Genomic DNA, 72,089 nt, shown 5'->3' with positions numbered 1-72,089 from the left:
CAGTACCATAAAAAACAAAAACAAAACATTGTCACAAAGCCATCACATATAACAAGAATTCCTTAATATGAGTTAATACCTAACTCCTGTTCAGATTCCAATGATTATTCCACATCATGAATTTTTTTTACATGGATTTGTTCATATCAGGATCAAATAAGGCCAGAAAATACGTTTACATTTCTTTTAATCTAGTTTTTCATGCCATTTATCTGTATAAATAATTAATAAATCTTTTTACTTACTGAAAGTGAGTGGTTTTGAATCACATTTTTGAAGCAAATGGTGAAGGTTTCTACAAGTTGGAATGAAGTTTTCTATCCTAACATGTTCCCACTACCTAAAAAACATTTATTTAGAAATAAATACCTTCATTTTATTTTTAAGTACATTTGCAATGCTTAGAAGTTAAAGTCAACATGCTAGATTTAGAAAGAATAATGCTAGGTATAAAGTATAGCTTGAGAAAGAAACATCGTCTTCCAGTGTTGATTCCTCTAACTGGCTTTCCAATCTGGTCGAGTATACATGGAAAGGCAGCTCCTGTTGACATCATTTGTTCCTCTGTTGATCAAGAAGTTTAGATATTTAAAACAATTGCTTGGCTAGTAGTCCCTTTAATCAGAAGTGTACTCATGTTTAAGCATACTTCCAGACTTTAGATAATATCTTTCTTTTTGTGTTTACAAAATTATTTCTACAGCCAAATAAGAGTACAATTTATTTTCTCTGCAAAAGTAACCTCAGGGTGATAGGAAAAATTATGTATCTATCATGTTACATTGTTGTTTGCTTGTAGAAGCTGCAATTTGTTTTCCTCCCTTGAAATGTTTGCTTTCCCTATGACATAGGGAATATTTGGAGATATATTATGCATGCATTTGCTCTGTGCATATATTTTTGCCCTTGGGTGGAAATCTAGTGTCCATGAAAGAATGTGGCATTTGATTGAAAGCCAGAGAGTCTGCTAGTTTTCCAGCAGTTACAGTTCACAGTTCTGCTTGAAGCAAATGCCTCCAACTGCGGACAATGTACCTTCCTTGAGAACCTGAGACAAGTTGCTGGTTAATGTCTCTGAAACAGCCTGTTAAGACTGTTACTACAAATTAGAGTCTGGATCATTCCGAAACCCAAATAGACTTCTTTCATCTTCCAGATGGCCGTCTGATTGGGAGCTGGGCAGGATCACATTTCAGGTTGTGACTTAATGATTCAGGACAATATTTATGGTTATTACTTGACAGAGGGCAGTGAGGAAAATTAAGGCACAGCCTCATGCTTCATTTATGACAAAAAACAAATTCATGGCAGGGCTGTAGATTAGAGATGGCATCTCGAGCTCCAGGCAAAGTCCAGGCGCAGTTCTGAGATGACCCGCTTGACCAGAGACAGCTAGGTAGGCAAGTCCGGATTTCCAAACCTCTGTGATTGCATTACTATTGGAAAAAAACAAATAATCATCTAATGGGAAATCTAAGAAAAGGTACAGCTATGAGTGAGAGATTTCAGAGGAGACAAATAATGCAATTACATTCTTTGCTGGTATGATGACTACATACAGCTGAAATATTATGTTTTGGGGCACATTTTTTACTTTATTATTATAGTTGGTAATATCAACAGGAGAGAAAATAATTACGCCTGCCAGTTGCGGGCATTTTGTTTATGTAGTGTGTAATTTCTGCATTAACTTTTCCTTCTAAAACATGCTCTATATGATATAATATTTATCTCTTGCATTACCCAGAATTTTAGGAATTGTGTAATTGGGTGCTATGGGGAAGAGAGAAGCAAGATAGGGGAGACGAGACATAGAAAAGGATAAATAAAACTTGAGTCAGTTAATGAAAGTGTAGATTGTCTAGTAGTAAGCCAGCAGAAAGTTTATCTTGCTCCATTAATTCTCTCCTCACCCTGTGAAATGAGAATGCACATATTGTTCTGGGGGAAAAAAAAAGAGAAAACTAAACCATATGCCATTAATACATTTGACCAACTGTGACATTTTTTAAATAAGGTTTTAACTCGTTTTATTACACCAACTGTGTAATTTCAAAACGACTCCGTCATCTATTATATCTATTATAAACAAGTACTTTGTTTAACCAAGCCAATAATAACCTTCACAGACTGAGAAGGTTGGGATTTGAGAGAACCAAATCCTCTGATTGTTTAGATAAGGGAAAAGAGATTCTTTGGCTAGAAATAGAGAAAAAAAAAAAAGAACATTATTTTCCTAAAAGAACTTTAAATGTATCATGCTATTTCCCAAGGTTTGATCTTCTTTTTCGTTGTGTGGAGGAGTGGCCCAGTGCCTGAATCCCACCCCTGTGGGAGCACTGTCTTGGACCCAGGACACACAGTCTGTCCCTGGGCTCTCAGCTTCCTCAGGGATGCAAAGCAGAGCTGTGCCTGCTGAAGGGGGAGTTTGATTTTGTTTTCCTCAGTGGGTGGTATTCAATGTGAATGAGGCTGACAGCAGAAGCCCCTTGCTCATCTCTTAATGTAGCAAACTAGGGTCAATTTGGGTGGCTGCTTTGGGAACTCTGGGGGCCAGGACCTGTACCTGGCTTAAGTGAATGAGCATGGGTTTTCAAGTGGACAAAGCTGAGCTAACATCCTGGCTCCATCCTCTATGTGATCAGAGGAAATTATCCCTCTCTGCCTCCAGCTTCATCTGGAAGATGGGAACAATAATCCCAGCTCACAGCATTATGATAAGGACATAAATTGCATGCTGGAGATGTGGAAAAACACTCCAACACTGAAATATTTGCCCTGATCTTTGCAAAAGCAAGACCATCCTGTGGGAGATATTGCACCATCTGTGCCTCAGACCACACAGTTTCAGTAGGAGTCATTAACCCAAGGCTATAGGACCAGGGTTCCCAAGTTGCCCTTGGCTTTGGGTTATGACCACTTCTTAGTGGCTCTGTTCTCTACATCTGAATCAACCATGCCCTTGCAATGTCATCACATTTAGTCTTGCAACAGACAGTCCTTGGGTGGTTGTTCCTCTTGCTGGAGTCGTTATATTGTCAAGTTGAAATTTACCTAATTTATTTTCTAGGCCAGGGCTTCCACTTGCCTGGGGAGGTCCTGGAAGTCCAGGAGGTTATGTAACATACTAAGGACACTTAAGCTAGCTTGTGGCAGATGGAGGTGGCAGATCCTGATGGACAAGCCACTAGACTTTTTATCATCAGAGTCTCATACTGTTATGGAACTTTTGTGTGTATCCGTAGGAACCCTACCCATGCCTCCACCACACACACACACACACACACACACACACACACATCCTTAGATGAAAAGTTCCATGCAGGCCTATTGGTTTTCAGGTTGTCTGGCATTTTAAAGAGGTAATTGACAAATACTTGCTGAACTGAGTCAGTTGAGGGAAGGAGCGATTTTTGGACATGTCAGCAAACAAACGTATCAAGTAGCCTCCCCTTCAATTTTACAGACATATTGATCTGAAAAGCAATACAGATAAAATTTTCATGTAGGAAGAGGAGCCCCATAGCCACTGGCTTCTTTCCCAGGGGGCTCAGTTGTCCTTGTGAAGGTAGGAGTTGAAATATCTGAATCACAGCACACTGGGAAAAGTTCCTTGTAGCAGAAAGGACAGGGGATCATTTGGGGCTTTTTGTACACCTTCTGTTAAATGGGATCTATTTAAGACAGACTAACTCTGTCTGCATCCAGCATCTCCTAACCTGTCTTTTAACTCTGTCTTCAAACAGCATCTTCTAACCTGGTTGGTTTTCAAAAATGCTGGTGGGTGACAAAGGAAATGGAAAGTATTACAGAAATTCTGGGAGAGAGGTGCATGCAGGCAAAGCGGACGCCAGTTGGCCAATTAGGGGAGAAGTGAAACAGATGACGCCTGACACTGGCTGGAGAAGGCGGAGGTTTTCAAATACATATTGGATTCCGTTTTCTCCAAAGGTCAGCTTTAATCAAGTTCCCAATGTAAATATTACCAATATAAACCAAGTAATGGAGGTTAAATGGCTGCTCTCGAGGTCAGTGACTCTTGGTCAAGCTGGAAGATTTCACATGAAATGGACCAGTTGGAATGTACCTGGAGGGCCTCAGTGCCCGGCCATGAAACTTGAGCCTGCCTGCCTCTGCTAGCTGTCGATGGAGTACAGACCGAGGCCTGTCTCTGCTTTCCAGCTCCTTAGTTGGAAACCAGATGCATTGAGGCCCTGGGGTTTTTATAAACACACAGAGCTCAGTTTCTCTGGGGCTGAGGGTGGAGGGGGCCATGCGAATATCAGATGCTCCGGATCAATACTTCCTGATTCTTCACATCACTATGGAGGGTCACCTGGCAGCCCTGGGTGAAGACTCCTTTCCTTCTTGGCTCTAGAGGCTGAGGTCAATGATGACTCCTCAGGTCATCTTTTATCAGATGTGCTATAAGATCTTGCTGTAGAAATACAGTTACTATATTAAACCAAAGGCAAGCCTGGCCTGGAGTGGATGTGATCCTGATTGATATTTTTATTATATTCTCCCCTCTTTTTGCCCTTTTGCTCTTGTGTAGCCAGGTGGAGTCCCCTGTCTATAGCATCCTTTGTCTTTGTCTTCTGTTGTGTCCCCAAATCATTGTCCTTGTCCTACTATCTGCAAACTTAATCTGCAGGCTTAATGCACAGCCTGAATTTCTTGGCTACCTTATCTTTGCGTTTTATTTAAAAATTGTATATTATACATATATGACATATATGAGTGTAGACATATACTGTATGTGCATTATATGTGTGACAAATATATATGTAGATGGACATAGCGTATACTTTTTTCACTGTACTATATGAAAAATGAAATCATTGCTAAATTTTCTTTTGTTCTTCCAATATGCCCATCACTATGCTAAGTGGCTTACATATGGATGTGAAAAGATTCCCCCCCCCCCATTTTTTAACCCATAGAGATAAATCTGTGTGCATGACATTCCATCTTCACAGTAATCCTATCAGGTAGATACTCAAATTATTCCTAATTTGCAGATGAAGAAACTGAGGCAGAGAGGTCAAGTAACTTTCTCAAGGTCACATGACGATAGAGACAATTTGAACTCAAAAGTCTACCTGACATCAATCTGTGCTCTTAATCATGACTCGTATCACCTCCTCAAATAGCATCATGAAGCTGGCATCTCCTCTGCATATGTGGCTTTGAATTCTCACTAATTTCTAACAGGTGCTGACTAAATAGTTTGCTATTTCATGTCACAGACCTTTCTTCCAAAAATAGACTTTCATTCAGAGATGTGGAAAGATCCTTTCATATTTTAAAACTTAGAGGTAAATCTATATGCATAACCAACATATGGAGAAGAGGATGGGTGCGGGGCTAACCTCCAAGGTGTCCACCCAGAGTCCCTGAGGAGGCTCAGGAGTTTCATGCTCCCTGGCTGGGTGCCTCACTGGTCACTGAACTCTGCACCTGGAGGAAAGCAGGTGACCTATCTGGCAGCATGGGGCTTTGCTGCCTCCTCTACCTCTACACAAAACTGCCTGAGGAACAAAAGCTGCTGCCTGGGAAATGTGCCGCCTGTCATCTTTATGGGCACTCTAGACCATAAAACCCAGAGAGATATGACAGGAATAACCATGTTATCTCTCCTTCAAGGCAAAAAAGAGAGGAGGGCAGCACAATGAGATTGATGTTCAAAAGCACGAGTCTAAATAAATGATCTACATAAATTTGCATTTGCATGAGAGCATTGTTATAAAATGTGGTCTTCATTAAAGAGAGAAGCAGGCCTGTACCTAAGAGCCTGACACATGTGACTTCTGATCCTCTGGCTCCCTTGGCTTTTTAAAGTCTAGACTGAACATGGAATATTTGCCTGGTCTAACTAATGCTAGGAAGTCACCTGAAATGAGGGCTTCTGAGATCTTCATGACAATTCTGTATCTTATATACTTAAAGGGGATTAAAAATACATATTCATGTGAGCAATTCCCAGGTGCCTTGGACACAAAGTAGAATGTTTTTGGAAAATTGCTTGAAAAGGCATCTTGGTTAGGAACTCAGGTAACTTACTGATTCTATAAGAAAACTGAAAAGGAATAATTAAAGTGACCTAAGAATTTCCCTTTATAGAAGGGAGGTAGCAGTTACTGTTTTACTCTCTCAACGCATGAGCGAATTAAAAAAAAAAAAAAAAAGGCTTCAAACAACAGCATGAAGGATTTAGGTTAGAAAAATGACAAGCTGCCTTTCTGGAAGATTGTTTTGTACAAACGGCCATCTGTTCTGGTGTAAAGTGAAGTCAACAAAGGAGAGTAGGATGACTTGGGACCCTTTTAGAAGGTGAGGTGAGGAGAATAGTTCCCAGCCTTGCTAAAGATATTCAAAAACAGAACCATGCTGTGGAATTGCCGGGAGCTATTATAAAAAGACTGGAATTCCAGACCTTGGTTTGAAGTTATTAGCTGTGTGACCTTTGGGAAGTTACTTCCCTGTGTTGGACTTCATTTTCTTCCCTTGTAAAACTGGAGCATTGAACCAGACAGTATCTAAAGTTATCCAACGTTTCTGGAATAACTATTGACAGTACATATTTTCATTCTCAAAGTGCCTTGGTTTGGACCACGAATTATATGGCCACCCTACCTGTGGCAGTTAATATGACAGTTTTCACTTGCAATCAGCTTACATTGTTTCCCACAATACTGTTATTAACCAGAAAAGAAATATAAGTATTCAGTTCAACAACTAACTTCGTTTCTTCCAAATAATAGTCATAAAAAGCTCATTCCTTGAGTTGACTGCATGCCTGGCTTTCTTGTCCAGAGTTTTCCAAGCATTAGCTAATGTAATTTTCATTTTAATTCTAGAAGTCAGATACCACTTATTTCTCTTTTATATTTGGGAGCATTGAGCCTCAGGAAGTTAAGGTAACTTGACTAAGCCAGTATTGGAACTAGGTGTCGTTGGCCCCTGGGAACAAGCATTTCGGATTTCTGCCATGCTGCTGGTAGTAGAACTAATTTTTCAAATAGCCTAGTAACCCTGCCCACCAAGTACTTTGACTGGTTCTAGCAGCCAATCTTCTTGGCTGAGAAAGCAAAGCCTTTGTGAGTTCCAAACTTTTCCATATGACATTGGGACTTACAGATGAAAATCTTTTAAAATCACTATGATTTCATATGAGCAGCATTTTTCACTTTCTAAAAAAAAGTCGTTGTAAAAAAGACTTTGGAGCTCTAAACTTTTTGATATTTACTAAACAAGGCCTGCCCAGAGATGACTGGGAAATTGAGATGTTGATTAAATCAGGATGTTCCTGCTACCCAGGGAGGCAAAGGGTTCAGTGATAAAAGCAGTCCAGTGTTCTAAAATCATTTTCAAAGCAAAAGAGGGTTTGAACAAAATAAATGATTTGAATGCAAGACATAAACAACCAAACAGGCCCGCAAATGAGACCAGTAATGAGGCATCTGGGACCCCGGTTCTGCTTCTGATGACTTTCAGGGCGAGTCTTGATGCCTTTCAGATTTTCAAAGAAAAATAAACTGGTGACAAAAGAATAGCAGCTGTGGGCCCAATAAGGAAATTAGTTGGAGCAGATTTGTAATTAAGCATTGAGAATGGATCAGTATGATCTCTTGCTATGAACAAATCCCTTTTGCTTTTGCTTCTTAAAATTCCTTTTTTTTTTTAAACACACTTCACCCTTAATCATGCATGTCCTGTCCTAGATGTTAGCAAAGAACATTGTCCCGTCCCGCCCCCCCGCCCGACCCCGGGAATAGCATTAGCTCACATGCAGTACAACACCCCATGAAATAAAATAACATTGGTTTTGGGTTCCTGTTTGCTTTACTTTTGTCATTTTATAAATTTGGAAAGACAGAAGAGCTGCCTCTATCAAAAGATTGTATGTTTAGACAAGATGAAGGAAGGGTGAAGTATCCTGGGGCATTGTGAGGACAATTTAGTTTCATTTCCTAATACAAGATGAAGATTAAAATTTTATGATCTACATGATTACTCACCCAACATCATTTAACAATCACATCATAGACAAAGCTTAAGCTCAAAGGATATTATTATATACTGACTTTTTTTAAAATTTTAATAGCAATACTTTACAACTTCAGTGTTAAGTATATTATGGCTTCTAGGTAAGAGATGCCCACTCCCATACCCATCGCTTAGCTGTCCATTGCTAGTCAAATGTACCCTTGTGGATATCATGGCTGAGACTCCCCAACAGCTATTTGAAAGGGACAGAGCTAGACCCTTCTGCAACTAGAAATTGGTGCATCTCTGAGAGGAGCCAATTCCTATACCCTGGTTCATCTTGGGGAATGCACCCTTCCTCCTGCTTCCTGGACCCTGTCCCCTTTTCCTGTTCTTCCTGCAAATCACTCTAAGCCTGGAGAAATGGAAGAGGACCAGGTCAGACCCAGGTTGTCCTGAATCATTAAGTACAGCAGCTCCTCTGGGGGCTGACCAGACCCTCTGAGCTTTGACAGCCATGAAATGTGACAAGAAAGTAAATATCCTTGTGCCCCACTTAACCAGAGGTCAGACGTTCCCTCAACCTCAGACTTCTGGAATTCAGCTTGCAAAGCAGGAAGGAAGCAAAAGGGGCTCAAACAGCGGAAGCACCAGTCACAAAGCAATGCACTTTAACTAGGTCTAATTGACTCTTAATTAACACACACTCCTAACAGGCCCATTTATTTAGTCTCTTCCCCCACAGTGAATTAAAAGCAGAAAATTGGAGGGGGACAAGGAAAGAGGAAAGAGATTTGTAGTGATCACACTGCAGGCCCTAAGGATGGCAAATAGTTTGACATCAAAGGAAGAGATAAAAAACAAGCCTTTAGAAAGTGGTCCTAGAATTAGCAAAATCACTATCCACAGCCATTTGTAATGGGTCCAACAACACTGCACATCTGGAAAGCCCTGAGGGCATTGTCTTGGTACTGAACACCATAGTTCCTGCTCTAAAAGCCAAGACACTGTGTGTGAAGGAGAGAAACCTGAGCCTTTGCCAAGTCTCCATCTTCCAAATCCCCAGGGTTTTCAAACCTCTGAATGCTTAGGAATCACCAAGGAAGCTTGTTGGAAATAATAGGCCAGGGGATTGTGATTCAAACTGTCTATATCCTCAGCCCAGAATTCTGCATTTTCCAAGGCTCTACCCACTATGATGCAAACTCAGAATCACAGTCTCAAAACTGCTACAATCCCTTCACTAAACTGGCCAATCTGGCAGAGGCAATCAATGGGCCTTGATTCTTCTGTAAAATAAAAGGTTTGAGTTGGTTACTTTTCAGTTCCCTGACAGCTTGACCTACTAATAGCATATTCTAATTTTCTAATGAACTCCTAGGCAGCTGCTCAGCAACCAAGGAAGGGATCATGAGGATGACCAAATGGATCCTTTATTAAAACAAAATGGCCTGGCTGGGTGTGGTGGTGCACACCTGTAATCCCAGCAATTCCAGGGGCTGAGGTAGGATGATGGCAAGTTTGAGATCAACCTCAATGACTTAGTGAGACCCTGTCTAAAAATAATTTTAAAAAGCGACTGGGAATTAAGCTCAGTGGGTCAGCATCTCTGGGTTCAATACCCAGTACTCCTCTAAAAGCAAAAACAACAAACAAAACCCCCAAACTAGAAAGCCTAATAGAGTGGGTTCAATTAGCAGTTCTGCCTTTTTTTACTGCCCATTTCATCAGCAAAAATTTGGGGGTTTTACTCCCAATAGATGTGCATTTTTATATACTTGTAACTGATGCCTGTGTTACTAAGTAAATACATTGCTTATATCATAACTTGCACAAAATAAGACATAAATTAAATTAGATGTCATGATATTTTCTTTACATACAAGATGACTCTCCACTTTTCACCTAAATCCTGCAATAATCTGCTCATGGGTTGCTGATATAGCAGTCTCTTTAGAGATAACAGAGTAGTTATTGGGACTAAGAGAAAGAATTCTGTAAAAGAAGAGGGTGGAACCATCTTTGAAAAAATGTAAAAGATGATAATGCCTATTTCATTTAGTTTAACACTTCTTAAACTCTCTGGTCTTAGGATCCTTTTACTTTCTTAAGAAATTATTGATGATTCCAGATGGCTTATGTTTATCTGGGCTATGCCTATGAATATTAACCATTTTAGACAATAAAACTGAGAAATTTTCAAAATACAAGAATACCCATTGCATTAGCCATCCGGGTAATGAAATCTTCATGTTGTGGAGCCTCTAGAAAATGACACAATAAATCACAAGAGAATGGGACAAAGGGGCAAATAACTTGTCACTGTTGTTATGAAGATAGTTTTAACTTCATGAATCCACTGGAGGAAGGGCCTCAGGAATCCCCAGTGGTCCCCAGACTATACTTTGTAAACTGATGATTTCATCCATTTCAAAGGCAAAAATATTGACCAGGTCCACTCCCAGAAGAAAGTATCATCCAAGATGTAAGAGTGATATGTGGCTGGAGGAGGTTGAAGAATTTCATTTAGACTGGGTCTGCTTAGGTGATGCCTGCTGGCCCCCAAATTGTGACAAAAATATGCACCATGGTATGCTAAATGTGGAGGACATGGTATTTATAAGAATGACCTTTCACCTCTGAAATATTTCGAATTGGTGACCTTCTCTTCTTGACATGATCCTTGACAGAGTGACCAGTGTTCTAAAGTATTCTTTACCGTGGTTCCCTCTGGAAGTCATTAGTTTCCGGGTGTGGGTGAAGAATTTGGAAGGGTAGTTGCTTCAGAGCTCAGTCCTCAAGTTTCAATAGCAGTGTTCTTTGAACTGAGATCTTGACATTTCGAAAGGAGTTTTCTGCTGTGTCAAAACAGTGAAAAATAGGAACCAATCCCTTGAACGATGTCTAACATTTTATTATTTTTACACTTGAAGTTGATAAAATACACAAATACTTGTTGCATGAACAAATAAAATATATGAAGCATGAGCCAACAGAATGTGTAGCCATGGTCTTGGAAGGTCAGCTCCTTTCTTAGGGTAGAATGGAGGGTCTTCTTTTTCTAGCAAGAGAAGGGCACGTGGTTGGACTCACTCCTGATAGAATAGATTGGTCATGTTGGAGACATCAGAGAACAAGGGAAAGAGCTGATTACAGTGTGGAATAAAAATGCAGGGGACTTTGTTCAAAAAGCATGAAAAAAAGGTGAACTAAAAGTACTAAAATATAAAACTTTTTCCTGTCTTCCTTAGTCACCCTCTCTCTCTCAAATTGTGATGGTACTTTTTAGTTGTCTGATATCATCCTAATTAAAGAAAAATTAAAGTTTTAAATTATTAGCACAAATATTTCCACTCATCTCTATATGGTGCAATGACAGTTTTAAAAGTAAATATAAGAGCCTGTGTGCAGAATCACTGACATGATACAGTTATGTTTTCACAGCCTGTGCAGGCATAGGTGTTAACACTGCACAAAACCAGCTGCATTCTTTATTTCATTTCTTGAAATGTGCACATTCTACCACATTCTAGAAAAAGGTGGCTGGGGCATGTTTACCTTGTATTCACTCTGCATCTTGCTGGACTCCAAATCCATAACAATTGCTGTGCTCATGAAGCATCCTCAACTCTAAACATACAGGAATGGGGTGGCAAGGAACAGCTACTTTGTTGAGATCAGAAGCTCATTCTGGCCCGTGGAGTTGCTCTTAGTTTACGGTATATGCAAATCTCTCACAAAGGTGGGGTGTCCAGGATCCCCCAGAAGAATACTCTTCCTGCTGGCTAGGGAGGTTAGATAGCAGAAGGAGCCCCAAATCATTCGTTGAGGGTGCATGAAGTAAATGATTGAATTCCTTTTTTTTCCACTGAATATGTAAGCACATTCTTTTAAAACTTCTGTATAGTGCATGTGTATTTTCAGAATGCACAAATCATATTAGCAGAGACTTATAAATTTTGTATATAATTTATAAACATATATTGGTGTCTGTGCCAAAAAAAAAATCACTGAAGGGAGAGCCTGAAAAACAATCTGGAGGACACCATCCTAGAAGACAGCATAAGGAAAGGGACAAGGAGGAGGGTCTAAGGACCCAGGAGAGGAAGAGCCCCATTTCACTTAGCAATGGCTTCCCGAGAGAAAGGACTGAGTAGAAAGTAGAAACAGAATATACAACCCTGCCCAGAACTAGTCAGCACCCCACCCATCCTAGGGGAGGATGATCAGGCCCAGATAGGCAGGGCTAGATTTCATGGGAGTCCCATGATGTATAGGCAGAGTCATTTAAATGACTTCCATGGAGGAGAGCAATGGATAAAGCTGACAGCGTCACTGGGTCCTGTCAGCATGAGAAAGAGACTAAAAAGGAGTGGCAAAACAAGAGGAGTCATCAGTCATAGCAATTTGTTAAGTTATATGCCGTTGGGTTATAAAACAGGTCTTGTTATTCCCATTTTACAGATGAGGAAACAGAGATCCTGAGAGTTAAGTAACTTGCTGAAGGTCATAGAGCCAATTACGGCCAAGTGTATCTATTGCTCTTTAGATATCTCCTTATGTGCCCAAGCTGCAGAAATGCCCCAAAAGGCAGAAACTAATACTGTTATCTCTGTTTCACAGATGAGGTATCCAAGGCTCAGCAGAAGGCTTTGGTGACCTGTGGTGGTTCTGGGCAGAGACTGAGCATATGGTGCATGATAAAGTCGGGAAGCCAACTGCCATGGCTGAGATGATCACAAGATCCTACCCAGGATGCGCCCAACTATCTGAGGGTTGGAGGGACCTAAGCCATCAAACGGGATCTCTAGCTTTAGAAATGGATGGACACAGCCTTCAAGCCACTGGATCAGACATTACAGGTTTAGTTTACTTTATCCTTCACAGCAAGCTCAAGGACATTTATTATGATGTCTTTGGTATGTATAATATCCCTAAAAGGTAACAAAGCAGTCTCATCTCATATTTATATCTGCACAGAGCGAAGGTGCTGGAACAAGGCCTTCCTGCTTGTGATTGAGAGAGACGCTGTCCAACTCCAGATCCCCTCACTGGCTCTGACACATGCTGCAAATAAGGCGGCTTCTGACTGACTGTCCATTTCTTATTTTACCTCATTTGGTTAAACCACACAAGCTCCGAACTTGGAACTTCCGTTTTCTTATCTCGAACATTGCGTACTGTTCCAGCCCGCAGCCAGCCACCCAGGAAGGAAGCATTTTGTTCCTTTTGGACAGACAGCCTGGCTGGCCATATGGCCACGCGATTGAAAGCTCTGTAAGTAACATTATCTCTATTGCGTTAAAAAGATCTATTAGAACTTGAGACTGTACAGAGCGTTAGAATTTAATAGTCATTTCTGGTCTGTTTATCTCACAACAAATATGCAAAGAAAAATACAGAGGCTAGAGAGAGGGCGGGTAAGGACACAGACTCACACACAGAGTGGGGGAGAGAGAGAGAGAGAGAGAGAGAGAGAGAAAGAGAGAGAGAGAGAGGAAAGGACAAAGCAGGGGTCTTTTTCTTATCCATTTTGAATTTTCCTAAACTCAATTATAAATTAACAAATCAATATGTCAGGCCTCAATCTATTTGATGCTTGTTGAGAATATAAACTACGCTAATCCTTCACTGTAGTCCATGTGTTATTAAAATTGGTATTATATACTTGTCATTTTTAATATTGCTTGAAAAATGTTTTTATGCTTCTCTCCTTTTTTAAACTTTACCTTAGTTGTTTTGACAGTTACAATAAAAATATGTAGACATAAAAAAAGAAGTTGCAGTAAATGCATTCCTCTGGCAGGAAAGAAAAAAGGAAATTTGCACCACAAGTTCTCTGTTTTGTGTTTTTATTTTTCTGAGGCTTCTGGATTCTTGGAATCAGTGCTTTAAACTAGCTATTTACTTTTGATTTACGCTGCAGAGAATTTTGAGAAGTTCTAAAGGAAATGGGTAAAAAAAAATGTTTTGAGTGATGCAAAAATGTAAAGAAATGTGCCATGGAAAAATGCTGGAATCTATTCTTTAAAATCTATGCTGAATAGAGATTTTTACATTTATGGTCAAAACGTCCTGGTATGATAGAGAGAAGGAATTATATCATGAATTGGGTGGAAAAAAATATATACACTTTCTCTTTCTATAGACGGAAATTAAAACATATACATCCAATTCTAGATGATTAGGAGTCCTGGTGGGAAGCTCATGGGTGACCTGAAATAGTATTGGTGCCTACTCAGCTTTGGCATGTGTGAGTATATGGGGTGTAGATAGGATGATGAGAAATTGCATAATGTTGCAAATAACAGTTTTACTTTGGAAACTTGAATTTGTGCAATCAGAAAACTAACTGGTTAGCTCTTCCTCAACCTGTTCATCTCTCATCCTGTCCCCAGCCTAGAGATGGGTTTATTTTTTATATTGAAAGATAACACTCTGGGTTGGAATCCCTCTGTCTTCTCCCTTGCCATCTCCCTTGCTCTACTCCCTTTGTGTCTTCTTTGAGTGAAAGTGTCCCAGTGATAACAATAGCTGGGACTTCCTGAAAGTTTACCCTGAGCTTTTCTATTTACCCTGGTCTCAGGTTCTTAGATGTATTATACCCTTTAATCTTCACCAAGATTCATGAACAGGGTCAGTTAATATCCCCATTTTATAGTTGAGAAATGAAAGGCACAGAGAAATTAAATGACTTGTCCAAAGAAGCAAAATTTGTAAAAGGGGTAATGGGTTTCAACCCAGGCAGTTTGCTTCCAAAGCCTGTGCTTGTAATCAAATATTAGACCCGCTTCTTCCCCTCGCCTCCAAAATGGAAACAACTACAGTGGTTGGGGTAGAGATGGGAGGGTAATGACTTGAAGGAGGCACAAGGCAGGCAAGGGGGTAGGCTTCTGTGTTGGAAATGATCCATTTTTCTTGATCTGAATGCTGGCTTGTGTGAACCTTTTAGAAAATGCATGGGACTGAATGTGTAAGTACTTTGGTATATGCATATTGCACTTAAATTATATTGATGGAAATCAGTAAATAAACAAAAGTAAAGCATTAGGTATATCTACTTAACCAATGGTAAGTTGATTTTCTGTTAGATATTCAATAATAATCTGCTTGTAGAAAACATCTCAAATTAATGGAACTTAGCTCACGTGTAGGTGGCCCAGCTGAGTGGTCTAAAATGTACACTCTAGATCCAGACTCTCTGGGTTTGAGTCTTGGTGCTGCCATTGGGTGATTTGGGGAGAATATCTTGATCTCTGTCCATTCCTCTGCTGCCTCATCTATAAAATTGGGGATAGAGTATTTCCACATTGTAAGGTAGGATGAATTGAGCTAATTTGCATAAGAATTTAGGGGTGAAGTAAGGCAGTCTCCTCTTTTGGGGGCCATGTGAGCCTTGGTAGGTAGGGCAAGTTGTTGGTGCAGGAAAGGGAGCATGAGGCATCACAGACAGGAGCCATGATCCATCTTCATGAGTTGGATGGAAAAAATATATGAAAAATATATATTTCATTCAAATAAAAGATGTATACGAATTTAAAAGCTATTTTGTTAGCAGAATCAGGCCTATTTCTTCTCTTGGTATATAGCTTTTTCTTTGAAAACAAATTGTATGGCCAGATGCAAGGTTAGCCAACTGACACTAATAAATCCACTGGCTTGCCCAAGTTCAAAGGTGCAGACATTCCTAAGAGTACATTTCCTTGTCTTCGGTGTAAATCTTGTGTTCCATAAGCAAAATGCTGACATGAAAATGAGTGGGTCTGTATTATTCCCTAAAGGTTATGATAAGGCTTGATTCCAGGGAGAAGTAAACAAGGAAAGGAAGAAGTTAAATCTCTTGGATGGTATGACAGGTTACTAGCTTCCCATTGGCTTGACGTACTGTGAATCTGCAAAGCCTGAAATCTTTGTTCATTTCTTTTTCATCCTCCACCACACCAAGCCAGCCTCCCCCGGCATTTACAGGATGCCTACTGTGTGTGCCCCTTTCTTGTGCCCTTCTCTGCCTGATATCCTGCCTCTTCATCACAAAGGCCCATTCTAATTGTGCCAATAGTCAACTCTACTTGCCACGTTTCTGTCAAAGCAGACAAATTAAACATGTCAGGTGACATGCGGAGGAAAAGGTTCTCTGATTTATTATGGAACTTTTTACGAATAAGAGTTATTTCTCTTGGCCTGAAACCTGCTCTCTGAGACTTGATCACATTTCAAGGCACTCTAGCCGTTTACTCAAGTATTCTGCATCCTGAGATGTTTGCATGCTTGTGTCTGTGTGTTTACACATCTGAATGCAGTTGGAAAACTGGAGCAGGGATGTTGATTACAAAGTAAGAGTGAAGGGGAAAAGTTGTCTTCTGACAGCCCTCGTTTCCAGTAATTTTAAGCTTCACTATGGCTACCTCAGTTGGGGAAAGGACTTAGGGTCACATTGCAATTAAAAAATAATCTTTAGTGTGGACAAATTTGAACACATTGTACTATTTATTTGGAATATATAATATATATATTTGTGTGTATATGTGTATACACACACTGAGAAAAAGACACAACAATACCCTATTTGCAAGCACAAATAGAAGAAATAGAGCTTTTCATAGGCTTCTCCAAATAAATAGTAATATGTGTGTGTGTATGTATGTATGTATGTATGTATATATATTTAGGAAGGTCAGATTTGGGGTGATCATTTCCCTCTAGCTTTTCAGATGTCACAACCAGATGAAGGATAATTTAAGAAGCACAGAGATGGGTGATGGGTCTTGCAGAGCTGTCCTTCTGTTGGACCTGGAGGAAAGCTTATCCCAAGCAAGGTAATTTATGACCCCAGGCGAGCTCAGCTCCCTGCAGGCAGCACAGCCTAAGTTCTCCAGAGAACTCTTGGCTTATTGGAAAGAACTGTAAGACTGGAGACAGGATAAGTTATGGCTTTCCAGTGGCTTTCCCCTCTCTCTTTTTCCTTGTTGTGATATTTATTATTTGTGGGTAGGGATGAGAAGGGTTCACTTTGCCAACTTTTGAACCCTCTCAAATTCATGGCTCTGAGTTTTGCACCGTCCCTGAACCTTCCTGTATCGGAGTTTCTATTTTCTTAGCATCCTGCAGCTTCTTGTTTTGAACTGACAAAGGCTCTAAAAGATTTACTTTAAAAGCTGGAAACAATTCCTTAAACATCAAATAGCTTTAAAAAAAAAACCAAGAAAAATATTTTGATGAGTCAAGTATAAATGAATTGAAAACATAGGCTCCAAATTTCCTCACTTCATGCCGCAAGTTCATGGCTGAATTATGATTAAGTTTTATTGGATTCAAAGTTGATAAGAAATAATGGGACAAGAGAAAGACCCAGACACATTTGTTCTTTTTATTTCTATTGCTTTATTCCCTCTTTAATATAAAAATGGGCTTTGGTCGAGCTCTGGAAGTTGGAAAGAAGAGGAATGAGCAGGAGACATTTATAAAGAGGGTTTTTGCCAAGAAAGAACTCTCTATTAGGAAATAGGGTACATTTGGCTGCAGATTTAAATTCTTGACTTAATGGCTGTAACCTTAGGAGGTCGACATAACTTTGCAATCTGGGCTGCTTCGCTCTCTACCATGCCGGAGTCGGCTCATCTCCTTCACACCTGTAGCTCATTTGGCGCTTCCTTTGTGAGCTTCAAGCTCTGTCCTTAAGAACCCTGGGAGGTTATTTGGGTCTAGTGCTTTCTATGGCCAATTGCCTTAAATATGTCTTTTGGACCTGAGCCCTATGGGTATACAGACAGCTCTGCAAAGGCAGCCTGGGATGAAGTAGAGGAAATCCTAGGCCATTCTCGGGCATGCTCCTGGTGCAAAGGCTATCCAAGGCTGCTTCCACCTCAGGAGACCTGTCTGGGGGTGTAGCTGGATTATGGGACTCAGAGTACGTGGCAGAGGTCAACAAATGCCTGCCAAATGAATGTGGTCAATCAGTGTCCACCAGATGGTCACTGGATATTCTGTAGTGTGTGGTTGGGAGAGAGTCATTAGGAGGTCACAAATCCAACAGAGCCATGGAAGGAATATCTCTTTGTTGTTGATGTTCTCCATCCAAAACATGGTGGGGAAGATGACTCTGAGTCTGTCCTGTTTGCACACTTGAAAATGCCACCAGTCTCTGGAAGTGAATGTAGAGAGAATGTGAGAAAGCCCAGAGTTTTTAGGGACCCCTGTTTTCAAGGCAAGCACCCACAGAAAGTACTGTTCACCAGTGAAATGTGTTTGTAGCATCAGAACCTTAGAATCAGACACTCTACAGGATGGGGAGGAGGGAGAAGCTGGTTCATTTGCAGGTAGTTAGCAACCAGCTCTCAATCTGCTCTCTACTCTTTTGTGGAGAGGAAAACAGTTGTGTGATGACAGAATGTGTGGAGAAGAAACTGCCAAGAAAATCCCTTTGCCCAAGCCTTGGGTCCCGCTGCCAGCTGGGATTATCTAAAGTGGGTGTCCTTAGAGAGCACAGGCATTCTCTTCTACCACAGACTGTCAAACCCTCCCTATTCAACTGTTTAAAAAGCTGCAGAGAATTAAACATAGAAGCCTTTCTGAGAGGGGGAGAGGGTCCTATGGGGACACATTGTTTGCTTTGGTTTCTATCTCCCTCCCTGGAATGTAGTAAAAACCTGGGGAAGTCAGCATGCAAAGAGCAGGCCTTGCAGAACTGAAACCCCTCATGCCAAAGTGAAGGGTGAGGAACTCTCTCTGGGTTCTGGTTTTATAATCATTTCTGTTTACAGTAGGAAAGAAATATCTCCCTTCTTGAATTCAGTGCATGTAGTCTTTTCTTCCCTCCTCCCCTTCTTACACAAACATTATAGAGCCTAGTCCTTCAATGGGTTATTATTGGCCAGCTAATGGTAAATACAGACAGACGCTGCTGATTGAATGGGATGCCTGTGTCGCTCAGGCGGTGAAAGTACCATTCATGCATAGGAGGTGGTGATTGCAAATGGCAGCCACCAGAGTCCAAATAGTTGGATGTGTGGGGAGCATAGTGACTTCCTTGCTCTTATGAAAGTTCAAGAGCAGGTGTGAGGGGTTACAGAGGAGACCAAAAATCAATCTATAGACCACTGGTCTCTGGAGCACTGATTTTAGCCAGGGTCCTGGGAAAATGAGAAGTGGGGGATATGTCTTGGGTCTGAGGGCTAGAATTAGACCATTTCTCTCTTTCTAGATCTCACACACACACAAACACACACAAACCTATGTTCACCTAACTCAGATTATCTCATGTGAACCCCCAGAACTATGATGAGTAAGAAAAATTCCAAGCGTTACCCTAGAACTTTGTGGAATAATATTTTATGAGTGATCCCAGTTGACCGTCTGACTTGGACTTGTATCCTTCTCTCCGAGAGCCCTGTGGGGAGAGGACACAGTGAAGAGGAGTAAATAAATACAGATATAATGATCAAGCTGGTTTAAGGAGAGAGGGTTCCATAACCACCCCCACCCTGTTTCTTGCAGATAAACCAGGATCACTTCCATTTACCTTCCTCCTGAGTATCTGCCTGGCTCTGCCTATGTTGTACTGCAGCATGGTGGGCACTGTGGTAGCCATGCTGTGGTGAGGGGGCCCTTCTCTCTCGTAGGGCCAGAGCTTTGATATGGAACTTCTGATGCCAACTCAGACATTTGCAGTATCTGGGACAGTGAGTTGGATATATTAGTCCCCTACTAAGAAGCAAAATGTCTCTTCTTACTCTGTAGTGAAAGAGAACTTTTGAGAAGTGTATCTTCTGTTTTTACCTCACAAGGGTGATATGAATATTTTAAAAAGTTAATATTTTGATGGGCCAAACTATAATTTGAAGTGGCTGTCATACTCAGTTGATAGGCAGAGCAATATTATGTTTATTATTATGGTTCTTGCTGTCTCTCTCCCTGTAGGCTCATCACTCCCTCTCATATCACATGGGTAAGTAAGTATGGTCTCCTTGGGAAAAGGCAACAGTACAGAGTGCTAATGAGAACATTCAAGGGGCCGCAGAGGACAGCCACTTTAAATTATAGTTTCCTTGGGCATTGAGCATACATCATTCCAAAATGAAGAAATTTGAGAAACTGACTACCTTAAAAAATATGGAATGGGAAGAGATGAACCAACAGTGTTCTAATTAATGTTCCAAACAATGCAAAACTTAGCTAGCTCATAGATGTTTGATTTTCTGGCCACATGTGGCTAGGAAACATGAAATGAGGCTAGTCTGAATTAAGAGTATTGTACATGTAAAATATACCCTGGATTTTGAAGACTCTCAATGAATAAAGTATGTAATCTATCTCATTGATAGTTCTTTCATACTGATTATGTTGAGATATTTTAAATATATTTATTTAAATATTTTATTCAGTTTGATTATAAGTGCTTTTTTTAATGTGGCTACCAGAAAATTTTAAATTACCTGTGACTGCATTTGCAATGTGCACTGTTTCTACCAGAGAATACTCACCTAGTCTTTGTTAATAGATGGTGTGGGTGTCACCAGAATTCAGTATTTTCTTCCTAGTCCACAACTTCAGGGATGTGATTGCCCTGAGTTGACTCTCTTGTTGTATAACTTTCCAGGGAAAATGATGAAATACTTTAAAATTGATAAAAGTAATAAGAGTCTTGTCTAATGCATTCTTGGAGGTAGCTCTACCTTTTATTGGGTTTTGAGCTATTTTATAGTTCTGTAGGTTTTAGAAAACTAATAATGATGAAAACAACTCATTTATAAAAAGGAAAATTTGTATCTTTTGGAATATAATACATCATTGCTTTGCAGATAGACCCTTTTTGCATCTCTTCATAAATTTCATTTTGGCCTTCCTTATTGCTTTATTGAATCAATGTCAGCATCTTACTTGTCCCTCATTAACTAATGAATTAAAGTCTTTGACATGAGTTCATTTTATTTTTGTATGAGGGTCACAGTTTTACCTTAAGAAAAGAAAAAAAAAAGACACAATAATAGTGAATTTAGGAGTTCATGATGGTCCAGATTAACTGTCCTGTCCTTCTCTTTCCAACCCGGGCCACTCCCCAGGATCCAGTGGTTGAGCTACTTCCTGGTACTGAGATGGAATACAAAGTGCATTTTTCTATACAAAGTATTTTATCTGAGAACTGATTGCTACTTAAATACTATTCATATAGAAAGTAAGCTAAATTGTGGGTTACTCTGAATTTTATGAGCTAGCTAAAGAATCTTCCTAGCCAGTGGAACCCTTGATTCTAAGAGAAAATGTGCTGAGTTCCAAACAACAAAAAAGAAACTTAAGTTACAACTCATTCCTAAGTTGTGCACCATGGATACTGATCAAACACCCAGTTGTATAAAATCTCTCCAAAATAATGTCACACATGTTCAAAAGAAAATGAATGGTTACTGTTTTTTGTTTGTTTGTTTGTTTGTCTTATAAGTATTAAAAAACCAGTCAGTTCATAATTTACCTGTAGTCTTTTTCCAAAAGAGAACTGGCTTCCTTAAAAGTAAGGTGAGACAAGATGCGCCAGGCACATAGGGATTTATTTTCCATTTCCATTTATTTCTCTGAACAGAAGTGATTTCAACAAACATAAGCAAGTTAAATACATAGCGTTGATAATGTCACATACTCTTCCTTTTTTAAAAATTTTGAAAATACCACACTTAGGCTGCGTATGTTTTGTTTCTTTTCTTGGTTTAAAAAAAAAAAACAAACCCAAAACGTTGTTGGCTTTTTAAAGCAGAAAGATCATTAAGTTTTGTGAGTTTTGGCCTCCAGCATTCAAGTTTTTACAGAACATGAGAAAGTTTACAAGTCTCCCACAAGCACGGATGTATGATTTTTATACATCTGTAATTCTGAAAACGAAACCTTTATTCTACAACAGAAGAGTCCATACGGATGAAACATTTTCCTTACATAATCTACCCATATATAATAATTTTCATTCTTGTTTCTTTGGGAAATAACATGTAGAAGCTTTGTGACAAATATACCTCTTGACTCGCGTATTTTTAATTTACTTGGGAATATCATCAAGAAAACCAAAATACATATTAATATAAAATATCAAACACATTTACAAATCAAACTTCAAAAATTAATTTCAAACAGCTAGAAATTGTTAAAAGTTTTACTTGGGTATTGTTGCTTTTGCTATTGTATATTAAATGCTTTTAGAAACTGCTAAATATGAAGAGCATGAATTTATACCACTTATTTCAGAATAAGATACCATTCTCTTCTAAGAAGTTAATTTAATTAAATAAAAACCTTTGGCTAAATTTGAAAGATCTTTGAGATTTTAATGTATCATATAAAAAGGTTTTGGTGTATCATAATTCTCCATAAAATGGGAAGAAACACTGACATATTAAATCTTCCACCATTATTCAAAAATAATAGAACACTGTTTTAAAAATAAAACCAAGGTTTCATTTGCATGGAAAATTTATTTCCTATGGAAGAGCTTTAGTTCTGACCTATTTTCCACAAAAGAGAATTACTGCATTCTTAGCTCTTTCTTTACCTAAGATTTCCTTGATTAGGATTTTCCCTACCAAGCTGGTTTTACCTTTTTTTTTTTTTTTTTTAGAAAGTGTTGTTTTGGTGATGATTGATAATTAAATTAACAGATAGAGGCAAAGATATAGATTCTTCTGAGAGCAAAGAATTGTGGAAGTTTTTCCATAAAATAGTTTCACTTTCTATTAACCCAAAGATATCTAAAAGATTAATAAGAGGGTGGTGTGTTTGTCCTCTGCTATACTCTGAGCTAAAAGTGTTTGGAAACAGTTACTATTTATCACATAGGACTCTTACTATTTATGAATACTGTTGACCATATGAATAACACCACTATTTATGACATACATACAGACAGCTTCATAATGTCAGAAGAACATTGTTGATATGTTCATTATTCATGTAAACCAGATAGCAAAGAAAGGTACAGAATACCTCAAGGATTTGTAATGTGGGCTGCAGGTTATCCATGCAATGCTTGAAATTGGAGGACATGCTTCATATTTGTTTTTTTTGTTTGTTTGTTTGTTTGTTTTGTCTTTTTAGAAAGGCATCTTTATCAGAGTTGCAAAAGTATTTTGGGCTGGCCCCTCAAAAAACGTTTAAATCTTCTTAGGATTGATAGTTTGTTACTTGTCTTTACAACACCTGGATGAAGATTTTTTAAAAGATGTCTTATAGGTTTGCTCATATGACAGCCTACTCAATGCAATCCAAAGTCTATACCTTTCATATGGACTTTGGGAGATGTACGTAAACCTAAGGCAGCAGAGCCTTTTAATCAACATGCTGTTGCAGCCTCCCTTTCCTTTCAACATCATACCATCTTGTCTCCTGCTCCGACTTCTCTCTCCTCCCTTTGAATTAGCAGCAAAACCTGAGGGCACTTTTCAACTTAATAGAGGAATAGATAATTCTCATTCCATGGGTAAAACTGCAGCACTGTGATCCATTTAAAAATATGATCGATATCTTTTCATACAGTGCATCTGTGTTAGGAATCATGAAAGGAAAATTGTTAATAAGGGGATTTATTATTTTACAAACCCCAAACTCCACTTTTTCTAACAATAAACAATGTGAACAAGAAAGTGATGAATCATTTAAAATTGACCATGATGGAGAAGATACCATCAAAGCCAGTATTCGCTGGTACCCTTCTAAGACTTGACCACATTAGACTTCTTTTCTCATCCTTCATAGAGTTTCCTTTATCCTAAAATAAAAGCGTAGTCTAACTTGCACGTGAGCCGAAATTGAAGGAAATTTGCAAAGCAACCTACGAATGATGAGCATCTTGCCAGGAAAATGTATCTGATCTCTAAGGAAAGGGTGTTGGAAAAAGATAGAGAAAATCCTCCTGTCATTTCCTAACACAATTTTGAGTTCTTTTGACAGCAATGTTTCCCTGATTATGAAGCCTGCAGAAATACGCTCAAGAAACGAGGAAGTTTTGCAGACATAATTGGAAAGAGAAAACTACAGATGAGGAAGTTGTTCAAACTAGCTCCATTCTCAGCTAGCTGTTTTCAGAATTTTTCTCTGCATCCCACCCTAACAAAAAACCTGGGCAAAAAACAAACCTTTTCCAGATGTTTTGATGAATTTATGCCCCCCTCTCTTCAGGTAATAATAACTTTTTCTCTCAGTGTGGGGGAATAGAACCCAGGGCTTTGGTAATAGATGAGTGGTCTACCCATTCAGCCACATTCCCAACTTTTTAAAAAAAATTTTGTTTTTGAGACATGATCTTGCTAAATTGCCCAGATTGGCCTCAGAGTTATGATCCTCCTGCTTCCCCCTCCTGAGTATCTAGAATTACAGGTTATAGGCATGGGCCACCGGGCTTGGCAATAACTAACTTTCTTTTAGGGATTTATGTTTTGAAAAGCATGTAGCTCATTTAATGGTCACAATAATCCTTAAAAGTTGTTATTGTCTTTATTACTGCTATCATGCTGTTTTTATACAGAACAAAACCGAAGCTCCGGTTGTGTTTAATCATCTGAGTCAAAAGCAGTGGAGCAGGAATTTTTAAATCCAAATGATCAAACTGCAGATTCCCTCCTCTTCTCTTCCTTTTGGATGACAGTGGGATAGAATAAGATAAGCATCTTTTAATAAATTCTGTTTGCTTTTTCGAATAAGAGCTTGGAGAAATGCAATATGCCATTTTATGAATCCCTAAAAAGGCTTTGTTTGAAGAATCTGAAGTACTTTTATGTTTACGGACTTATATAGTATTTGTACCATTTTGAAATATTTAGGAAAGGAGGAAATATAATTCTTTGCCATGAAAATAAACTAACACCAGCAGGCTGGGAGTCAGTGCCAGCCAAAATATCCCGATTGTTCATGTACCATTGCTGGCATTTTGAAAGTTGGCGATGGGAAGAAGTGGGACTGGGCTCGTGTGGATTGTGGCTGGCACTCGTACCAACCATCCCTCCACGGTGCTCTTCCTCCTCCTCCCACTTTCTCCCATCCCACTCAGAGCTTTCTGTTTCACAAATGAGAAAAGTGAAGCAAAGGGAGATTTTCTAACATCCACTGAAAAATCAAAGGAGGATGCATGGATCTTCCCATGATGCCATGCAGTTGCTTCAGATAGGTTTTTCTACAGAACTACCTCTTAGTTAAATCCCAAATGGAAAAATCAGAAAAAAAAGAAACTTTGCAGCCATTTTCTTTTTCTTAAAGAACCAGGCTCCCTTTCCCATACAGAACTGCTTCTCAGTAATACAGGTTCGTCTCTTGGCAACAGATGGGTCCATATGTGGAAAGAGACCTGGCCACTGGTCCAGCAGCATGTGGTCCTCTTCAAAGGCACATGCAGTTCTGACCACATGACTTAATGCAGTCTCCTCTTTCATGGGCCACCTCTTCATCAGCTGTGATGTTCAGGCATCCATGTTTAAGTCACAGACCTCTGGCAAGGCCAGCATGTGTGCCATAGAGCTTTGCAGAGATTTGCCAAAGTAACAGGCCAGCATTGGGAGAGGGTAGTGATGATGGGATCTCAATTTCATACCATCTGTCCCAGATTTCTTTCACTAGCAGGCTGGCCACTGGCTTTGGAGGATAGTCCTGATGCCAAGGCCCTGGAATACTTTGCATGAAGCTCAACAGAACAGGCACCTCTGGGGACTCCGTGGCTGATTCTTGCGACCGGGAAGTGAATGGACCTGGCTGGCTTCCAGCATGAGATGTACTTGAATTGTCCTCATGAAAGCATGTTAAGCCTTCAGGGGCTGGCTTGTGTCTGAGAGCTGGCCAGGCGATGTCAGCTTGCTCCATGGGTGAGAGAGGACATAGGCAACAGAGAAGGGAGGAAATGTGTTGACATTCTCCTCAGTGACAACGTTCTTTATTCTCAGGAGACCATGGGCCTTATGGTGTATTTCCACACTGCCACTACCCTCCCTTTTCTTTCTCTATCAGGATCTCACCATTCCAATAAGAACCTAAACCATAAAGTAAAAACAGGAAGAAGAAAAAGACTTTTTTTGGGGGTGGGAGCAGGCAGGGAGTGAGAAATTTTTCAAATGATGATTGGGTTTTTGTTTGTATGTTTGTTTGTTTCTGTTATTTTATATATATATTTTATTCAAGCCCTTGAATGAATATTTTCTTTGCACTCAGGAAATCTGGATTAATTGATATAATCAAGGTCTGGAAGCCCTAAAATGTTGATTCAATTCCCAACTCCTACACAAAGAAGCTAAACAACCTGCAAGAGAATATGTAGCAAAATCAACAACAATTTTCCTATCTGCAAAATAGAGTTGGGGTGCCACTGGGACCTTGGGTGGCATTTTAAAAAATTGTGTTCCAAATGCTAATTACTCACCAGTTGGTGTTCCAGACCCGGTCTCTTGACATAAGTAAGTTAATTGCTAACAGGATGATGATACTGGTTTCACTTTTAAATGTGGGTTTCAAAAGCATAAGTTTTCAAAACTGTCAGAGAAACAGAACCTTGGGTATGGAAAAAATCTCCAAGAAGAAATCCAATTTGCATTCCACTCATTTCACAAGGAGGAAACTGAGGCCTAGAGATTCCAGTCAGGGTTAGAGCAGAGCCAGGACAAGATGCTGGGGTTTGATCTTTGGTTGCTACCTCCTTCCATCAGCCTCACTGCTTTTTCTATGCCTGCTTTTCCATGATGCTTTCTGGGGAGAGGATTTTCCACAAGCTGGATGTTTCATGGCTCTAGCAGGGGGATTTGGGGTCGAGTGTTAGGACAGTTTTTGATAGGGCCACTTTGCCAACTGCAACAACACTCATTCCCTGACAATGGAATTGCTGGCATCTCCTATCAGCTAATGAAGTCCTTAGAAGTCCTGGGAGTAAACAAAGCCTGACAACTCTGTTCCCTGTGCTGTGACCTGTTCACCTCCCTGCCACTTCCAACTTCACTTCTCCCCGAGTAGCTTCCATGTTATTTAATTGAGCAGGACTTCCAGAAATCAGGCAGTATGTGCTGAAGATGTCAAAAAGAGTATTTGCACAGTGGATGCGTGTTGGTCTGAGCTCTTTAAACTCCAGGTTGAAGCTGGTGCAGAAGAGTCTCTCTATGTTCCTCCAGTTGCCTTTCCTCTTGAAACTTCCTTTCAGTGATTTCCTTACTTACTCTTAACCACTTCATGTCACAAAATCACTAAGCTTCTCATTCTGATAAATGTTATTTCTTAAAACTCTCAGGTGCCTACTTACTCTGGAATATTCCTTTTATCAGGCAGTTTTAATAAAAGCATGAGGAACCTTTTAAAACAAACACATCAAACTCAACTTAAAGTTTACTGTGAATCACAATAGCAATCCTACCTCAAATTCATTTGGTAATGTCTATTTGTACGCTAATGTCCACAGCAGCATTTTTCATAGCTACAAATGTCTGAAGATAGAAAGTGGAAGCAACCCAAATAAATACTGATGCCCTCAACCTGATGCCTGGGTGAACTAAATGTGGTATATCTATACAACAGACTATTACTTGGCAATGTAAATGAAGTATTGACAGATGCTAAAACATGGATGAATCTCAAAAAGTTCTGCTTGGTGGAAAAAGTCAGAAAGACTACATTGTATGATGCCTTTTCTGTACAATGTTCAGAAAAGGCAGATTTAGAGAGACAGAAAGTAGATTAGTGACTGTCTAGGACTAGAGATGGGAATGAGGAGGAATTGTAAATGAACATAAGGTCCCTTTGGGGGATGACAGAATTGTTCTCCACTTAGATTGCAGTGATGGTTACACAACTCTGTAAATTTACTAAAAACCATCAAGTTGATTTTATATCCTGCCACTTTGCTGAATTCGTTTATTGGCTCTAATAGTTTCTTTGTAGACCCTTTTGGGTCTGCTAGGTATAGAATCATATCATCTGCAAATAGTGATAATTTAAGTTCTTCTTTTCCTATTTTTATGCCTTTAATTTCTTTCGTCTGTCTAATTGCTCTGGCCAGTGTTTCGAGAACTATGTTGAACAGAAGTGGAGAGAGAGGGCATCCCTGTCTTGTTCCAGATTTTAGAGGGAATGCCTTCCATTTTTCTCCATTCAGAATGATGCTAGCCTGAGGCTTAGCATAGATTGCTTTTACAATATTGAGGTATGTTTCTGTTATCCCTAGTTTTTCTAGAGTTTTGAACATAAAGGGATGCTGTACTTTGTCTAATGCTTTTTCCGCATCTATCGAGATGATCATATGGTTCTTATTTTGGCATTCCTGTATATCAGCGACAAATCCTCNACACTAGTATGGCAATATGTAAATCAATGGATGTGTAACTGATGTGATTCTGCAATCTGTATATGGGGTAAAAATGGGAGTTCATAACCCACTTGAATCAAAGTGTGAAATATGATATATCAAGAAATATGTAATGTTTTGAACAACCAACAATAAAAAATTAAAAAAAAAAAAGAAAAAAAAACCGTCAAGTTGTATACTTCAAAAGAGTGAATTCTATGGTATGTGAATTATACTTTCATAAAGCTTCACAAATGAACAGCCATCAGATAGAAGCCCCAGCTCCTGCTGAGGGGAGGAGGACCTTTGGAGTGGAGCGCTGTCAGGTGTGCTTGGGTCACTGCGCTGATTCAATCTTCCAGTTACTCCCTTACCCTGGGTACTCCTCATGGAGAGAAAGCAATCTTTGAGTCAGGGCAGGGGCCCTTGACATGATGCAACAATTTATAAAGTAAACTTGTTTCCCTTACAGGGTGAAGTCTGACAAAGCCATGGTTCAGGGACACGTGTATTCAAAGTGAAAAGCTTGTAGAGATGGCAGCAATTTAGATTTGCAATTAAGGCATTTAATGTGTTGAGGCCTGAGAAGGAATTAAAGTAAATGTTGATTTAGTTGTAAAGTCTTCAAAGATAGAGTCTTGCAAAAGGAGCTTACATAACGGCAAAGTTGTATTTATTTATGCATTGTTATTATCTGTAAAATAATCTCTCTTTCTTTTCCCTGGAACTTTTCTAACCAGCATTGGAACCCTTAGCAGGGGAGACTGGAAACAGGTCTGAATAATGCATTTGAGATAATTTCAAAAAAATCACCCTTTAATGAGTACCATATTCCCTCCAATTTTCCCTTATATATATATGATTCACCATTTTGCAAATACTGATGTATAAAGAATGCATTGAATGTGGCAAAAGTTGAAGATAGCCCCTGTGGATAAGACCTAATGGACACCATCCTGAAATAATACATATGGCTCAACCCCCAGACATGTGTCTTCAATTTAAAATAATTCAGCAATCATGTTCAACCAGAACCTGATTACACAAAATGGGACTTTTTAACTCCCAGACTTGGATCAAATTTTGAGGTCAAGAAAAGAAAAGTGGGGTGGGGGGGTAGATAATATGTGCTATGTTTATATATTCCAGATACTGTGATTAAATGATCCACACACACATTTAACTGTTTCTGGGAGCTTATCAAGGTACCTAGTACCATTTTCCACCTATAAATATTAACCTTGCCTTTGAGAACTTGCATGAAAGTCCTGGCTGGGATGCAAAACAGAAAATAAGCTGGCCTTTGTTAGAGTGTCATGGTTTCCAAAGTGCTGAATTAAGGTCTCATTTTCCACTTGCTCCGAGGCTTAAGAGTGAAGAAGACTGATCAGAGTCAGCTCTCTGGGGTGGCACATGTTGACCTAGCACAGGGGACCAGCATGCAATGTCCACTGGATCTTGAAGATGCTTTGTTTCCCTTTGATGTTTTATTTTGCTGCTGGCTGCCTCCTCTTCTTTCTTATGTCTATATAGGCCTCCTTTCATAACAGACTTTGTACTATGACTTCTGATATGCTAAGAGATCCTCCTCTTTGATACACTGCCCAATACTTGAATTGCTATCATCAGTACCTACTTATTTTCTTGAAATCTCTTTGATCAGAAGAAACAGTGGGTAGAAAGTATTTGTAGAGTCCCAAGCAATGGTCTGTAAGGTTTAGATTGCCAGAACAAAATACAAAACACCCCATTCAATCTGAATTTCAGATAAACTACAAATACTTCCACATCACAGGAAGAAGGGTGATGAGCTAGTCTCTTTACCTGAAAAATATTAAGGCCCCAACACTTGAAGTCCTAAATATTAGGCAGCATAAACATACTAGGGGGGAAAAAAAAGCTTTTTGTTTCTATGAGTTGTTTTGAAATAAATGGACCTATTTAGAATGGGTGATTTTTTTTTATATTTCTCCTTTTGTTGACAGGTCTTGCAGGTGTTTCATAGGTTAAACAGTAAAAATGGAACCATTTCTGGGTACTAGATAAGGGAAGAGTCTCTGTCTCCTTGGACTTCTAGGTCTAGGGTGATGTGGCTCACAAGATCTCCTGGAAGGTACAGGGGTAGGGGTAGAGTTGAGTTGTCCAGAAACTGATTTGTCTCCATAAATCTGTTACTAAAAACAAAATGCAAAATTTGCAAGTGATTTACTCCCCTCCCCATTGTTGAGAGCCACATTGTATGATATGCTTCGGTGGCCAGGAGAGCATGAGGAAATGATGCTCACAGGTCATCTTCAAACCATGGTGGCTCAAAGGTTCTCTTGCTCCCAAAGTTCCAAAAGTGAAAAGATAATTGATTTGCTTCTTTACCTCCTCTTATTTTGTATAGTCCCTCTTTTGGTGGAAGCAGAGATGATATGGGCCATGCAGGATTTCATCAACCCTAAGAGGCCATTGGTTTTAAGACACAGCATTGTTTTTAGGTACCAAGCAGGGTTAAAAAAAAGCATTGCCATGGAAACATCCCAAATTCAGAGACATTGGAGACATGAAGATGTAGAAAAATGAGTGTTTAGAATCCAAGAAATGTAGATAATATTCTCTCCAGCTTGGCCTAAGGCTTTGCATACTCTAAGTGGCCCATAAGTATTTGTTGAATGAATGAATAAAGATGAAAATCAAAAATACCTAATTTTTTTAATGCTTAAAGGTGATTTCTGAGAATAGTGAGCCAGGGCTCTTCTTGATATTGCAATTAATCACTGAGAAAAACAGCATCAGCTGATCTCCGATTGCTAAAAACAAAACACAAACAACAAACAAAATGAGATAGCAGAACTGTACCCTGCCAGCCCATCCTAGAGGAGTTAGGAATAGTGAGATTTTACACCATAGTTCCAGCCCAATAGGCACTTACCTCTGAACAATCAAAGAAGGGATTGTTGGTGTGCAAGAAACACACTAAGGTGTGAAGAATGTACAAATGTGCATGTGTAGGTTAAGGAAGGCAGGTAGATAGAAATAAGAGAGTAAACAATTCGTTTTAGAAAAGCTTGCTGGGTTTAACACATGCATCACTCATACATCAGAAAACAGCACACACTGGTGACTCTGTACCCACAGATCTCAGAATCACAGTTTGTAACTTGTGTGTCTCCTCTCAGTGATAAATATGGGCAATATTAATGTCATCTTCTAGCCCCCAAATATATAGCTGACTCTGTTCAACAAAGCTGGTCACATTGTGGCACATAAATCATCTACAGATCAGAAGTCCATAATCTTCAGAGCATTTGCAAAATCTAGGGGCACAGAGTGACAGATCTGGAATATTGATATTCCTACATAGCCCATTCTGCTGGAGGTTTTTTAGGTCTGACACTGACCTCCTTGTAGGTTGGCTTAGTTCCTCTTTTTAGAGGGCAATGAGAGAACCAAGGAGACTTTTCAATTAAGAGTAGAAATATAGACTTGGAATAGTGAAATGTGTTTTTAACTCTTAACTCACATTTGATAATGGTTGTGTTAGACCCTCCTAAAACCAGTTTGGTTCTCAGAATACGACTAGAATCTCTCTATTCTCATCCAGTTGTGTCAACTGAGTGCAACTTGAGAACTTGATCACTATTAGACTCTGTAACTGGAACATCTGTATTTGATTCCAGCAGTCACCTTCCTAGGGCCAGGCATAGGTATCTGAGTCTAGTACCCACTCAGATAATGTTTATTAAGTAGATTAATGATGAAGAAATGAAACTGAGAAGCATGTGTCTATTGGTATGATGGCATAGCAACTAGAAGCTTTTGGAGTTATCTAAATTTTGTTTTACAAAATACAATCTGAAGAGTGTATGTAAATACAGCAATCCCCCCTTATTCATAGGGGATACATTTCAAGACCACAGTGGATGCCTAAAGCCACTAATCATACCAAACCCTAGATCCAATATGTTTTTCAAATGTGCACTGTATCAATGCCACATAGAAGTAGAATTTGTCTGTCCTTCTGTGTTCTGTGCTTTGGTGCCTCCTTTGCATCACTACACTTGAACTTTAGGGCTATTCTTAAATAAAATAAGTGTTACTGGGACACAAGAACAGCTGTGCCCTTACAATCAATCTGATAACCAAAAGGGTCTCCATGTGACTAATGGATGGGTGGCATAGACAGCAGGGATATGCTGGATAAACAGCTGATTCACATCACACGCAGGATGGAGTGGGATGGTGCAAGATTTCCTCATGCTACTAGAAAGGTGTGCAATTTAAAACTTATAAGTTGTTTGTTTCTGGAATTTTCCACTTAATATTTTCAGTCTGTAGCTGACCATCAGATAACTGAATCCACAGATGGTGGTGGACTGGGGTTACAGTATTATATAAGGAAAGGAAATTTGTGTTAAAAAATCATTGAGCAGAGGTAAATTTAGCAAGGGTTTTCACACTTTATTATTTGAATTTTCCCTGAAAGGGTTTTTTAATATTCTGTTTTTTTCACATTTTAAAAAATTGGTGCACATGTACCTTGTCACACTTTTAGGCTAATGTTTATATTCTTTATCACAAGTTTCAAAAGTTAGAAAGGACATGATTTCTGGCATTGGTACTGACAGTACACAATTAAAAAGTCACATAACTCGTATTCATTAAAAAGTCACACAACTTTTTAAAAAGTAGACATAAAATTTAAGTATCCCAACAATTTGATTCTTGCTATTTTTTTAAGAAAGTAGCAAAAAAGCTATTGAAATTTTATGCTATTTCTTTATTTCATTAGATGCATTATTTATATTCTACTTCTGTTATATAATTTTCTTCCTATGGGATATATTTTATGCCTAAGAAATTTTATTTTTTATTTTTATTTTTTTTTGCCCAAGAAATTTTATTGAACACTTTGTTTTACTTCTGTGCAGTAAAAATATGTACATAATCTGAAATTGATATTTGTTTTCATCATTTCTCTAAGGTTCTGTATTAGAAAATTCTACCATTGATTTTTAATAATAGATATTTACTTTTTAAATAACTTTGATATGTGAAGATTATAATTTGAATAAGGCTTGGACAAGTCCTTAGATAAGTGTTCTTGATCTCCTGTTTCCTTTTTTGTGAGAAACCAAAAATTGTTCCTGCAAAAGGCATCATAGTGTGGATTAACTGCATTTTACCTCCTCCTATTGTTTTTAGAAGTTCCTTAAAAGAACCAGCACCCTTAGCTTGAGTACTCCTTAACCTAGGGAGGGGAGGCTGGCCCTTTCTTTGTGTCTTGATCCTGTCTTGATCCATGAAGGAGGCAAGTTCCTATCTTGCCCACTAGAGAGAGCATACCTAAGCACTATGTGGGGATTATGAATGGCAGCAAAGACTTCAACCAGGGAGGTAAGAAAGCTTGAGTTGGTGTAATGAAAATAATATTATGTTAAATCTATCAATTAAGTCCCTCTAGCAACCATTATTTAGTGCTCTTAATTTATGCCAGGAACTCTGTTAGGCTTATGGAATACAAAGAGTTAAGTACTAGCACCCTCAGGGAACTCACAGTTTAGGAAAGATACCATGTTACCTAGTAATAGTGACTCTGTATGATAAGAATGAATCACTTAGCACAAAGGAAGTAGGGAGGGAAAACCAAGCTACTTAGGGGAATAAGGGAAAACTTTTCATTTATTCAACATTATCCGTGACTGCCTATGATGTCCCAGGACCTGTTTCAATGCACTGTAGATTCAGCATTGAAAGATACTGAGATGTTTTTGTATATTTATTTCTCTCATGAAGCTTACATGTTAGAGGATAGAGGTAGACACAATAAGACAAGATGCTTGACTTGCATTCTCTTCTCGATATTTCAGCTTGAGAAAAGAGGAAGTTCAAAGACAACAGTGTTCAGGAATAGTGTGACAAGGTTGGAAGACTAAGGACTTGGGGTCTGGTGAAGCTCAGTAACCAGGCAGGATTTTGCACTGCAAGATAACAGCACCCAGTTCAAACTGGCTTAAGCAAAAAGGAAACATGGGGCTTAGGGAACTTAGCAATCCGGAGTGTAGCTGGTTCTACACAGCTCGAACTAAGAGCTCATGCAGTATCAGGAAGACCTATGTGTCTCTACCTCTTGGCTTTGACCTTGTCTTCATTCTAGGGTTCCATGCGACAAGATAACTGCCAAGAACTCCTGCCTCTTGTCCTTTTCTATTGGACCTCTGGTGAAGAAGGAGAGAATTTTACTCGTCTCTCAACAGCAAATGTCTTTCTACATCTCAGACTCATGGGATCACCTGCCTGGCTCCTAACTGGAACAGGATGCTCTAATTGGCCAATCCCGAGTCACATGCCGTGCCCTGGAGCCCAGAGTCTCTCTGCCTAAGAAAAAAATCATTGATGTCCCCAGGGAAGAGCAAATGCACATGAATAGCCAACAAACAGTCCCCAGTACATCAATTTCACCCTGCCATTCACTGGGCAGTCAGGATGGGCAGCAGATAGAATAGGACATGAGCGCAGTCAAGAGGCAGGTGAGTGCCACCCCGGGAATGTACAACTCAAGGCTGCTAGGAAAAGACACAGGGACCCTAGGTTCAAGTGGCACAGGGTTTGCCAACAAGAGGAGAGAGAGCATGCATGACATCTCCTTGGGCAATGCTTTGGACCCCGATGGCCAGCAGATCTGTTCTGGATCAGATGTGGCTGCACACACCCCACTTGGTGGGCCTAGAAGGAGTCCTCTCTCACCCTCTGTGCAAGTCTGAGTTACAGAAGTGGGGGTGGCCTGTCGGAAGGCCATTGATACATGCATCTAAGCAGAACAAAGGCACACTCAGAGAATCTAAAACAAGGTTTTTCTTCCCAGGAAAGATGACAAGCCTAGCACAGGCTGTGCATGCCTTTTGGTAAGGAAGTGTTCCTGGCCCAAGGCATATTCTGGCCAAGTGGGGGCAGAAAGATGGCCCACACTTGCTCAAATGAGACTGCTTTTCCCAGCACCAGGTTACACTGTGCAGAAATGAAGTGAGAAAATTAACAGAAGCAGGATCATAGAAGGCCATCTGTGGCAGAATAAGAGTGAGGACTTTGGGCATCAGTCTGTGGGGAAATGGGGCAGCCCAGGAGGAGGCTAGTTAGATCTGGGACTCTTGAGCCAGCACACCCGGGGTCAATCTCAGCTCTGCTATTTAGAGCTATGTAACTTTATCAATTAACTTAAAAAACAAATAATTTAGCCTCTTTGTGTTCCAGCTTTCATATCTATGAAATGAAAGTGATGATAACATGTCCTAGTGAATACTGCCTGGTCCCTTGTAACAATGTTGCTACTTTATTGGAGGGAATTTAAGGACCAGCTGCATACCTTCTAACTAGCTGGTGGCAATTGGATGAACTAGGCTAGCATTTGAAGTTTTTGAGTCTCACTTTCTTCCTCTATGAGATTCAGTCAGATGTAAGGTACAATCTCCTCACTCTGATGTTCTTTATTTGTCAATACAATGTAACAACAGGCTTGCAATTGAACTTTCACATGGACCTCAGTTGGAAGGCAGGAAACTGACAATCCAAGTGGAACCAAAGCTCTTTAAGCAGAAGATCTCACCTCATTGTCCACTGTAATTCATGAAATACCACCTTCTCATGCTAGGAGCAAATGCCCATTTTTTTTTTTCAAACAGATGCACACAAAGCTGTCAGATGGCTACGAATTTATACAAACCAGGTCCTTCCTCATCCCCTACCTGCAACTATTTTGAGCATTTCAAGCCAAATGAATTCTCCACGTCAGCAAAATTTTACACATGTTATGCAAAAGCACACCACGGAAACACAGAGAAAAAGACATAAATAATGCAAATTGAGCATCCATCTTAGCCCTGGCCAGATGAAGCGGGAGCGGGGGCTACAATTAGCCAGTCTGGGCCTGACAATGGTTATTGTGGCAACATAATCTATGGGAGGTGTCTGGTTAGACTGCACACTTGCAAAGCAGAAATATATGCTTGATAAAAGGGAAGGACAAAGAAAAATTATGAGGGGCGGAGAAGCAAGGTAGGAGGAGAGAGAGAAACAGAAACTCAAAGACAAGTCAGAGGATGTGCTCACAGAAGACCAGCCTTAGCTTTAAGCAAGGGCAAAAAATGGCAGTATTGCCCTTGAAATCCTGGCCATGGGGTCTTGATCAAGCTGTTTATTCTGTTTGAGCCTCAATGACAAAGAACTGTGAATTATATGTGGAAAATTGTCCGGATGCATCCCTTAGCAGATGGGAAGACTGCGGTGGTAAATGAAATTAACATGCTGCCTCGTGGAAAGTATTCCTGTGCTTTCCCTCTGTGGTGCATTCAGAGTACCATGCCAGGATCATCGTGAACAAAATGGTCATTTAAAACAAACACCCCCTTTCTCTGCAGAACTATTACACTAATTCCCTTTTCCAAGAAATTGCCAACTGGTTTGAATTCTTGGAGATTTGGGTTGGAGTAGTGAAAGAAGAAAGGAAACTTCTTCCCTCACTCACAGTCCACCCTGGCCACTCCGAATTACATCATCCCCTCGAGAGGGTTCTGCACGGGGAGCAAATGAGAAATTCAACTGTCCTTGGAATGAAGCCTGCTCACTTCTTCAGGGGACGGTGCTGGCCAAAATTAGTAGTTTCTGCTGAAATTACAATGAAACTTTGATCCCTTGGAGGGTTCCAATGGAGAGACAGACGTTGGGCCCCAGGAACACCAAGTAGTCAGTGCAGCAACAATCTGAAGACAGTGACCCTCACCAGCAGTGTGATGGGAGGTGAGAACCATGGGGGACCACTTTTCTCTGAGAAGCAGCTCTCTGGTGAGCTGACTGGGGTTTCCATAAAGTCTGAATTTTTGGAAACCATCTCACTGGCCTTGTATCTTGGGGGACTCATAACCAACATCATGATAGTCATTATAATATACAAACTAATGGTAATAGAATGGGTTGCAATCATAAATACATGCATAATGAAAGCTAATACATAATGCTTACTGTGTACCCAACATGGTGTACTTTTATACATTTCACATTCAATTCTAGCAAGACTTTGAGGCACGTACTACTACCAGCTTTGTTCAAATAATGATGAAACTGGTTCAGAGAAGGGAAGCATCTCCAAGGTATTGGGGTACACTGACCACCAAAGTGACCATAATTCTTCATTCTTCCCAGTTTCCACACTCTGCAATATGATTCTGCAACTTTTGAAGGTCTGAGGGCTTGCTGTTGACTAATAGAATGAGGCCTTGCTGATAGTGTCCCAGTTCTGTGCCTGGGTCTCAAGAGAGCACCTACACTTCTGCTCTTTCTCTTGGACCCCTACCAGGCTGCTAGAGGATGAGAGGCCACGTGGAGCAGGCATGAACTGTCCCAGTGGAGGTCATATTAGATCAACCTGCTCCTGCAGGCACATGAGAGAGTCCAGACAATCTCATCTGATTGGCAGAAGTTCCAAACTAATGTGCTGACCAGTGAGCCATGATAGATATTTACCATTTCAAGCTACCAAGTTTTGGGATGGTTGTTACATAGCAGTGAATACCTGAAACAATAACCTAGGTTAGGTTTCCTTACTCCAAGGCTCTTTGCCTTTTAACCTCCAGTTGCTCACAGCACAATCCCACTTGTGCATCTTGGTCGCCAGCACCATATGCTTGATTCTACCTTTCTCTTTTCAGTTACAGGTTCTGGGAACAGACATTTGTGGTTGCCCCCATTCTTGTGACCCATCTTGGCTACTTGTGATTGACTTCAGCAGTAAGTAGTGGCCGTAGGATGGGAAGCAGTATGACTGCAGGGTGGGGTGAGAGGAAGGAGACTTCTGGGAAGTGCCAGGAGCATGACTAAGTGTGGTCATTCAAAAATCCAGGGAAGCAACAGATGTTCTTGTGATGCGTGTTCTCTGGGGCCTTCTCCCTCTGTTGGTTCCAGCTTTTCCTCCTCATTCTCCTGGGCCCAGGAGGGATGGAGTGTGTGCCTTTATTTAGGGATACCTCTCAAAATATTGAGCAACTGGCTCAGACGCAGACCAGTCAAAACCAATGGCTGCTGTAGCACTGGGGCAGAGGTTTGGAGGCCCCAGTTTTTGGATCATGGGGAAGTTGGGGCATAGTTGATAGGGAAGAAGACTCTTGAGAAGGGCTTGGGTCAAAAAGATTTCCCTTGGGTGCAATCACTTGGGGGCAGTCAGGACAGCGAGTGTTGGCTGATGAGTTTTGACTTATTTTCTAAACTTTTAACAGCTTGTTAAGCCCCATTGGGGTATGCCAGACAGGACTCAGTGAAAAAATGTATCATGTTCTGCATGTTTCTGCCCGGCAGACCGAGTAGCCTAGAGCCCGGAGACACGGTGTGCAGTGGTGAGTACCCAGCACCCAGTACAGTCTGCCACACACCAGCTGTCTCAGTGAAGTTGGACAATTTGAACACAATAATTTAAACCTTGAGACTCTTTTGTGTTTTCTAGTCCAGATTCTGAATGATGAGGAATCTGGTCCCAGCCATTTTTCCCTTGAAACAATTACTTCTTTACAGCAGAGTTATGAAGAACTAAGGTGACCTCTGACGATCAGATCTGACCTCTTCTACCCTGAGATGTATCAAGAATAAATTGTTGCACTGAGGAGAGCAGATGGTGGAGGGGGCTGCAGGGAGAGAGCAGCCCCCTGGGTCTCACAGGCCTTGGAGCATACTCTGCCCCTCAACTGCTAGCCTCCATCATCATTAGCAATTCAACAGTTCTTATTGGACTGAGAAAAGGGCACACCTCATGCCGCTTACAAACCTTGGCCTGGGAACTCCTAAATATACCTGGAGTCCCAGGACTTGGTATTGTGGGGTCCTGGAAGGCACCATTGTGTCCATTTTCCCCAAACACCAAGCAGCCTCTGACCCACAGAAGGGACTCCAGGACCATCTGCTGAGAGCACAGGTGAAGAATGAATGAATGAATGGTAACCTCCTTCCCAAGGAGTTGTTTTGAAAAGAACTTGGAATGAACTTTGGAGTCATAGTAATTTGAGTTCAAATCCTGGTTTTGTCATTTAATAGCTTTCGGTTTCTCATGTACAAATATAATAAAACCAACGGCAAAGACTCGCACTTGTGTGAAGTGCTCAGCATAACACTCATAAATGCTTAATAAATTGTAATTGCTCCTCTTCTGCTATGTGTGTTTTATTTTTCTTCATTTTGTATTTTGGATTTTAACATTATTTAACTCACTATTCAGAAATAGTCCTTGCATGTGTTTGGACACTGTTGTGTGAGCTTCTTCACCTAAATCATATCCTGATAAATCATCGTATACATTGTCTCTTGGAACACAAAGTCTTTTGTAGCTTTATTTTTTTTTTCTTCACCATTTAATTTGCACACACTGAAGAAAAAGAACCAATTGAACAAGCCCAGAAAGGAATGTCATATCTAAATAGAGTGGTACTTTTCTTCTCCCTCATGTTTATTGCACACTTACAGTGTGTGAGGCCTAGCACAGGCATAACTCCCCAATTCCAGTGAGTGACTCCAATTGGTTTAAACCAGCCCTGGTAATCCTATGCCCTTTGGGTGGTGATTGGTTCAGATAAACCAGATCATAGCTCATGAGTGCAGGGCATTCCCCCTAGCCAATCACAATGAGATCACTGGCTCTCCCTCTCTTTCCCCTGCTAGCCCCTAATGAGGAATCTGATAGCCTTGATTGCTACCTGCAGCCTTGAGGGAAACTGGGGAATCCATCTGAGGATGAAGCAGGATGGAGAGAAAGCCATTGCCAGCATGGAACCACTGGAATAAGCAAATCAGGAGCCTGCTCTGCTGTGGTCTGATACCAGCCACTAACCTCCCTCTACTACTAAACCGTTGTGACTTGGATTTTCTGTTCCTTGAACTCCAAAGCATTCTACGTCATCTGGCAACATTCAGATCCAGTTCTTTCTAACCCTAGTGCAAAACAGCTGCCACACTGCCTTCTGCTTCCCTAATGATGGGCTTGAAACTCTCACCTTTGGTTAGCAGCTCACAGCCTCACTGCGTCTCAGCCAGCTGGCAACATTTCTGAGCAGTTCATTCTCTGGCTGAAGGTCAAGTTTCCAGGAGGTAGATGGTGAACATTTAAGGACACTTTTCAAATTAGTGACTGGTGGCCATTAGAATAAGCTTATATTTTTCTAGAGACAGTAGTCCTCCTTTACCTTGGGGGATAGTCCAAGATCCTGATGGATGCCTGATACTGTGGATAGTACCAAATCCTGAAATACGTACCTATGATGAAACTTAATTTATAAATTAGACATAGTACAAGATTAACAACTAATAATAAAAATAGAAAAATTATAACATTTTAATAATAGTTATCTATATGAATGAGGTCTTTCTCAAAATATTTGTATATTTTGAGACTTATGCATATGTATATGATTTTTTACTTTCCTTACTAAATACTTTTACTTTAAGTAAAAATAAGAAAATACTTTAAGTATTTCCTTATTAAATATCTTTTACTTAAAATGAATATAGCTTTTCACTTAAAGAGAGCAAGTTACAGTTTCTCTTTAGCATTATGTATTCTTGTGCTTTGGGGATGTTATTAAGTAACATTAATTAAGTAACATTAAGTAATTAAGGATTACTCTAGCACAGGAACGTGGACACTGCAATGGTGGATTTGATAATTGAGATGCCTACTAAGTGACTAACAGGTGAGTAGTGTATACAGTGTGGATACACTGAACAAAGGCATGATTATTCTGGGCAAGACCAATCAGGATAGTAAGAGATTTCATCATACTACTAAAAACGGTGTGCAATTTAAAACTTTTGAATTATTTCTGGAATTTTCCATTTAATATTTTTGGGCTGCAGTTGACCGTGGACAACTGAAATCATATAGCATGAATCTGCATGTAAGGAGAGACTGTTATATAAAACCTCACCCTGTAATGACTCTGACCAAGAAGGGCTTTGAAAAGAGCAGACTTCAATGGGGACCAGAGAAATAAACAGACATCTCTGATGACTGCTTATCAAATCTTGATGTACTGAACATGTAAAAATGTTAAACTCCTCTGACTGCAATTTAATTTGTACAAGTGCTTAGAAAGAACACTGAATTTATCAGAGCTTGAAGTTTAAAATATTAAAAAATAAATCACTGCTAGTAAAATTGTAGCACTATCAGGAGATCCATTTGAAAAGACAGTTAGCAAAGTAAATTTGAGGCATATTCATCAAGCCTTGAAACCATGGAGAAGGCCCCGTTCATATGGGCTTCCTTTTAGCCAGCCCAAGAGAATCCTGCAATTTAAGTCAGTTAATAGTTGAATACTGATAATTAGGAGTCAGATCCTTGGGAATTTTAATAAAAATGCTTAAAGAGATCAAAGAATGCCAGCTAAGCAGCTCAGACTAAGGGGATGACTTTGTCTCTTCTTTGGCTGGACTCTGCCTTTCTAGGTGCTCTGTGGTGGGAGTGACCTTGGTCTCTACGTGCAGACTGAGTCACGCCTCAAAAAGCTTCTGATTCCAGACATCCAGCCATATTCCCAGACCACCCGGGAGTTCGAGTGACTGGCAGTTGAGACCTTCTGTACCGAGTCTCGAGTCTCCTCAACTGCATGTAATTAAGCTTCTAACTTTCCCAAATGAACCAGTTTGCTCCTCACACAGGTTTGGGCACCCTAAATTCTGAATAGTCAGTTTCTTTGTCCAAGCCTCCAAACCCAAAGAAGTCTAAGTTGCTTGGACCCATGGCTGATCTATCCCATGCTGTGTAGTGTCACACCCTGGGTCAGTCTCTACAGTCCTGTATCTTTCTCTGGGCATCCTTCCTCCCACCCATCCTTTATTATATGAGAAGATGTGAACTTGATCAATTTGTGGGCTAAGCATTTTTTTTTATGAGGCAGTATGGCATGGAAGTTTAGAAAACAGTACTTCTTACACTATCTGTGGTGAATATCCCATGCTTAATGTTTTCAGTCTATCACAGAATGAAATGTGAGTTCCAACAGTACCTCATACCTCATGGTACAATGCCAAGTCAACAGCCCTGAACTCATCAATACCCTACTGAATGAGAGATGCTCACTGGTCATGCTTTTGGATGCCATGAAAATGTCAAAGTACCAAAAATTCTAAAGGCCTACTTTCAATTCCTATACAAATTTTGTCACAGACCGGTAATAAATAGTTCATATCTGCAGGTCACACTTTAAGTACCATTTCTTTGGCTCTGGGTTTCTCAAAGTGTGGTCCCTGGACCAGCTGCATCATCTGGGAACTAGCTAAAAATGCAAATTCTTAGGCCTCAACTGGAATCCAAGGAATCAGAAAGTTGGGGGATAGAGCCCTGCAATCTAAACTTTCACTGACCTTCCTGGTGATTGTGAGGATGCATGCCAGGTTGGAGAACTACCGCTCAAACAGCTGGGCAGGGGGAAGAGCTGACAGCAACAAGGATGTGAGATTTCTTCTATTAGAGCCTTAAGTACCAGTCAAAGGAAATGGTCATGTCTGTCTTAGGGACCTATTGAACTCTTTTATTTTATTTTTTTAATTTTTGAACTGAAGTCAATGAATAGGGCATTCCACAAAAATTGACTTAAGTCCTCATCTTGACCAAGCCCACAATTGGGTTTTCAAAGTTAAACTTTAACATATTTGAAAGGAACAGACCACTTTTTAGCTTCTCCCCCACCTCACTGCAATCTCTTACACTACCTGTCAGATCTTCTTTAGCATCATACACAGAGATGCTCAGAAACAGGGAATGCCCAAGGTGACCTGCGTTCAAATCCTGCCTCCCTCTCTTTAGCCCCTGTAATATGGGAATAATAATGCATTCTACCCAACAGGCAAATTTTTTAGGATTGAATATAATAATGCACAAGAAGCACTTATTGCCCTTTAATAATATTAAATAATATTGGCTATTATTATCAGTTACTCTTCATCAAGAATGGAGTTTTTCCTAGTTGGCCCAACAATGCCTTGGTGTTATATTTGAGTTTACATCCAAAGCCAGAGAAAGTGATGTCTGAAGATAAACTTCTCTGCAATACTCAGATCACATCATGCCTTATGAGTTAATTTTGAAGGAAACAATGGCTTTCCCACCCAAAATATATCATCCCCGGAAATATTCCAGTTGATGGCCATAAAGCCAAAAAGAAATAGTAATAAACATTATATTGGGCTCTGCAAAAAGGCTCTGCAAACTAAAGATGCCCAAACTCATTCTGGCCAAGTCTCCCTTATTTGGAAGTAGCCCACATGAAATTCTAGAACCCAGTACAGGTCACCCGCATTTGGTCCACTTGCTTTCCCGTTTTCTGTTTTCTTGCTTACTTATGTCAAGCCTTCTTAATATTTAAGAGCTTTTCAGGAAATTCAGTTTTAAAAAGACAGCAAAGCAGCTTTGAATTGGCAAAAAAACTTCGCATTTCAGAGGGTGATGCTAATCCAAAGAAACACACTATTATCTTTGTTATTTCCAATTTTTCCTGGAAGCATTTTGCTGCGGAGACCGGTGCCAACTATTAAGTAGAGGAGACTTGTTTGGGTTGCCAGAATTAGCTGAAATTAAGATCCTTTGACATCTTCTTACAGAAAAAAGTCAGTTTCAGTACAAACAATTCAGAATTTAATAGATTGTGACAGGTTATAAAATTCTGTGCATTTGAAAGAAAAGCTTCGCTGGTGGAATAATGTGTTTCTAATTTACACATAATAGGCCCATGAAGCTGTGACTAGAACGACATTATAGTAATGAGGAAATTCCAGTTATAGACACCTTATGTAGAGATCCTAATGATTATGATTAGGGCAGTTATTTTCCCAAGTACCTTATGTAGCTGAAGCCAAAGTAAAGGTGTCCAGGACAAAGAAAGGAGACTCAAGGCTTCAGAATGGAGGGTAAGGAAGGCATTTTTGAGATAGTTGCTCAACCCTAATGTGGAGGATTTTATTAAACTGAATAAATGCTGTGTTTACTGAATACTTACCAAGGACCAACACTGATGCTTTGCCAAGAATGAAGAAGAATCATCAATGACATGAGCAAGAGAATGGCAATATTTTTGTGAGTGAAACCCTTTTCCAATAGAAAAGGAAAAAGATTCTACTTGATCCTTTGTCCCCACTGTCATCCCACCAAGCCACCCTTATCCATTCCAGCCATGGTTAACACAATGCAAAATGGCTCCAATGAAGCTTTTGTCATTTAAAAAAGTCTGCACCTATTACATTATCTAAAATACATACTAGGGCTGGGGCTATGGCCCAGTGGTAGAGCGCTTGCCTAGCATGCATGAGGCACTGAGTTCGATCCTCAGCACCACATAAACAAAATAAAGGTAATTTTAAAAATTGCAAAGATGGCAAAGAAAATTTGGAGTGTGTCATTCAATGTGACTTTGGGTAGCCATTCTCGTGCACAAATGAATGCAGAGATAGGGGAAGTGGCTCAAGCAGAACAAGCTCCTGACCAAAGGCTTATGATTCATTTTATTTCCAATCAGTATTTTCCTGCCCATTTTTGATACTGGTGTCTCAAATATAAGTCGATATATGCTAGAAATCTTCTTTCTAAAAAAAGAAAAATTGGACTCTTTTTCTGTTACTTCTTCTGCTTCTTATACTTGGGGTGCTGCATTTAACATATTAGAGATAGTCAATAACTATTGGCTACCCAAGTGGTAGGAAATCTGGTAAATTCTTTTTTTTTAAAGTTTCTCAGTAAGAGTTTTATGGCTTTCCTCTTCTTTCTCCTTTAAAAAATATATGTTTTGAGCATTTTCTATATACCAGGCATTTTCAAGGCTCTGGAGAATGAGGCCCCTGGGTTCACAAATGTCATGTTTAAGCTTGACCTGCTGGGGTCTCTTCTACCACAGAGGCCTTTCTTAGCTTTGGCCTTACCTGAATGTAATGTATATATGTACATATGTATGTAAATGCATATAGACCATACACTGCAAAGGAAGTTGGTGGATGTCACTGCCCACCTAGAACCCTGCCATTGGGATAGTCTGAGAAGACAATGGGTTTACAATTTAGAGATGACCATACAACCATGGCAAGAGTAGAAAGATCAAAATACAACAGAAATGTTTATACTGGCAGTTTTGCTCCCCTCAAGCCTATCTCCTCCACACTGGTCCAAGAGACGTGAGGTTCGGTTACCACATACTATTTTCTTCTTCCCCTTCTAAAAGTATTTTGGACATAAACTAGGATAAAATTGGATAATGAAGGGTTGAGGTTTTTCAACAATCTGTAACATGAGAAGACAACTCTAGTTTTTTGGTTAAATAGAAATATGCAATATTTTCACTACCTGGGCTTCTAGGAAACTAAATTCCCAGTAGGCTGAAATTTGCCCTCCAAGACTGGTCTGTGATTTCTTTCTGAGCAGACCCATGGATCAGACCATCTTATTCTAACTTCTGAAATTCAAAGCAGAATTTCAGAGTTGGAAAGAATCATAATGTTCTTTTCTTCTTATCTTCACCCCTCCCAAATTGAACATCTTCATCTCTTAAAGGACTGAACACAGGTACAAATAAAAACTGGTTTGTGATCCATAAAAAGTGCCGAGCTCAGATGTACGCAAAGAGATTTATACAGAGAATAACTGGATAACCAGAAAAATCCTGCTGAGATCTCAAGTTCAAGCAGCCAACCTGTGGTTGTGAGGTATATCTAAAGCTCCGCTATGAGTATGGGAAGAACAGAGCACCTTCTTTTAGCAGAAGTTCCTAGCCAGACACATAGACATTACCGGCTACCATTTTTCTATAACCCTTATTCCTTGAAAACACCTATATAATCCTTGAAGTTTCTGAAATCTACATTTCAAAGTCATTACACCCTTCACATACTCACTGAGCTGAATAATTATTTAACATTCCTATTATCTACAAAATACTTAGAAGCAATCAAACCAAAATGTCTTGAGTGGCATCCCATCTAAGGAATCTAGGGAATGTAAGGAATAAAAGAATAAAGATACAAGGTTAAACTTTCTGGAGGGAATTTTGCCAATAGCTTCCAAAAGACTGGTGTGTACTCTTTGACTTGGAAAGTCTACTTCTACAAATTTATCCTCAAAATATGGACCTTAACAATGAAAACTGGAAGTAATCCAAATATCCCATATTAGCTGTTAAGGGAATTAAACTTAGCTTGCTTTTACATATAATGCCAAATCTCAGTGGAATAACATAATAACTATTTTTTTGCTTATGCTAGAGTTCTAGGTGAATTATTTGGTGACATTCTATGCAGTGATTTAAAGATCCTGGTTCATTCTGCCTTGTAGTTCCACTATCTTTCTGAACCTCAAAGACCCCCTGTGGATCCTCTGCATTTATCCGACTGATTCAAGAGGAAAACCAGGATTAGTAATGGGCTGGATATGTCTTACATCATTCTGACCACATTCTATTGGCCAGAACCTGGTCAGATGATCACAACAAACTGCAAAGAATAATGGAAAGGATAATCTTCAAATATGCTTAGGAAGAGTAACAAGATTGGTGTCTAGCCAGCATATATGCAGATTGGCTAAATAGAATATGGTACATTCATAAACATGATGCTTATGCATCTATTTAAAATGAAGCTGTGGAGCCGAGTGGAGTGGCGTGCTCCTGTAATCCCAGCGGCTTAGGAGGCTAAGGCAGGAGGATCTTGAGTTCAAAGCCAAGCCTCAGCAAAAGTGAGGTGCTAAGCAACTCAGTGAGACTCTGTCTCTAAATAAAATACAAAATAGAGCTGGGGATGTGGCTCAATTGTTGAGTGCCCCTGAGTTTAATCCCTGGTACAAGAAAAAAAAAATGAAGCTGTGGAAGAATTTTAATGAGTTAGGAAAATTTATGATATATCAAATGAAAAGGCAGATAACAAAGCATTTAGAATATGACCATGACTTTGTAAAAAAATACATATTTACAAATAAAAATCCTGGAAGATGTACATTGATATTCTTTCCTGAGTGATGAGATACAAATGATCTTTCCCTGTGCTTGTCTATATTTTCCAGATTTTTGCATCATGAACACACATTACATTTTATAATCAGAAACAGTTGCTAAAAGTAACTTTACTTTTGGAAAAGGGGAATGGGGAAATAATGGTCAAAAGGTACAAAGTATCAGATAGACAGAATAAATAGTTCTGGAGCTTTATTGTACAGCAATACAATTGATTTTAATTAATAATATTATATTGTATACTTGAAAATTGCAGAGTTCTTAAATGTTTTTCACCACAAAAATAAGACTAAAAAGTGATGGACATGTCAAGTCACTTGATTTACTCACTTCAAATGTATAACATCCATCAAAAGATCATGTTGTATGCCATAATTATGTACAATTTATATTTATCAACTTTACTTTAATCAAGCTGGGGTGGTATGGGGAGAGTAACTCCAAGAGAAATATAATGCAAATTTCACATGAAATTTTAAGTTAGAAATAAAAAAAGGTAAAATTTCATTAACATTTAATTTAATCTGACATATTCCAAAGTGTAATCCGTAAAAATTAAAATATTAAAAATAAAGTAAAAATACAAATGAAGTATTTTATGCTTTTTTATTTACATGAACTCTTTGAAATGTGTCCAAATGCATTTTTTACACTTAGAGCAGACACTGATTTGGTCTTGGTGCATTTCCAGTGCCCAGAGCTTCATGCGGTTGGTGACTACTATCTGGTTTATCATCAGCTTGGAGTGCTCCAGGGCAGAGCACATGAGTGTGAGGGAGCTCAGAAGGGGTGTCAGATGTGTATGGGGTGGGAAAAACTCTGTGAATAAAGTGCTTTGGAATTGACCTTGGAAGATAGCATTACTATCATTGACAACCCTAGTACCATTAACATAGATTTCAAGCTCGCCATGGGGTCATCACTGTACTGACCACTAGAGGGCAGTAGAGAGGTGGACAAGGACTTTCCGAATGGGGGAGCAGCAGCCACAACTGTAAAAGCAGAAGGGTGGAGGATGGACAATGCATTTGGAAATACAAATGTCCTTAGCTTACAATGGAGATTTGTCCCAATAAATCCACTATAAATTGAAATATTGAAAGTCAAAAATGCATTTAATATACCTAACCTACCAAATATCATTAGCCTATAGAAGGGCAAAATCATCTAACACATTGCCTAATTTATCAAAAATCACATAACTTATTGAATATATACTGAAAGTGAAAAACGGAATGGTGGTATTTGTTTGCTTTGCACCATTGTAAAGTCAAAAAATTGTAAGCCATACCCTTGTAAATCAAGGACATTTGTATTTTGGGGGATTAGAACAATTCGTGGTTGAATTCCTAGAAAAATGCAAGAAGAAAAGGTGGAAAGGCAAGTCGGGATCAAATTCATAAGCACCTTGAGTATTAAAGGAAAAACTCTAAACCTAGTTCAGTGAGAAGCGTAGAAATAGTGACAGAGCACTCTGTTGGCACCTCCTGGGTAGCAGTTGCTGTTCCAGTGCTTAATAGGCATTAACTCACTATAAGATATGTACTAATATGGTTACCATTTACAGATGAAAAACTGAGGCACAGAGACATTAGGAAAATTCCCATCATTAAACAATGTATGGCAGAGCATGGATTCCAGTCTAAGTATTTCTGTCTCCAAAATCTACCTCTTAAGTTACTCACAGACTATGAACTTTGCAACCAGAGACTTGGATTTGTATTCTAGGATCTACACTCATCCCCCTGGGGACTTGAAGGAGATCTTTGAGTCTTTCAGACCCCAGCTTCATCCTTCATGAAAACAGGACCCGTCTTGCCTCTCTTGAAGTGTCATTGCATGGATGAAATGACTTTGGGCACAAAGCACAAATTATACTGCCTGGCACAGAGCAGATGCCAATAAATGCCGGTTACTCTGCAAAATGCACTGGGGAGACATTTTAGGCCTTTAAGCTGGAGAATGGGGTGATTGGACTCACATTGTAGGAAGACATCTTCCCCACTTAACCTGCCAGGATGGATTGGAGCTGGGAGAGGAGTGTTAGAAAGACACAATCATCTCCAGAAAACGTGATGAGGACCTATGCTGGGCCAGTGCAAGGAGAATGTGACCGTATTATCTAATCATAGGATTATATGGAATTATGGACCATTTAGTTCACTATCCTCATTTTACCGAACAAAAGAGCCAATACCCAGACTTAAATGATGCATCCCAGGATAAGTAATGGGACATGATCCTGCTCTTTTAATTTTTTCATTCACTGATTTTTTTCCCCCTCAACTCAATCTGTGCCTAATAAAAAATAGCATGGTGTCTCAGTTTTGTGTACATTGTATGGTTTCTATTTTTCAATAGTTTTCATGGACATTAATCTCATTTAATCTTGCCCAAAGCAACTCCCTCCTGAGTGCACAAGGAGGTAGGTTAGTCTAGAACAATGGATAAACTGAGGCACATGGGAGATAACTTATTTTGGGCTCAAATCCTCTTAGATCTTCTTCTATTAGTTCTTTAAAAATTAAAGTTTATTTTAGGTTTTAAGTTAACAAAATTTCAATACACATAGAATATTGAAAAATTTTCATCCTGAACAGAATTTCATAGAGACAAAGAAGCTTTGAAAGGTATCTTTCTTTACATCCTAAAGGTTTATGATTAGGGAATCACTGGAAATTACATCAAAAGGAAGACATCAGAGGGAAATTGTATCCTTTTTCTGTCTTAAACATGGTAAACAAAAGTGTATCTTGTTTAGAAGATATGTTGAAATGCTAGCTATTTCTTCCCAAGAAACCCAACAGAATAACAGTTTTCTTCTCTGTGGTGGAAAGCTAAATTCTACCACAAGAGGGCGGAAACGTCAGATGCTATTTTAGGAATCAGACACTTGGTGGCGCCACTCTGCTAGTTTTCTTCAGGTCTGTTTTTAATTTAATTTTTTTATTCCTTTGTTTTAGTTAATGGTACCCGTGTAAAATGAATTTTATTTTCCTCTCCTCTTCTTAATATGTCTGGCCGTCATTATGCCTTTATGAAAGTATGATAAGAAAAGTGACACCAGTTAGTTATTTTAATATATTTTCCTTATAGTATACAGACTAATTAGTTCTATTTTGCTTTTGCAGTATTTTTCAGTGTAAGTCCAAATTAACTTTTCCTTCTTTAGTCTTTTATTGTTCATACTCTTTAGAGCTTTGCTGGAAATTTCATTTTAGTTTGATTTTAAAAGAAGACACAATTCCGAATCTCATCAGAGCTGCAAAATTATAACATAACCCTAAAGAAGAGAAAAATAGTTATCAATAAAGGAGCTGGGGATGAATTCTCCTATTTGGGTTGTGTGAAGTAGAATTTGTCCAGCATTCTTAATTATTTAGCTGAATAGCTGTGTGTCTGTGAGTTACAGCCCTCTCTGGAGTTTGAATTCCTGATTATTAAAACAAGGCAGTTCCTCTAAATATCCTCAAAGATCTCTTCCCAATCTCAAAATCTATAGTCATTCCCCTGCCTGACCCAAACACAATTCTTGAACATATATAGATGAGCTATGCCTTTTTAAAAAACCAAAGTAGTCTTCAGTGGCTCAACACAAACAGTTAAGAGCCCCAGTTAGCTGTTCAGTCCCTGTTACCTGACTATAGTTCTTGTGAGAATAGAGTATGAATGAAGTTAATTGCCCTGGCAGAATCACACCACAGAGAACTTGCTGGATCTGCTTGTTGGGAAACTTTGGACCCAATTCTGGCTCCATCCCTTTCTGACTGGAAGATGCCAATTCATTAATTAGCAAATAGCCCCTGAGCTTGGTGTTAGACACCATGATGAATATGTGGAGAAGTACAAGGCCAGGCACTGGATACATCACAGCCCTGAGGGCCACAGGTTGTCTATTAGAGGGTTAATAATAATGAAGAATAACTGCCAAGGGAAATCAGGTCGGTGTTCTTGGCCTAAACCCTGACCAAACATTGGCCCCTGGTTGTCATCCTGAGAGATGATGCTAAGTCACCACAGGGATTGGCTGAGTTTGTGTGGGTTTATCCAAGTTGGGACATAAAAGAGCTGAGGAAGGATAGGGAGGGAGACTAAGTAAAACATTTAACATTCTTTACCAGCTGGTAGCAAATGTTAGACATCATGATCAATAGTTTTATACTTTCTATGAAACAAAAGAATCATAGCTATAAATATATTAGGTTCAGAGACATTCACTAACCTGGAAGCTAAGTAAGTCTACAGGGCAGAGACAGAAAGGGGGATAAAAATCCCTAAGACAAACCACCCTCAACAATGCCCACTGGAGTTGGAAAAATCTCCAATGTGAGCTCATGAAGAGGTGCATATGGAGCATTTTCAAGTGGTGTTAACAGACAGAAACAGTTGTACATTTTTATGCATGCTATGTCAGCTGGTCACTAAGACAGAGTGGCTAAGTAAGTGACTTGCTGAATACCACAAAGCATGTTAATGTTGTAAAAACGGTACAAACATGGAAGAACTGTGTCCCTAATGTCATCTAGACTGAAACCAGTAGAAATGTGGTGGTTTTTCTGAGATCCACCGCACTTGTTCATTTGACAAACAGAGCCCCAGCTCTTCTGGATCAGGGCAGTGGTGGCGCTGTTGGGCTGTAGGGGCACAGGAGATTGAAAGTGAGTGGGATAGAATTTGAGTTTGGAAGCTGAGGCAGAGAAACAGGGGATGGGGTAGGGGATGCAGCAGCACCCACTCAGGTGCAAAAGTTCAAGCACCAAATCTTGTAATTCAAGGACAGTTTATGCAGATTCAAGATGGCGGCACCATCAGTGGTGGACAAAACTCTAGGACCCCCTAGCAAAGAGGTGATTTTCCTTCTTCCAGATCTATCTTCAATCAAAAATTCCCAAAGGGCATTCATTCCCACACTGGCACTGAAGGATGCTAATAGATGAGGAAAACACATGTTTTTGCATCAAATTAGTTTCAAAAATGCTGCATCAACCAAATTTCTTTGGTATCTGAACATATATAGATAATGGTATATATGGTATCTGAAGCTTTTAATATATGCTACCATATATTATAACTTCTTAGAAAGAAAATTTATTTATATGTGTCTTCCCAAACTTTGAGTTTGCAATCTTTTTTTTTTTTTAAATTTTGAATTCAAGAAGCATCTTAAAACAAAAGTTCTAGGAAACACTTCTGTAAAACCATATCCTAATGCATACTAATTTATTTTGGATGAAATTCTATTTTAGTAATTTTCAGTGTGGATTTTTAAGGATGAAATGACTGGTAGACAAGTGAAGGATTTGTTGAACCAACTTACTTGGTAATGTGCAAGCAAAATCATTATTTTTTTTTATTCATTTATTTGAGTTATCTATGATCACAGGCACAATCTTAAGAGAGGTAGTAGTTCCATTTTTAGATTATTTTTCTCCCATGCAGCTGTGCTAGGACACCTGTGTATTCGAACAATCGAGTCTTGCTTACATGGTACCCACTGCCTGGGAACCTAGTGTCAGTCTGGCTGTCAGTCTAAGCCTGTCTTCTGCTATGAGAATAAGAAGAATAAATACAGTTCCCGATTTACAAGTCAAAGACAGTGCGAATTGATATTACACAGTAAAATGCAATGAGATTAAATCAATAACATCTGCAATAAGGCATAATGAAGGTAAAATTATATCTCTGGCTTCCTGAACAGCTGTGAATCTATTTTTAATGATCCTCATTTTTGGCAGCCAGCTAACAACTTCTAAAACGTCCTAGAAATTGGATTGTTAAGCAGATGAGCGCTGCAGTGGCTTGGAATGTCATTAATTTCAGCTGCCTTATCCATCTGCATGGGTGAGATGGAGGCATCGAGAACTCACCCCCCCCATCCTGCTCACCCCACTGAGCACCCCACTCATGGGCCATGGGTGGGCCCAGCAAATGCTGAGAACAGCAAAGCAGGGGAGGTGTGGGAAGAGGGCTACTGGGGGGAACATGGGCTGTTGAATTAAGGACAGAAAGGAAGAGTTGTCATTTTTCGTAATGCCAATTACAGTACATTATTGGTTTCCTCTCTCCATTGCAGGATTGCTGTACCTAGGACTTTGTCAAGGTCACACTGTCAAGAGAGTGCAGGAGCCAAGACTCAACCCAGCTCTTCTCATAGGAAAGCCAGGGCTGTTTTCATCTCCCAGCAGGCCCTCTACTTGTTTGATTAGTAACTATGGGAAAGACACCGAGAAAATTTGGATACTGAGGAAATGGGAACATTGAGGACAATCTGTGTTTTCTTAATGGCCCGGACCTTGGCATCTTGTTGCACCTCTTACTAGAAGCTGTACCTGGGTTCGGGCCTCATCCTTCTGCTTGATTATTTTGACCTCACTGCACTTGGCTTCCAGGGATAGGGCAGTGGTAGGTGCCACCCCATGCTCCACAACCTGCTGTATTTTGCAGATACCCAAGTGCGACTTGCTGACTGGGAGGCTCAGAAGGCCCCAGGCAAATGGTGTCCAGGAAGATTCATGGAGAATAGAAACTTACCTCTCAGATTCCCTCATTGGCTGAGTGAGAGGTGAGAGAGGAAGATGAAGCCCTTATGCTTCCAGGTTGAGAGGGAAGATTTTTGAGCAGAAGATACAGCTGCAACTGACATGACCAGCATTAGCTTAGGGGGCTGACCCCAAGTCACCTTGCTTTCAGCAACAGGGCTACTTCTGCAGCCTTCAATATCTGACAATTGGAGGATTCTATGGGGCTGGAGGTGGGCAATGCCGTGTGTTTAGACTGGAGCTAAAAGTCTGGGCCCAGAAGAGTCAGCCTATGACAAAGGGAATCTGAATTTTTGTGTAAAGAACTATAAATGGATACCTCCACTAAGCAAGAAAACACCTCCCAGTGGCCGAATGGAGCAGGAATGCTGTTAAGAGAGATGGAGGAAGAGCAGGGGGAAGAGGGAGCTTGGTTATACTGAACCAATATAATAAAACGTGAATCGTCAAAATAATGTCTATGTACTTTAAAACTAAGGCATCTGAAGCTCTTGGGATAATGGGATGGACTGAGGTAATACAGAGGTTAGACAAATGATGCACAGGAAGAGAAGGCAGGGAGGTGAGGGGAAAATGGGAGAGCTGATTCTGCCAGGCCTATGGACTAAACAGCACAGCAACTGCATGGCCTGGAGGCCATGCAGTGAACAGGAGAGACCCTGGTGGACCAGCCCTTCCCTGCAGTATTAGGATCTGATTAACAGACTAGTGAATTGTGTAGGGGATGTGCAGGGCATGCCCACATTTCTTCTGGCTTCTTTTCTCCCAGGAATTCCTTACCACCAGCTACCACCACATGTGTTAATGGACAGTGTCAACATTTTATGTGGCCCAAGAGGAGGTTTTTTTTTTGGGGGGGGGTACTAGGGACTGAATCCAGAGGTACTTAATCACAGATTCATATCCCCAGCCCTTTTTAGGTTTTATTTAGAGACAGAGTCTTGCAAAGTTGTTTAAGGCCTCAGTAAATTGCTGAGGCTGGCTTTGAACTGGGGATCCTTCTGCCTCAGCCTCCAGAGCTGCTGGGATTACAGGTGTGTGCCACTGTGCCCCAGCCTAAGAGAAGCTCTCACACAGCAGAATCTAACTTGGTTGCTTAATTACACTTATTGGCCCTATGGCAATAGCTGGGATGAGGTGAGGATGGCGGGAGGGGATGATCCAGCCTTTCACTGCACCAGGCGCTGGTGGTCTGTTAGTTGCCTACCCTCATTCCTTTGCTGTTTATTGTCAAGGGTTTAATGAAAGGCCGGCAAGTAAGTCTTTACTCATGTGTCCAATCTATTGTCTCACTGTGTTCAGCAGGATTCTGAGGCTAGATCTAGGGTCACAGGAAAGAGCTTTGCATTCAGTGAGTGAAATGTACTCAGGGTGAAAGAGGAGGGGAGTGGCAGACCTACTTGTCCCCACCCTGCACCATCTCCACCTACCTCCTGCATTCAATGAGGTGTTTGCCTGTTGAGTGGAGCAAAGTATAAAAAAAAGGGGTGGGGATGTGGCTCTGTGGTTAAGTGCCCCTGGGTTCAATCCAAGGTACAAAAAAGAAAAAGAAAAGAAAGAAAAGAAAACTCTCCTCCTTTTTAAATATCCATGGATTTTTATGACCTGTGGACAATTCAGGGGCCATTCTAAGGTTCTCACTGCCATTCCTGATGCCTAATTCTAAAATAATTTTCATTTGTCATTTTAAAATTTCAGCAGATCACAGAAACTTATTTCCACAACCTTGTAAAGGATCCAAAAGATAAAGGGGTAAGGGTTCATAGAGATAAGGGACTAGCAATAAATCCTCACATGGGGTCAGCACAAAACATCCTGAACAGAGTTCACTTGAGGATCTGAGTCCACTTCTTGATTAGTTGACTCTCACCCTCAGCTTTATTAGATTGTAAAACAGCACATGCTAACGACAGTCAGAAATAGCACAAAGGTTTCTTAGGCGGTACAACAAATACATATTTAATGTGAGACAAGAAATTGTAAATTACGTATTTATTACATTATTCAATTGTATGCTATCTCCCATTCCCCCACATGCATACATTTTAAAAGGACCCCCCCACCCCCGCCATTACCCTGCTTTCTCCTCTCACCTCTCTCTGACATCAGCGAAGCCCATTTTGCTCCCAGTCTGTTCCTTTGTTACATAACCACACTCTGAGCCCTTCGCTTCATTTCCTTCCCAGGGCTTTCCATCACACAGAGGTTTTGGAAGCTCACGTTTGAGACACCTCATTACACCTACTGCATGTGGTGTCCAAGAACTCACTGTGCTCAGCCCCAGACATTCTTTGCTTGCAAATGCTTTAGATTCTTTTCCTGGAGAGATAAACCAAGAAATCTGCACATTCATACCTAATCTGTCAACGCCCTGTCACCCAATTCTGTCCTCTCTAAACAAAATCCTTTTGGTGAGAGGAAGACAATACCCCTGTTTCATAAATAATTTTTTTTCCACCAACCTTAATCTGCTGTCTATGAATATTAATGAGCCCCATCGATTCACGTCTCCATTTTATGTCCTACATTAGACACCTCCCCACAACGCTGGCTGTCAAGGTTGCAAAGGAACCTATTTCACTTTCACATTAAATTAGCAAAATGAAAAAGGGTGACTTCCTTGGCTTGTGGGTTTCTAGAGATCCCCTTTAAGCCCTCCACTCGGATTTCTTTCAGTGTTCTAAATTACGGGCTGATCCTTGCAGGAAAGAGAGACAGGTCATTTCTTTCTTGTCTGTTCCAGACAGGAGTCGACTGGTAACTGGTGACCTGAAACCGGGGAAGCCTGGGAAATGGTTTCCCGAGAGACCACCTATTACGGAGGATGGGTTCCAGGACCACCACTGGCATAGAACTAGCATTTTAAATTCATTATTGTCTAGTAAAACAATCTTCGTGAAAATCAGGAGAGAACTCTTCGGAGACTAATTACAAAATGACATTCCCTTTAGAGGGACACACTTTGTCCTCTGGGTGGATGTGGCTAGAACCAGGATCCACACTATATTTTAGCACTCACTCCTCCCTCTTCTGGGAGGACCCTGGTTCATCTCTCTCTTGAAACCTTTCACATCTCCCTCTGTTTCTTCCTTGGGCTCAGGTGCTCCTGGGACACCCGGGGCCTGCCCTTTGTGCACATTTCCCTCCAAGGGCCAAGTCGCTTTTCCTTCTTTTCTCTTATTCACAGCATTTATGTTTAACTCCTTGTTGATCTGCCAGGTTTTACTGGAACATCCTAAATTCATCTTTGTGGCTTTGAGCAATGTGAATAGGAATTCTAATGACATCCTTGGGTTTCTGATTGTTTATTTGGTTGGTTGGTTTTTTAATACATGCATTCATATGCTCACAGACTTGCTTGCCCATAGCACTATTGGTTGCTGAAATGATAAACATGACCAGCTGTCAGAGAAGGCTGTGTTCTTTGAGGGGGTCCAGGAAGCCAGCTCTAGTTCTAACATACCCTTCCATACTCGCCACTCCTGCCTGAAATTCCACCTTAAAGTCATATTCCTTTGGGTTGAGGGAAGGCCACTGACAGAGCTGCCCTTCTTTCCCTCACAACATGACACACTCAGAAATAACCAAGAATATGCCATTGTCATATCATAGAGTGATTCTCACTCTAGAGAGAATCAGTTCACAAAAATTCTCAGAGAAGGAAGGTGGTCTTGCGCACATAAGGTACTAACCCTCTAGAGGGCACCTGTTTAGGTGAGTAGAATATAGTTTGCCACATTGAGCATTTGTGGGTTCCCTCAAATTATAAGGGATCTATTAGGCAAACTTCCTTTAGCTCTGTTTTGGTGTAGAGTGATCCCAGAGTAGAGCTTGGCATCAGCAATTCAACAGTATTGGTATTTCCCAAGGTGACTAGACAGTGAGAACTCAAGTTTCATTCTTTGGAATTAAACTAAAAACTCCTGGTTTGACCTGTCTGGGGTAGACCTTGAACTTCCACACAAACCCAAAGCTACTGATGTTAGGCCAGGTTGCACACCTCCAAAGAATTCACTTCTCACATGGATATGGCTGTCTATAGAATAAAGATCTTTGGGCGACGGATCATAAATGCAAAAAAAAAAATTGAAGAAATAAAGGTCCTAAATATCAGTCTAGTCCTGAGTTTCTCAAAGTGGGCTGCACACACATCAGAGGGCACAAAGCCATGAGGTATATACAAATTAACACTAAATTAAGTTGACATATCTTCCTGGAGTGTCAGTTTTACTAGACAATAACGAATTTAAAATGTTCGTTTTAAATTAAAACAAGCATGACTAGCATGCAGCAGCCATGTGAAGTTTTACAAGTGCTAAAGGACATAAACACAGATCACAAAAGATGGAGCTTAGAAAGATCTTAGAAATTATTTAGACCTGTATTTTCAGACCTGACCTGATGTTACATCAGAATCATCTACAGAACTCCACATAAAACTTCAAAACTGCACTGATTCTAGGCCTCTTTCCAAATAGGTTCTAACACATTGGTATTTCTCCAAAGCGTTATGGTTGATTTAAAGGTGCAGCCTGGACTGAGAACCACCAAATTCTAGCCCAGCGGGAGAGGGAGAAGGGGTTGGAGGGAGGGAGGGAGAGAGAGAGAGAAAGAGAGAGAGAGAGAGAGAGAGAGAGAGAGAGAGAGATAGGATTCCCATTCTCAGAAAGGTAAAATAACCGGTCCAGGATCACACAGTTAATTTGTATTTGGTGTTTTTAGCCCCCTCCCCCTTTTTCCCCCTGAAACACTTTTCAACAGGATCAGCTACATAATTAACTATGCAAAATGAAAACACAGAGCACCCATAACTAGATTATTAAGAATGTTATGATGTGACATTTTAGAAGTACAGAACTCTTCTAAGTACAGGAGCTAGCTGGAAGTCACTACTGTTCCCTAAAAATCTGAACAACACGTTTAGTGCTACAGTTACCTTAGAGTGGCAGGTGGAGCAGGTCCACAGGACAGAGAGGAACCATGCCTCCCTCTATAGAGTTTAGTTAGTGGGGTCAATTAACTCAACACACACATACACACACTGGGACAGGTGCTTCAAAGACACTCTGGCAGAAGTATTTAGCAGAGATTAAATGTGATTTTTTTTTTCCTAATGGGAGAGCACAGTTTGCTTAAGTTGAGAATGGAAATGTCAGCTGTTGAGTCTAAGCTTGCTCAGACGGATTTGAACTTCTAGCTCATACTTCCTCCCCAAGTCACAGCCCCCTCCCATCCCTACACAATTGCTTGCACTTCTAGCTCTTTATCTGGAACTGGAGACTCAGATGACTGAAAAGAATTATGACATATTTCAACTACAAGTGAGTTAGGTCTCTTGCAAGTTAAACAAGTGTGTCCGTTGTGTTGGGAGAGGGTGAGATGGAGGAGCTGCACATATTTGCAAACACGCGCACACACAGAGAAGGGAAACATGGCACCAGCTATAAGGATTCCGGATTCAAGAGTGAACTTCACACTGAGAAAATCGTCCTCTCTAGAGAAGTTTGTGCTCCACTGCATCTGGATGAAGACCCCTGAAGGGCAGGTGTTAAGGCGCATGCATGTTCCTGGCGGCGATGCAAGCAAGCGAGGACCATGGCCAACGTGTTTGTGAAACAGAGGGTGCATTCATTGGCCTCTTAAGATTCAGCCGCCAGGCAAGTCTGGGAGAGTTAATGAGCAAAGGAAGGAAGGGGACACCAGGGAATTCAGGCTAAATGAATGGAATCCTCATTATGTGGCCACGGGAATTAACATGCACACTTTCCCCTCTCCCTGGGTTTCTTTTTGGCACTGGCTGCTCTGAACTACTTGGGACTAAAGATGGGGCAAAGCTCAAGAGGAAAGAAGGTGATTGGTGTTCCTGGGAGTTTGTGTCCAATCCAGTAGGCACAGCAGACAGTGACCAGTGACTGCAGGCCTGCCGAGACACTTTCTTGAGAACCTAAGAATCATTAGCCATCCAGTTCTGCTGGCAAGGACATTCTTCTCAGATGGGGATGGATCCAGTGTGCCCATTCAACAAAAGCTGCTGCTTTCTTGGTCTGCTTTCTTGAGGCTAGACCCTAATACCTAAAGATTGTCATTTCTATGAAGTTCTGGGTTGAAAGACTAAGGATTCACTGAGATTGAGAAGATCCACATTATGGAGCATGCCATGAACAGTTTGCTAAATATGTAACTGCAGACCAATACCGTATAGGCAGGTGACTATGCACTACAGACCACAGGTGCTACAGGGAGGTACTTGGTGCAGTTTCAGTTCAGAAAGGTGAATTCAGTCCCTGCCTCTGTGTGACTCTGGTCAAAGAATTTCAGCTTCTCAGACTTGGTTTTTCCAACTTCAAAAAGTTGCATTGAGTACTGTTAGCTTTCTGAGATATCTGAGATTAACAATTTATAAGGAGGAAAGGTTTATTTCAGCTCACAGTTTTAGAAGTTTTAGTCCATGGTCAGCTGGCTTCATTGCTTTGGGGCCCATGGTGAGGCATAACATCATGGTAGGGAGCATGTGGGAGCAAAGCTACTCAGGTCAAGGAAGTAGGGAAACGAGGGAGAGAGAGAGAGGGAAAGGAAGAGGGGGAAAGGGGAGGGTGAATAGGATTCCCATTATCCCCTACAATGCCTTGTCCCTACTAGCAACCTGACTTCCTTCCATTAGGCCCCACCTTGTAAAATTTCCACGAATCCCCAATGGCACCACGGACCGGGTATCAAGTCTTCAAATCATGGGCCTTTCAGGGACATGTCAGGTCCAAACTATAGCAATACCTATTTCAGAAACTTGTGTTGAGGATTAAATGAGATTATGTAAGTGAAGGTCTTAGCATAGAACTCTGGCACATAGTAGATATTCCATGTAAGTTATAGCCACAATGCCTTTTCTTCCCTCTGAGCCTAATCTGGGAATTAATGAAAATGTTAGGTTAGAGTATGTTTCTGCGTAGCTCCTGTTTCAATCTTTTAAAACTTTTCTGTCTGAATTCTGTGTTGTTAGCTGGCCTTCTATGTCACATGAGTCCTTTTCTACAAAAATCCTAACAGACTGGGCATCTCTCCATAACAGGGAGAAATCATTAATTGAAAAGACAGATATCTCAACATCTGTCTCCTGCTATTCAAATGTCCCACTTTGAATGTGGGTCAAGACTATAATCCTCAGTTGCTTCCTGATCAACTGGGGCAATGCTGGGAACTGAGACAGCTCTTTCCATTTCTTCCAACCTGTGTTCAGCAAAATGACCTCAGGATGGCATCCATCTGGGCTCTCTTCTAGAGGGTGGAGAATGGAATCACTGGATCAAAACTTCTCAGGTGACACATGCCCTTCAAGAACACATCTTTGTGCACCATGTTGCAACATAAGAACCAGGAGAATTAATTTTTTTTAAATCAGCAAAGATTTTTGGAAGGATTTTCCTTAGCTGAGATTATGGTTTGCTTATGTTTTTGGTATCAAGAAATACCTCTATGGGGCTGGGGTTGTAACTCAGTGGTAGAGCACTTATCTTGCATGTGTGAGGCATTGGATTCAATCCTCAGCACCACATAAAAATAAATAAAGATATTGTGTCCATCTACAACTAAAAGAAATTAAAAAAAAAAAAAAGATATACCTCTCTGGGCACGGTGGTGCATTTCTGTAATCCCAGTGGCTCTGGAGGCTAAGGCAGAAGCATCATGAATTCAAAGCCAACCTCAGTAACAGGCAAAGCAGTAAGCAACTCAGTGAGACCTTGACTCTAAATAAAATACAAAATAGGGCTGAGAATGTGGCTCGGTGGCCAAGTGACCCTGAGTTTAATCCCTGGTACCACCCCTACCCCCTGCCAAAAAAAAAAAAAAAGTATGTCTCTTGGGTATTGAAAAATGAAGAGAAGAGATTGGAGTGGTTTTATTTAATGAACTAACATGGAAAAATAAAAAGTAGGCAAACTCATGTTATTCCCCGCATCTACCACCCAACTTTAAAAAACACGTTACTGGCTCATGAAAAAATAAATAAATAAAAAGCTGGAAACCACTAATATGGACCACCCTGGCTTTTTGAGAAAGAAAATAACTTCCAGATTAGCAGTTACCTAGAAAGTTTCCCCCTGACTGCAGCCCCCTGGGCTTCTGCTGCATAAAGTATTTCATGTCTCGTACCAGGCTAACCTGGTGAATGAGGGTGTGAGGTGCTTTACAAGAGTTCATGGGTTCCCTAATAAACCAACAGTGGGCTAGTAAGGACAGGCACAAAGTCAGGAAGCTGCCCCATTCCCACCATGTGTTCAGGTTCATCTCCAATCACATTTCTTGTAGGAATTCTAAGATCCTTGAGATATAAATTACCCCTCCTTCCTACCCCCGCACCTGCACCTTGTACTCCATAGACCAAGGTACACATAATGAATGCTGAATTGGTTATTTATGTATCTATCTTCCTACCACCTCCAGCTACCGTGTCAGTCAACCCTAGGATGCAAGGATTAAATCATATTCTTTTTTTTTTCATAAATCACCAAAACACTGCCATAATATATGATACATAGTTTGGCAAATGTGAAATAAAACTAAACTGCCTCAAATTCTTACTAAGCTGTAAATGACTGGTTGTCATACCTCTTCAAAATGTATAAGAAAAAAAAAAACTCTGACTCCATGGTAGGAATTTTTGTTCTAATCAGTTCATGCAGAGAAAAGGCAATTTTTGAGTCTACCAGGAAGTCACGTAGAATGAGTAGTGTACACGATATTCAGGTAAGTAAATTGCCAAAGGAACATGCAGATTTGTGACAAGAATCCCCACTGTGTCCCCCACCTATCTCTCTGAACAACATCATTGGCATATTTTGCACAATATTATCTTCCCTTAACCAGCCATCATTTCCTCTTTAAAAAAAAATGAGGAGAGTTAAGGGTGAGTAGGAAAAAATGCCTTTGAATTAGAATCTTCACTTTTCTTTGAACATCCTGATGATTAAATGAGATCCAGATGAAAGCAGGCAATTTCCAAAAACTAAAACCCAGCCGGGGGGGTACCTGCATTCCCTCATGTTTCCACTGGTAACCCCGCGGTAAAGTAAAGTAATGATTGATTTGAAGAGAATTATGGCTATTATAAACTGTAATCAGTGGTGGATGAGAATAATTACACAGGGAAAGGCTGAAACATGGCTGAGCATTGTTCTGATGGATGGGGAAGTCATTTCCTGGCCGTTAATGACTGATTTTTTCGACAGTCAGCACATAAGCTTTAATCCCAGAGGGGAGCAAGAGAAAGGAATGGCCATGTTATTAAGGATGCTCTGATTTAACTGTAACAATTTAAAGTGGATGTAGCTGGTGCCTGTCCCACCCATTTCCTAGCTTTTGTTCCTGCTATTGCAGACATGCCCTCGGGGGGTGGGGTTAGGACCTGGCCTTTCACCAAAAGACACCAGAAAGAGTCATGGCCATAGGAAATACCTCAGAGCATGGTGGAGGATGGAGCATCACGGGCCATCAGGACTGGAAAGGCTACAGAAATCACATCTCAAATGAGCCCAGGGAGGCCAAGGGATTTGGACAAGTCATGCTATGAATGGCTTTAAAAGACATCAGGGAAATTGCCCTCCTTGGACCCAGAGGGAGACCAGCCCTGTCAAAGGGGCATGATCGGATCTCTGAGGAGGAGACAGCTCTGCTGACTTTGATTCAAAATGGGCAGCAGAGGCAGGTTCTGTAGTTGAGTATTCTCCCTGCATAGGTTGTTACTCGGTGAGGTCACACAAGGTCAGAAGGGGCAGGGTTGTGTAATGATCTGCTTTGGTTTATGGACCAGTCCTGAGTCCTCTAAACTGTGATGGAGGATGGGGGAGAGGGAAGAGAGAGAGAAAGATTATGTTATTATTTGCAGCCATAAAACAAGATAACTGATGGAAGCTCATTACGAGTTATGAAACTGTAAAACAGGACAGGCAAGATTCACTTGGTGACAGACATCCCCTTCAGGGGTCTTAGGACTGTGAAGAACCTTTTGGATACTTCTGTGGAGTGCAGGTCTTCTTTCTTGCCTCCTGTGCAGAGGCCCCAAGGAGAGAAAAGATGTGAGGTGGTATTGGACCCATGACAAATTCCAGTCCCTCCCCCTCTCCACTGCCACTTAAGGACAAAACCAGTTGGGAAGAGAGGAAGGGTCATCTTCTGAGAAAACACCATGGCCTAGAGGCTAAATCATGGTCAAGACAAGACAGGAAGATCCAGATGCTCTTTCTCCAATCTTAATTAAATTTGGACTACTTTGGGAGAACTAAAATACCTCAGTTCCAGGAAGAATTGTTTTGACCTCAAGTCTGTTTGAACCCTGTTTTATGAAAATAAACATTGTAACCAAGATTACAGCAATGTTCCTGGATTTTTGCTGTGAAGGTATTTTCTGGAGTAAAATTTCTTGAGTCACTAGGTTTTCTTGGTGATTTTCGATTTCAGCAGTGTTAAATAGCTCAGCTTTCTTATCGATTTTCAGGTTTAGTTTTCTGAAATTATTTGCAACAGAATTAATCCCTTTTAAGGTACATTTTACAATGTTGCTTTGAGAAATTATTTTTGCATCTGGTTTTCCCTCCCCTTCTTTAGGTCTTCAAGGGCTCCTGGCTTTCCTGTGTTTCCCCCACACCATGAGTTCCTGACATGACTGTAGATCCTGGAGCTGCTTCCTGTCCCACCAGTACCCTAACTGATCCAAGATGCAGAAGAGGGCACCAAATCCTGGCAGGCCAGTCCAGACCCTCCATCTCCAAACTTGAAATGGCCTAATTTATGTGAGGAAAGTTAATATCTTTCTTGAGATATGCTATACAAATGCTGAGAGTGATGTGTGCGCCTCTTTAATTTGGAATAAAAGCTGTAAGGGTATGTTTTTTTAGTTGCCTGCCCTATTGTTTTAACTATAGGGAGAGAGATAGAGACAGAGATGGAGGAGAGGATGGGATTATGCTAGCATTCCAGACCTTGGATCCAACTGAACTTGATTTTCTTATTTATAATCTTGAACTTCCCAGTTATGGGAACCAATAGATTCCCTCCTTTGTTATAAATTGGATAGAATTGATTTATTCAATTCAAGGAGCCACTCACAAGAACTGAATCATTCACAATTCAAGGACTCTTGACTGAGACCAAGAATTTCCATTGATCCTGCTCTGATCTCTTTTAAAATTTGGCCAGAGTGTACAGGACTTATTTTTGAAACTGAAATATATATATAAAGGATTATTTTGGCAGTAACAAAGGGCAATAGTACTGAATAAAGCAGAGAGTAAACACCTTTAGATTATAACTTGGATTTCCAGGTCCATTATGCATCTTGTAACCAGTTGTTGAATTTTGTGTTTGAAGGAATGAATGAATGAATGATTAAACATTAATTTGGCTGTCAGTCTTTCAGATATCACCAATGGAAGCCTCTATTCTGTCAATGAGCTATTGGACCAAATGATTCTTCTAATTAACCATGCATGCACAAATCATACTATGAAAATAAAACAAAAGCTGTCTAAAGACAGTAATTGAGAAGTTGTTCAATGTGCAATTTAAAGAAGGGTACCATTCCCCAACAAGTAGTGCCAATGGTCAGATCAAATTTTAAGAACTTCAATGGCATGCAGAAATCCCAGAGAAGAAATCTGGGCATCTGACTGAGCTATTCAATTTCTCCCCTCAGGACTGGACCTTCTATACCTTTAAGGACTAGTTTCTGTATAATGAGGATGTTACTGCATTCTTCATAAACTCTGCCCTGTTCTGCACAAAGCAGGAGGAGAACTGGAAAAATGTGTGAGTGGGCAGTTCTGATAACTCACATATGTGGAGATGGGTGCCTGAGGCCTCTAGGCTGTTTAAAGATTTTCCCCCTTAAGTGCTGAGCATTGGGTACCTCCTAGAAGTGGCACTGGTTGGTGACTGGTGAAACAGGCTAATGGGACAGTCAGGTCAGGCAGAGTGCACAAGAAATCCTTCAGCTCAATGGGAAATTTCCCATCCCACCCTGTTCCATCCATGTGAAGAAATTAGAAGAGGGGCTGGAGATGTGGCTCAAGTGGTAGCATGCTCGCCTAGCATGCGTGAGTCACTGGGTTCGATTCTCAGCACCACATAAAAATAAAATAAAGATATTGTGTCCACCTAAAAAAACTAAAAAATAAATATTTAAAAAAAGAAAAAAGAAATTAGAAGAAATTCACAAAGAGAAAAGGAAATACCACCAGTAATTCCACTAAACAAAAAGGGGGGGGCTTCATTCATGTCCATCGTTTTTATGTATATTTTTGGTTATACATTTGTTTTTTTTAAAAAAATATTTATTTATTTATTTTAGTTTTTTTTGGCGGACACAACATCTTTGTATGTGGTGCTGAGGATCGAACCTGGGCCGCACGCATGCCAGGCGGGCGTGCTACCGCTTGAGCCACATCCCCAGCCCCTTTGGTTATACATTTGAATAGGCCAAACCATGGTTGCCACAGCCCGGCTGGCTGGGCAAAATAACCCGGGGGGTGACGAACAACTTGTGTACATTGATACAGCAGGAGTGGGAACCTTTTATTGTAGGACAGGAGCGGTATTTATACATTCCACACAGCTTATCTTAATTAGCATAAACTAGATACATCAGTCAACCAATAAGAAATCTCCACACTTAATGGCTCGCTGGAGTTACTTCACCAACCACTCCCTCTGGCATTTTGCCAGGGGCCATCCAGACTTGTTTACAGACTAACATTTCTCTGGCAAAATGCCAGGCGCCATCCTGACTTGTTTACAGACTCTAACACATGGTATTAGAATTCTGCACACCCCTCTTTCCACTCAGCCCTACAGGAGGAATTTCCCCTATGTTTCTCAATTAAATTTCAACCCTACTTTATGCATTCCTTTTCGAGAATAGTGTGTGACATTTGTGTAGCCCTGATCCTAGAATTAGGGAGTGGGCTCTACCTCCCTTTTCTTTTTTAGATTGTTGACAAATCTTACAATCCTATACCCAACCTCCTCTTAGTCTCCCCTGAAACACCTTCCCTTGCCCTAGCACTGGGTGGAAGGAACCTCTTACCAAAGACAGATTTCCTTCTCTACATCAAGGTGGGCAGCACTGGCTCCAGACTGCGGCTGGCACTGGGAAGCCAGTTTAAGTGTGATGTCGTCACAGTTGGGTGCAGATTTTCAGTTCACATTTCCCCCAGCTTCCCAAAGGCACCTTCGGGCTCTGGAGCTAGCAGCAGCTGGCTGCGGGCTGTGTGTGTAACGCTGGCTCTGGGCACAGTGAGTGCACTATTCAGTGAGAGGCAAAGGAACCAGCTGCTTGGGGCAGCAGCTCTCCCCGAGCCACCCCATCTTTTGCCTGCCCTCACCCCATCCCCACTCTAGCCTTCCCCAGATCTGCTGTCATTTAGTTGGACCCAGAAGCACAGAATTCAGAACAGAAAAATTTTAGGGTAGAGAATAAACATTGTAGAGAAGGTGGTTATGGAAAGATTTAGGCTCAAAGACATTTTTATATAGTTTTTAATGCATCCATAAGTTCCTTCTCATAGAAATGACAGGAAACCAATTTGAAATAAAGGAAACTCACAGAGAGTTACCATAGACACTTGAAGCCAAATGAATACAAGTGAGAAGAGCCCAGGAGGCAATGACGAGTAGGAGGGCGATTTGGTGCAGCCCAGCTTCCTGGCTACACCCAGCTCCAGGCACCTCCAGTCACCTCCAGGAGGTACTAGGGGTCAAAAGGGAGACAGAGTCAAGGTAGAAATGCAAAATTCACCCCTACCATTACCATAGAAATATGTATTTGGATTTTGTGTTCTTTTTCTTTCTTCCTTCCTTGTTCTCCTTCCCAGTTGACCTTTTGTTATAGGTTGGACATGAGGTCTCACCAAAAGCTCTTATGTTAATGCAAGAGGTAAAATGATTAAATCATGAAAACCTTAATCTGATCAATGGATTAATTCATTTGATGGATTACTAATTTGAATGGGTTACTGTATAGTAACTATAGGCAGGTGGTGTGTGGCTGGAGGAGTGGGTTACTGTGAGGTTGTCTTTGGAGATTATACCTGTCCCCCGGCTCCATCCTCCCTATTTTCTGGCTACCATAAGGCAGGAAGCTTTCTTCCCCTGTATTCTTCTGCTATGATGCTCCACCTCACCTCAGGCCTAGAGCAAAAGTTGGCTGACTATGGACTGAATCTCTGGATTATGAGCTCAACACAAATTTTTCTTCCTATACATTGTTTTGGTCAGGCATTTTGTCATAGTGACAAAAGCCTAACTAAACTAACTCATGATTATAAATGCTGTTCCTTAGAGATTCCCTTGAATTAGGGCATTTTAAGAAGTCCCAGGAGATGATTTAAAAAACACCGGATATTCTAGATAAAAATATTGGGCATCCCCTTCTCAGGAATGCTCAGAGAGGTTTTGAAGTACATGTACAACACTCTGGGACTTGGTCTACCAGGTCTCACTCTCCCCCTTTGATCATGGAACATTCGATTCCCATGTGAGACATGTTGCCATCCTGCAGAATGATTCTGATTACAGAGTTTTGAAACTGCTGTTAAATTGTGAGAAATGTGAACAACCCATTACTTGTTTCTGTGATGCTGGCTCATGCACTGTGAAGAGCAGCTGGTTGGTCTCTCTGAGCCTGAAATGATGGTGCTAATTCGGGGGCTGGCCCCTGAAATATCACTGATGTGATTCTGGGTTGATATACTAGGTAATTTTATTACTGGAGCGCCCCTTGCTGTTCTATTAAAAACACTTTGGTGTCTTGTTTCCTAGTGATTATCATCATCATTATCATTAGTGACATTTATTGAACAGTTACTGCTCCCAGGCACTGTGCTGAGCCTTTTACATGAATTATCCTATTTAACCTCACTCCAGCTTTAGCAGGAGACAGTATCATTCTTTTCATTATTAGTGAGGAAACTGAGGCTCAAAATAGTTAAAGTAACATGCTTGGAGACAGTCTGCTTCTAAATGGTTCAACTGGGATTCAGACGCACATGGTCTGTTCTCCTCTATTCACGCCAACTAATTCAGCCCCAAAGATTGCAAACATCCTCAGAGATTGGGTACGCACAGCTTAAAACCTTATGTACTTTTCCCAAAACATATTTATAGCCCTAATGTAATTACCTAGAGGAGTTATCACTCTTCTGTCACTTTCCTCTTGCAAAGGTTTATGAAATTTCTACCAGAAGTCAAAATCTGAGTTGAGTGTTACGCTGGAACATCAGTGTTGAAACACGGACCCTATTTTAGGGAATTAATGGTCCAATATAGGATTGTAGTAACTAAATTCAATGACTAAAATAGCCCATGTTCCTCTAGGAACCCCCGGGGAGTAGCATCGAAATCAATGGGAACCAGAAAGAACCTTCCAGAGGAGTTGGCTAGAGAGTTAAGTTTTGAAGACAGGTGCTCCATCACTAGACTGACATTTCAAGAAGAGAGATGGGCAGGGAGGTGGGAGATGGTGGAGGAATTGGTAATGATGAGTGTTGGAGGTCGGCTGGTCTGGAGTGAACGGGCGGCCAGTCCTCTCAGGAAGACATGGATGGAAGTGCAGGAAGTTAAAGAATGTTAGACTTATGGATAACAAGATGATAAGGCTTGTATTCTAGAAAAAAAAAAATTAGCAACAGCCCAAAGGGGAGATATTAGGTGTGGAGAGTTGGATTAGGAAGCAGGAATATAGGGGGAGAATGACAAAGGCTGTCCTAAGGCAATGACACTGTGAGTAGCAAGAACACAGGATAGACAGAGATTTGGGCCTTCATGTCAAGAAACCTTCCTACTATTTGACTTGTCCTCCTCAAACTGTGAAATGCTCATTTTCACAATAAAGAAAAAAATTTCAAAATAATGAAAAAAATATATATATCATCTTCTGTTATCCAATATTAACTAATCCTAAATTGGACAAAAAGTCATTTTAAGATAAATGTCATCTTTTTAATTATGGAAGCAGCACATCTTTATTTTATACATCTAGGAAAATTTAGAAAAGTACAAACTATTCACCATGCTATTGTTACCTTAGATGTATTTGGAAGTTTTTTTTTTTTACTCATCTTTCCTTCATTCTCCCTTTATTTTATATGCATTTTTAAATAATTAACTAATTCATTCATTCATCTATTTATTCAGCTGGTACTTATTGAACATTGACTTTATGTCAGGCACTGTCATGGACACTGGGGATACAGAAGCAAATAAAATGGTACCTCGAATGTAAATTCTAGTGGAATGCATTCTGACAATAAGTAAACAAATGTATGTAGCGTGGCGGGGCGGGGGGGGAAGTAAATAAAAACAGGCAAGAGAGCTCTAGAACACGGATGGGGATCTGCCACTTTACTTGCCTCAGAAGACTCTGCGGTTATTTGAGGCATTCAGCAGGGGCATGAAGAAAGAGGGCAGAGGGAACTTTAGGTGCCAAGACCCTGAGGTGAGAAAATGCTTGGTGCGTGTAGGAACAGTTCATGGTTGGAACAGAAAGAATGAGGGGAGAAGAGAAGAAAATGAAGTTATGGAAGGGGGATAGCCATGGAGAGATTGGGAATCAACAGGAGGAGGTGCATTCTGAAAGCAGATTGGAAGGGTGTGTGAGGCAGGGGTCAAAGACAGCATCAAGGTTCGATCTGAACGGGAAGAATGGAGCTTTTGTTCATGGGAATGTATTATATTTGATTATTTAAATACCTAAATATATTTTTGGGAATTGAAACAGTATTTGTTTAAATACCTACATATATTTTAGGGGAATTGAAACACCCTGCTTCTCCCCTCTGCCTCCCACTTATTTCCCTAAAATTAGAAAATAAAGGGAAGCCAAGCAGAAGGCCTATTTTCATCTTTTACTTCTTTTAGCCTCATATCCCTGCTTTCTCCTTTTCCTGGTCAGAAAAATAAAATGTGCATGAATTAAGCCATGCATTTTGAATTTTGCTCATGAGGGGACTTGGCTAGAGGCTGCACTTTATTTGAACTTTGTGGCCGGTGGCCAAGAGAAATAAAGTTTAATTAATGCTAATTTTTCTAACCCCTTTCTTTGCCTTTTCAGCAAAATAAAACTACCTTTGGGAGATGGGGGGGGGGAGTTAAAACAGACACTATACTACTAAATCTAGCCACTGAAAGAGCAAAAATATTTTCCTACATGCTGTGTTTGATTATAAAATGATAAAATATTTTGTCATTCTCCTCCTCTTCCTCCTTATCCCCATCTTTCCATCTTTTTCTTCTTTCTTTTTCTCTTTCTTTCTTTCTTCTTCTTTTTTTTTTTTTTTTTGTTTTGTTTTGTTTGAAAAAAGCCAGTTGGTTTCTGTTTATTTCTTCAGAAGACTCAGACGCAGTCTGCAAGCTTGTTTGCGTTGGCTGTGATCTGAGTGCCCGGGGCTTGGTGGACCCTGCTACAGCTGCTAAATGTCAGGGTGTGGAAAGAACTGGCAGTGTGGGCCACCTGCTAGGTGACTCAATTAGAGTTCCATTTTTTGGCCATTTTGGTCTGTGAGATTGTTAGACTAGCTACTTAGGGACCAGCTCTTAGGAAGTAATTGTCACCTGTTTTTAGAGGTGATGGTTTTGGTTAATTAAGCCGAGAACCAAGACCGCCCTTGCTGACCTGCTGGTGAGGGCCATCAGCTGCTGCCATTTAAGGGCTGCTTTCTTGCCTTCATGTATTTGCGGAAACTTTCCAGGTTCTGTTTAGAAAAAAAAAAAGTTGAAATGTAGATGAGAAATAGAGGGGTCTCTGGGAGGTATAGCATTTTCTTGAGAAAATGCTGTAACATAAGCCCTTAGAATTGTTGGTGCCACAGTTAGGTGAGAGGATCTAATCTGCACCCATCCTCCTTCTCCATCTCCTTCTGCTCATGGTTAAAAAGAAAAGCAAAGCAAAAAAATAAAGAGAAAGAAAATCTTCCACCCATCCCCACCACCTTCCCCACCATGCCATTTTAGCTATAGTGGCCCTAGGGCAAGACTGTGAAGGGGCTTGTCCAGGGTTATCCAGGAAGTGGGCATAGGCTATTGCTGCAAAGGACACAGTGTCTTTTGATAATACTCAAATAAATATGTTTGCTGTTTAGCTACACTTCGGCCAGGGCCTTGGAGGAGGTAGGAATTAAGGAAGTTCCCTGTCTACTTGAACCACCACAGTAGCCTCCAAGACAGTTGTGTTTTTTTTAATATATAGTCTTTATAGTGTCTTCCTTCAGTTCTCACTGGGAGGATCTGGGGGGT

General features: G+C 40.4%; 1 long non-coding RNA gene across 2 annotated transcripts; it reads left to right on the top strand.

Moving 5' to 3' along the window:
• Positions 1-12,615: 12,615 nt before the first annotated feature.
• Positions 12,616-39,440, top strand: LOC125611502. 2 transcript variants are annotated; one of them, XR_007341661.1, is made up of 5 exons: positions 12,616-12,851; positions 12,970-13,266; positions 34,413-37,048; positions 37,957-38,035; positions 38,521-39,440. It is a non-coding gene; the product is annotated as an uncharacterized LOC125611502 (long non-coding RNA). The 2 variants fall into 2 exon arrangements; XR_007341660.1 differs by having other exon boundaries at positions 37,957-39,440.
• The last annotated feature ends 32,649 nt before the right edge of the window (positions 39,441-72,089 follow it).

Source organism: Marmota marmota, unplaced genomic scaffold (genome assembly GCF_001458135.2).
Source record: "Marmota marmota marmota unplaced genomic scaffold, marMar, whole genome shotgun sequence".
NCBI classification, from domain to species: Eukaryota; Metazoa; Chordata; class Mammalia; order Rodentia; family Sciuridae; genus Marmota; species Marmota marmota.
The sequence above is the reverse complement of the archived record's forward strand: the minus strand, read 5'-3'. Positions and strand labels throughout refer to the sequence as shown.